Raw genomic sequence first — 72,089 nt, 5'->3', positions numbered from 1 at the left:
TGGCCCCTCTGTATACACGGGCGCCTCAGTATACATGGGCCCCTCTGTATACACGGCCCCTCTGTATACACAGGCACCTCTGTATACACGGGCCCCTCTGTATACACGACACCTCTGTATACACGGGCACCTCTGTATACACGGGCCCCTCTCTATACATGGCCCCTCTCTATACACGGCCCCTCTGTATACTATACACGGCCACTTTTTATACACGGGCCCCTTTGTATACACGGCCCCTCTGTATACACGGCCCCTCTGTATACACGGGCACCGCGGTATACACAGGCCCCTCTGTATACACGGCCTCTCTGTATACACGGGCAGCTCTGTATACACGGACCGCTCTCTATACACGGCCTCCCTCAATACACGGCCCCTCTGTATACACGGGACCCTCTGTATACACGTCCCCTCTGTATACACTTCCCCCCTGTATACACGGCCTCTTTGTATACACGGCCCCTCTGTATAGACGGGCACCTCTGTATACACGGCCCCTCTGTATACACGGGCCATTCTGTATGCACGGCCCCTCTGTACACACGGCCCCTCTGTATACACGGGCACCTCTGTATACACGGGCCCCTCTCTATACACGGCCCCTCTCTCCACACAGCCCCTCTGTATACACGGGCACCTCTGTATACACGGGCCCCTCTGTATACACGGCCCCTCTGTATACATGGGCCCCTCTGTATACGCGGGCCCCTCTCTATGCACGGCCCCACTCTATACACAGCCCCTCTGTATACACGGGCTGCTATGTATACACGGGCCCCTCTGAATACACGGCCCCTCTGTATACACGGCCCCTCTGTATACACGGGCACCTCTGTATACACGGCCCCTCTGTATACACGGGCACCTCTGTATATACAGGCCCCTCTGTATACACGGGCCCCTCAGTATACACGGGCCCCTCTGTATACACGACCCCTCTGTATACACAGGCACCTCTGTATACACGGGCCCCTCTCTATACACGGCCCCTCTCAATACACGGCCCCTTTGTATACTATACACGGCCCCTCTGTATACTATACACGGCCCCTCTGTATACGCGGGCCCCTCTGTATACACGGCCCCTCTGTATACGCGGCCCGTCTGTATACACGGGCACCGCGGTATACACAGGCACCTCTGTATACACGGCCCCTCTGTATACACGGGCATCTCTGTATACACGGGTCCTTCCCTATACATGGCCCCTCTCTATACACGGCCCCTCTCTATACACGGCCCCTCCTGTACACAAGGGCCCCTCTGTATACACGTCCCCTCTGTATACACATCCCCCTGTATACACGGCCCCTCTATATACACGGGCACCTCTGTATACATGGCCCCTCTGTATACACGGGCCCCTCTGTATGCACGACCCCTCTGTATTCACGGCCCCTCTGTATACACGGGCACCTCTGTATACACAGGCCCCTCTCTATACACGGCCCCTCTCTATTCACGGCCCCTCTGTATACACGGGCACCTCTGTATACACGGGCCCCTCTGTATACACGGCCCCTCTGTATATACGGGCACCTCTGTGTACACGGGCCCCTCTCTATACACTGCCCATCTCTATACACGGCCCCTCTGTATACACGGGCACCTATGTATGCGCGGGCCCCTCTGTATACACGGCCCCTCTGTATACACTGGCACCTCTGTATACACGCCCCCTCTGTATACACGGGCAACTCTGTATACACGGGCCCCTCTGTATATACTGGCCCCTCTGTATACATGGCCCCTCTGTATACACGGGCCCCTCTGTATACACGGGCACCTCTGTATACATGGTCCCTCTGTATACACCGGCCCTTCTGTATACACAGGCCCCTCTGTATACACCGGCCCCTCTGTATACACGGCCCCTCTGTATACAAGGGCATCGCTGTATACACGGCCCCTCTGTATACATGGCCCCTCTGTATACACGACCCCTCTGTATACACGAGCCCCTCTGTATACATGGCCCCTCTGTATACACGGGCACCTCTGTATACACGGCCCCTCTGTATACACGGCCCCTCTCTATACACGGCATCTCTGTATACACGGGCTCCTCTGTATGCATGGGCGCCTCTGTATACACGGTCCCGTTGTATACATGGCCCTTCTGTATACACGGCCACCTCTGTATACTCAGGCCCCTCTGTATTCACGGCCCCTCTGTATATACGGCCCCTCTGTATACACGGCCACCTCTGTATACACGGCTCCTCCGTATACACGGCCCCTCTGTATACACGGCCCATCTGTATACACGGGCACCACGGTATACATGGGCCCCTCTGTATTCACGGCCCCTCTGTTTAAACGGGCACCTCCGTATACACAGCCCCTCTGTATACACGGGCCCCTCTGTATACACGGGCACCTCTGTATACACGGGCACCTCTGTATACATGGTCCCTCTGTATACACCGGCCCTTCTGTATACACAGGCCCCTCTGTACACACCGGCCCCTCTGTATACACGGCCCCTCTGTATACAAGGGCATCGCTGTATACACGGCCCCTCTGTATACATGGCCCCTCTGTATACACGACCCCTCTGTATACACGAGCCCCTCTGTATACATGGCCCCTCTGTATACACGGGCACCTCTGTATACACGGCCCCTCTGTATACACGGCCCCTCTCTATACACGGCATCTCTGTATACACGGGCACCTCTGTATACACGGACCCCTCTGAATGCACGGGCCCCTCTGTATACAGGGGCACCTCTGTATACACCAGCCCCTCTGTATACACGGCCCCTCTGTATACACAGGCCCCTCTGTATACCATGGCCCCTCTGTATACACGGTCCCTCTGTATACATGGCCCCTCTGTATACACGGGCACCTCTGTATACACGGGCACCTCTGTATACATGGCCCCTCTGTATACACGGCCCCCTCTGTATACACGGCCAATCTGTATACACGGGCGCCTCTGTATACATGGGCCCCTCTGTATACACGCCCCTCTGTATACACAGGCACCTCTGTATACACGGGCCCCTCTGTATACACGGCACCTCTGTATACACGGGCCCCTCTCTATACACGGCCCCTCTTTATACACGGCCCCTCTGTATACTATACATGGCCACTCTGTATACACGGGCCCCTTTGTATACACGGCCCCTCTGTATACACGGGCACCGCGGTATACACAGGCCCCTCTGTATACACGGCCTCTCTGTATACACGGGCAGCTCCGTATACACGGAACCCTCTCTATACACGGCCTCTCTCAATACACGGCCCCTCTGTATACACGGGCCCCTCTGTATACACGTCCCCTCTGTATAAACGTCCCCCCTGTATACACGGCCCCTCTGTATAGACGGGCACCTCTGTATACACGGCCCCTCTGTATACACGGGCCATTCTGTATGCACGGCCCCTCTGTACACACGGCCCCTCTGTATACACGGGCACCTCTGTATACACGGGCCCCTCTCTATACACGGCCCCTCTCTATACACGGCCCCTCTGTATACACGGGCACCTCTGTAACACGGGACCCTCTGTATACACGGCCCCTCTGTATACATGGGCACCTCTGTATACACGGGCCCCTCTCTATGCACGGCCCCACTCTATACACAGCCCCTCTGTATACACGGGCAGCTATGTATGCACGGGCCCCTCTGTATACACGGCCCCTCTGTATACACGGGCACCTCTGTATACACGGCCCCTCTGTATACACGGGCACCTCTGTATATACGGGCCCCTCTGTATACACGGGCCCCTCAGTATACACGGGCACCTCTGTATACACGGCCCCTCTGTATACACCGGCCCCTCTGTACACACGGCCCCTCTGTATACACGGCCCATATGTATACACGGGCCCCTCTGTATACACGGCCCCTCTGTTTACACGGGCATCTCTGTATACACGGGCCCCTTTGTATAAACGGCCCCTCTGTATACACGGGCACCTCTGTATACACGGGCCCCTCTGTATACACGACCCCTCTGTATACACGGGCACCTCTGTATACACGGGCCCCTCTCTATACACAGCCCCTGTCTATACACGGCCCGTCTGTATACTATACACGGCCCCTATGTATACTATACACGGCCCCTCTGTATACACGGGCCCCTCTGTATACACGGCCCCTCTGTATACGCGGCCCCTCTGTATACACGGGCACCGCGGTATACACGGGCACCTCTGTATACACGGCCCCTCTGTATACACAGGCACCTCTGTATACACGGGTCCCTCTCTATACACGGCCCCTCTCTATACACGGCCCCTCTCTATACACGGCCCCTCTGTACACACAGGCCCTTCTGTATACACGTCCCCTCTGTATACACATCCCCCTGTATACAAGGCCCCTCTGTATACACGGGCACCTCTGTATACATGGCCCCTCTGTATACACGGGCCCCTTTGTATGCATGGCCCCTCTGTATTCACAGTCCCTCTGTATACACGGGCACCTCTGTATACACAGGCCCCTCTCTATACATGGCCCCTCTCTATTCACGGCCCCTCTGTATACACGGGCACCTCTGTATACACGGGCCCCTCTGTATACACGCCCCTCTGTATATACGGGCACCTCTGTGTACACGGGCCACTCTCTATACAGGGCCCATCTCTATACACGGCCCCTCTGTATACACGGGCACCTATGTATGCACGGGCCCCTCTGTATACACAGCCCCTCTGTATACAGGGCCCCTCTGCATACACTGGCACCTCTGTATACACGCCCCCTCTGTGTACACGGGCACCTCTGTATACACGGGCCCCTCTGTATACACGGGCCCCTCTGTATACACGGGCACCTCTGCATACACGGCCCCTCTGTATACACCGGCCCCTCTGTATACACGGCCCCTCTGTATACACGGGCCCCTCTGTATACACGGGCACCTCTGTATACATGGCCCCTCTGTGCACACCGGCCCTTCTGTATACACGGGCCCCTCTGTATACACCGGCCCCTCTGTATACACGGCCCCTCTGTATACAAGGGCATCTCTGTATACACGGCCCCTCTGTATACATGGCCCCTCTGTATACACGACCCCTCTGTATACACGGGCCCCTCTGTATACATAGCCCCTCTGTATACACGGGCACCTCTGTATACACGGCCCCTCTGTATACACGGCCCCTCTGTATACACGGCACCTCTGTATACACGGGCTCCTCTGTATGCATGGGCGCCTCTGTATACACAGTCCCGTTGTATACATGGCCCCTCTGTATACACGGGCACCTCTCTATACACGGCCCCTCTGTATACACGGGCCCCTCTGTGTACAGGGCCCCTCTGTATAAACGGGCACCTCCGTATACATGGCCCCTCTATATACACTGGCCCCTCTGTATACACGACCCCTCTGTATACACGGCCCCTGTGTATACACGGGCAGCTCTGTATACACGGCCCCTCTGTATACACCGGCCCCTCTGTATACACGGCCCCTCTGTTTACAAGGGCACCTCTGTATATACGGGCCCCTCTGTATATACGGCCCTCTGTATACACGAGCCCCTCTGAATACATGGCCCCTCTGTATACACGACCCCTCTGTATACACGGGTCCCTCTGTATACACGGGCCACTCTGTATACACGGGCACCTCTGTATTCACGGCCCCCCTGTATACACGGGCACCTCTGTATACACGGCCCGTCCATATAAACGGCCGCTCTGTATACACGGCCCCTCTGTATACAGGCCCCTCTGTATACATGGGCCCCTCTGTATACACGGCCTCTCTGTATACACAGCACCTCTGTATACACTTCCCCTCTGTATACACGGGCACCTCTGTATACACGGCCCCTCTGTATACATGGGCCCTTCTGTATACATGGGCACCTCTGTATACACCAGCCCTCTGTATACACGGCCCCTCTGTATACACAGGTCTCTCTGTATACCATGGCCCCTCTGTATACACGGTCCCTCTGTATACACGGCCCCTCTGTATACACGGGCACCTCTGTATACACGGGCACCTCTGTATACACAGCCCCTCTGTATACACAGGCCCCTCTGTATACATGGGCACCTCTGTATACATGGCCCCTCTGTATACACGGGCCCCTCTGTATACACGGGCAGCTCTGTATACACGGCCCCTCTGTATACACCGGCCCCTCTGTATACACGGCCCCTCTGTTTACAAGGGCACCTCTGTATATACGGGCCCCTCTGTATATACGGCCCTCTGTATACACGAGCCCCTCTGAATACATGGCCCCTCTGTATACACAACCCCTCTGTATACACGGGTCCCTCTGTATACACGGGCCACTCTGTATACACGGGCACCTCTGTATTCACGGCCCCTCAGTATACACGGGCACCTCTGTATACACGGCCCGTCCATATACACGGCCGCTCTGTATACACGGCCCCTCTGTATACAGGCCCCTCTGTATACATGGGCCCCTCTGTTTACACGGCCCCTCTGTATACACAGCACCTCTGTATACACTTCCCCTCTGTATACACGGCCCCTCTGTATACACGGCCCCCTCTGTATAGATGGGCACCTCTCTATACACGGCCCCTCTGTATACACGGGCACCTCTGTGTACACGGCCCCTCTGTATATACGGCCCCTCTGTATTCATGGCCCCTCAGTATACACGGGCACCTCTGTATACACGGCTCCTCTGTATACACGGGCGCCTCTGTATACACAGCCCCTCTGTATACACGGCCCCTTTGTATACACGGGCACCTTTGTATACACGGGCCCCTCTGTATACACGGGCACCTCTCTATACACGGCCCCTCTGTATACAAGGGCCCCTCTGTGTACAGGGCCCCTCTGTATAAACGGGCACCTCCGTATACACGGCCCCTCTGTATACACGGGCACCTCTGTATACACGGCCCGTCCATATACAGGGCCGCTCTGTATACACGGCCCCTTCTGTATACAGGCCCCTCTGTATACATGGGCCCCTCTGTTTACACGTCCCCTCTGTATACACAGCACCTCTGTATACACTTCCCCTCTGTATACCCGGCCCTCTGTATAATCGGCCCCCTCTGTATAGATGGGCACGTCTCTATACACGGCCCCTCTGTATACACGGGCACCTCTGTGTACATGGCCCCTCTGTATATACGGCCCCTCTGTATTCATGGCCCCTCAGTATACACGGGCACCTCTGTATACACGGCTCCTCTGTATACACGGGCGCCTCTGTATACACAGCCCCTCTGTATACACGGCCCCTTTGTATACACGGGCACCTTTGTATACACGGGCCCCTCTGTATACAAGGGCACCTCCGTATACACGGCCCCTCTGTATACATGGCCCCTCTGTATACATGGGCACCTCTGTATACATGGCCCCTCTGTATACACGGGCCCCTCTGTATACACGGGCAGCTCTGTATACACGGCCCCTCTGTATACACCGGCCCCTCTGTATACACGGCCCCTCTGTTTACAAGGGCACCTCTGTATATACGGGCCCCTCTGTATATACGGCCCTCTGTATACACGAGCCCCTCTGAATACATGGCCCCTCTGTATACACAACCCCTCTGTATACACGGGTCCCTCTGTATACACGGGCCACTCTGTATACACGGGCACCTCTGTATTCACGGCCCCTCAGTATACACGGGCACCTCTGTATACACGGCCCGTCCATATACACGGCCGCTCTGTATACACGGCCCCTCTGTATACAGGCCCCTCTGTATACATGGGCCCCTCTGTTTACACGGCCCCTCTGTATACACAGCACCTCTGTATACACTTCCCCTCTGTATACACGGCCCCTCTGTATACACGGCCCCCTCTGTATAGATGGGCACCTCTCTATACACGGCCCCTCTGTATACACGGGCACCTCTGTGTACACGGCCCCTCTGTATATACGGCCCCTCTGTATTCATGGCCCCTCAGTATACACGGGCACCTCTGTATACACGGCTCCTCTGTATACACGGGCGCCTCTGTATACACAGCCCGTCTGTATACACGGCCCCTTTGTATACACGGGCACCTTTGTATACACGGGCCCCTCTGTATACACGGGCACCTCTCTATACACGGCCCCTCTGTATACAAGGGCCCCTCTGTGTACAGGGCCCCTCTGTATAAACGGGCACCTCCGTATACACGGCCCCTCTGTATACACGGGCACCTCTGTATACACGGCCCGTCCATATACAGGGCCGCTCTGTATACACGGCCCCTTCTGTATACAGGCCCCTCTGTATACATGGGCCCCTCTGTTTACACGTCCCCTCTGTATACACAGCACCTCTGTATACACTTCCCCTCTGTATACACGGCCCCTCTGTATACACGGCCCCCTCTGTATAGATGGGCACGTCTCTATACACGGCCCCTCTGTATACACGGGCACCTCTGTGTACACGGCCCCTCTGTATATACGGCCCCTCTGTATTCATGGCCCCTCAGTATACACGGGCACCTCTGTATACACGGCTCCTCTGTATACACGGGCGCCTCTGTATACACAGCCCCTCTGTATACACGGCCCCTTTGTATACACGGGCACCTTTGTATACACGGGCCCCTCTGTATACAAGGGCACCTCCGTATACACGGCCCCTCTGTATACATGGCCCCTCTGTATACACGGGCACCTCTGTATACACGGCCCCTCTGTATACATGGCCCCTCTGTATAGACGGGCACCTCTGTATACTTGGGCCCCTCTGAATACACGGGCGCCTCTGTATACACAGCCCCTCTGTATACACAGCCCCTTTGTATACACGGGTCCCCCTGTAGACATGGCCCCTCTGTATACACGGGCACCTCTGTATACACGGCCCCTCCATATACACGGCCGCTCTGTATACAGGCCCCTCTGTATACATGGGCCCCTCTGTATACACGGCCCCTCTGTATACACGGCACCTCTGTATACACTGCCCCTCTGTATACATGGCCCCTCTTTATACACGGCCCCCTCTGTATACACGGGCACCTCTCTATACACGGCCCCTCTGTATACACGGGCCCCTCTGTGTAGAGGGCCCCTCTGTATAAACGGGCACCTCCGTATACACGGCCCCACTGTATACACGGGCCCCTCTGTATACACGGGCACCTCTGTATACACCGGCACCTCTGTATACATGGCCCCTCTGTATACATGGGCCCCACTGTATACACAACCCCTCTGTATACACGGCCCCTCTGTATACACGGGCACCTCTGTATACACGGCCCCTCTGTATACATGGGCCCTTCTGTATACATGGGCACCTCTGTATACACCAGCCCCTCTGTATACACGGCCCCTCTGTATACACAGGTCTCTCTGTATACCATGGCCCCTCTGTATACACGGTCCCTCTGTATACACGGCCCCTCTGTATACACGGGCACCTCTGTATACACGGGCACCTCTGTATACACAGCCCCTCTGTATACACAGGCCTCTCTGTATACATGGGTACCTCTGTATACACGGCCCCTCTGTATACACGAGCCCCTCTGTATACACGGGCAGCTCTGTATACACGGCCCCTCTGTATACACCGGCCCCTCTGTATACACGGCCCCTCTGTTTACAAGGGCACCTCTGTATATACGGGCCCCTCTGTATATACGGCCCTCTGTATACACGAGCCCCTCTGAATACATGGCCCCTCTGTATACACGACCCCTCTGTATACATGGGTCCCTCTGTATACACGGGCCACTCTGTATACACGGGCACCTCTGTATACACGGCCTGTCCATATACACGGCCGCTCTGTATACACGGCCCCTCTGAATACAGGCCTCTCTGTATACATGAGCCCCTCTGTATACACGGCCCCTCTGTATACACAGCACCTCTGTATACACTGCCCCTCTGTATACACGGCCCCTCTGTATACATGGGCACCTCTGTATACACGGCTCCTCTGTATTCACGGGCACCTCTGTATACACGGCTCCTCTGTATACACGGCCCCTCTGTATTCATGGCCCCTCAGTATACACGGGCACCTCTGTATACACGGCTCCTCTGTATTCACGGGCGCCTCTGTATACACAGCCCCTCTGTATACACGGCCCCTTTGTATACACGGGCACCTTTGTATACACGGGCCCCTCTGTATACAAGGGCACCTCCGTATACACGGCCCCTCTGTATACATGGCCCCTCTGTATACACGGGCACCTCTGTATACACGGCCCCTCTGTATACATGGCCCCTCTGTATACACGGGCACCTCTGTATACTTGGGCTCATCTGAATACACGGGCGCCTCTGTATACACAGCCCCTCTGTATACACGGCCCCTTTGTATACACAGGTCCCCCTGTAGACATGGCCCCTCTGTATACACGGGCACCTCTGTATACATGGCCCCTCCATATACACGGCCGCTCTGTATACAGGCCCCTCTGTAAACATGGGCCCCTCTGTATACACGGCCCCTCTGTATACACGGCACCTCTGTATACACTGCCCCTCTGTATACATGGCCCCTCTGTATACACGGCCCCCTCTGTATGCACGGGCACCTCTCTATACACGGCCCCTCTGTATACACGGGCCCCTCTGTGTACAGGGCCCCTCTGTATAAACGGGCACCTCCGTATACACGGCCCCTCTGTATACACGGGCCCCTCTGTATACACGGGCACCTCTGTATACACCGGCACCTCTGTATACATGGCCCCTCTGTATACATGGGCCCCTCTGTATACACGACCCCTCTGTATACACGGCCCCTCTGTATACACGGGCACCTCTGTATACACGGCCCCTCTGTATACATGGGCCCTTCTGTATACATGGGCACCTCTGTATACACCAGCCCTTCTGTATACACGGCCCCTCTGTATACACAGGTCTCTCTGTATACCATGGCCCCTCTGTATACACGGTCCCTCTGTATACACGGGTACCTCTGTATACACGGGCACCTCTGTATACACAGCCCCTCTGTATACACAGGCCCCTCTGTATACATGGGCACCTCTGTATACACTGCCCCTCTGTATACACGGGCCCCTCTGTATACACGGGCAGCTCTGTATACACGGCCCCTCTGTATACACCGGCCCCTCTGTATACACGGCCCCTCTGTTTACAAGGGCACCTCTGTATATACGGGCCCCTCTGTATATACGGCCCTCTGTATACACGAGCCCCTCTGAATACATGGCCCCTCTGTATACACGACCCCTCTGTATACACGGGTCCCTCTGTATACACGGGCCACTCTGTATACACGGGCACCTCTGTATTCACGGCCCCTCTGTATACACGGGCACCTCTGTATACACGGCCTGTCCATATACACGGCCGCTCTGTATACACGGCCCCTCTGTATACAGGCCCCTCTGTGTACATGGACCCCTCTGTATACACGGCCCCTCTGTATACACAGCACCTCTGTATACACTGCCCCTCTGTATACACGGCCCCTCTGTATACACGGCCCCCTCTGTATAGACGGGCACCTTTCTATACACGGCCCCTCTGTATACATGGGCACCTCTGTATACACGGCTCCTCTGTATACACGGCCCCTCTGTATTCATGGCCCCTCAGTATACACGGGCACCTCTGTATACACGGCTCCTCTGTATACACGGGCGCCTCTGTATACACAGCCCCTCTGTATACACGGCCCCTTTGTATACACGGGCACCTTTGTATACACGGGCCCCTCTGTATACAAGGGCACCTCCGTATACACGGCCCCTCTGTATACATGGCCCCTCTGTATACACGGGCACCTCTGTATACACGGCCCCTCTGTATACATGGCCCCTCTGTATACACGGGCACCTCTGTATACTTGGGCCCCTCTGAATACACGGGCGCCTCTGTATACACAGCCCCTCTGTATACACGGCCCCTTTGTATACACGGGTCCCCCTGTAGACATGGCCCCTCTGTATACACGGGCACCTCTGTATACACGGCCCCTCCATATACACGGCCGCTCTGTATACACGGCACCTCTGTATACACTGCCCCTCTGTATACATGGCCCCTCTGTATACACGGCCCCCTCTGTATACACGGGCACCTCTCTATACACGGCCCCTCTGTATACACGGGCCCCTCTGTGTACAGGGCCCCTCTGTATAAACGGGCACCTCCGTATACACGGCCCCTCTGCATACACGGGCACCTCTGTATACACCGGCACCTCTGTATACATGGCCCCTCTGTATACATGGGCCCCTCGGTATACACGACCCCTCTGTATACACGGCCCCTCTGTATACACCGGCCCCTCTGTTTACAAGGGCACCTCTGTATATACGGGCCCCTCTGTATATACGGCCCTCTGTATACACGAACCCCTCTGAATACATGGCCCCTCTGTATACACGACCCCTCTGTATACACGGGCCACTCTGTATACACGGGCCCCTCTGTATACACGGGCACCTCTGTATACACGGCCCGTCCATATACACGGCACCTCTGTATACACGGGCTCCTCTGTATACACGGCCCCTCTGTATACATGGGCCCTTCTGTATACATGGGCACCTCTGTATACACCAGCCCCTCTGTATACACGGCCCCTCTGTATACACAGGTCTCTCTGTATACCATGGCCCCTCTGTATACACGGTCCCTCTGTATACACGGCCCCTCTGTATACACGGGCACCTCTGTATACACGGGCACCTCTGTCTACACAGCCCCTCTGCATACACAGGCTTCTCTGTATACATGGGCACCTCTGTATACACGGCCCCTCTGTATACACGGGCCCCTCTGTATACACGGGCAGCTCTGTATACACGGCCCCTCTGTATACACCGGCCCCTCTGTTTACAAGGGTACCTCTGTATATACGGTCCCCTCTGTATATACGGCCCTCTGTATACACCAGCCCCTCTGAATACATGGCCCCTCTGTATACAGGCCCCTCTGTATACATGGGCCCCTCTGTATACACGGCCCCTCTGTATACACAGCACCTCTGTATACACTGCCCCTCTGTATACACGGCCCCTCTGTATACACGGCCCCCTCTGTATAGACGGGCACCTTTCTATACACGGCCCCTCTGTATACACGGGCACCTCTGTATACACGGCTCCTCTGTATACACGGCCCCTCTGTATTCATGGCCCCTCAGTATACACGGGCACCTCTGTATACACGGCTCCTCTGTATACACGGGCGCCTCTGTATACACAGCCCCTCTGTATACACGGCCCCTTTGTATACACGGGCACCTTTGTATACACGGGCCCCTCTGTATACAAGGGCACCTCCGTATACACGGCCCCTCTGTATACATGGCCCCTCTGTATACACGGGCACCTCTGTATACACGGCCCCTCTGTATACATGGCTCCTCTGTATACACGGGCACCTCTGTATACTTGGGCCCCTCTGAATACACGGGCGCCTCTGTATACACAGCCCCTCTGTATACACGGCCCCTTTGTATACACGGGTCCCCCTGTAGACATGGCCCCTCTGTATACACGGGCACCTCTGTATACACGGCCCCTCCATATACACGGCCGCTCTGTATACAGGCCCCTCTGTATACATGGGCCCCTCTGTATACACGGCCCCTCTGTATACACGGCACCTCTGTATACACTGCCCCTCTGTATACATGGCCCCTCTGTATACACGGCCCCCTCTGTATACACGGGCACCTCTCTATACACGGCCCCTCTGTATTCACGGGCACCTCTGTGTACAGGGCCCCTCTGTATAAACGGGCACCTCCGTATACACGGCCCCTCTGTATACACGGGCACCTCTGTATACACCGGCACCTCTGTATACATGGCCCCTCTGTATACATGGGCCCCTCTGTATACACGACCCCTCTGTATACACGGCCCCTCTGTATACACGGGCACCTCTGTATACACGGCCCCTCTGTATACATGGGCCCTTCTGTATACATGGGCACCTCTGTATACACCAGCCCCTCTGTATACACGGCCCCTCTGTATACACAGGTCTCTCTGTATACCATGGCCCCTCTGTATACACGGTCCCTCTGTATACACGGCCCCTCTGTATACACGGGCACCTCTGTATACACGGGCACCTCTGTATACACAGCTCCTCTGTATACACAGGCCCCTCTGTATACATGGGCACCTCTGTATACACGGCCCCTCTGTATACACGGGCCCCTCTGTATACACGGGCAGCTCTGTATACACGGCCCCTCTGTATACACCGGCCCCTCTGTTTACAAGGGCACCTCTGTATATACGGGCCCCTCTGTATATACGGCCCTCTGTATACACGAATCCCTCTGAATACATGGCCCCTCTGTATACACGACCCCTCTGTATACACGGGCCACTCTGTATACACGGGCCCCTCTGTATACACGGGCACCTCTGTATACACAGCCCGTCCATATACACGGCCGGTCTGTATACACGGCCCCTCTGTATACAGGCCCCTCTGTATACATGGGCCCCTCTGTATACACGGCCCCTCTGTATACACAGCACCTCTGTATACACGGCCCCTCTGTATAGACGGGCACCTCTCTATACACGGCCCCTCTGTATACACGGGCACCACTTACTCATCCTGTAGTCAGTCACCTTGTCCATAACGCACATATTGATTCAAGCTAAACTCGCACATCAGCTCCTGCGCTTCGCCACTTGTACATTCATGCACCTAGCTGCACATTCATGCACAGCGCACCGGCGTACCCACCTCCTCCTCACTCATCCACCCCTTCAGTTAGTCCAGTCACTGCCCATTGATCCAACTACCCGTCAGCTCATATTGATCTGCCTACTCACAGTTTATCCACGGATTCACGCACTCACCACAGTAACTTTTCAGAAGTGGGAGCTTAAAACGCACCACTCACCAGTGGCATTAACAACCCCTGCTTCCAACTTTGTTCTATCCCTCCCTTCATTCACCATCCACATGCTTTCAGCATTCATTTACATGTTTGCCAACTAATTCCCTCTTCACCTACTTATGCATCCACCCCCTCACTCATCCATCCCTCTAACACTTCAATTGTCTACCTAGCTACTCATCCACTAACACATATTTACTCATTCGCCTACATGTATTCATCCATTCACATAACAATACATCATCCTCCTCTCTTCCATACTGATCCATTCACATGCTCAATCATCCACTCTTGACTGCCTCCCTGGCCCAGGCACCGCTATTCACTCATCCACCAAAAGCATGTACTCTCACTGAACCACCTGTTTACCTAGACATACACCCTCCTATCCACCTATCCATCCACAGTTCACCTAGGTATACATCCATGCACCTTCCCATCACATCCAGCAGCCCATTGAAGTACTGTCATCCATCCATACACTCCTTTACCTTTTATGCATCCATTCACACACTCCTGTAACTATTCACACATTCGACCTGCATCCACCCATTCATCTACCTACGAATTCATGCACACACCTAGTAAAACAGGCATCCGCTAATTCATCCACCTTCCACCCCCTCTCAATTGTTCAACTACCTACTAAACCATCCATCCCCCTACTCATATATTTATCCTACTTTAATAATTGTTCACCCACTAGTCCACAACAATCACTCCTACACATGCCTAATCATTCAATTGTCTACTCGTACACCTACTCACCAACCTACCCATTAATCAGTCAACTAAAGGTTTCGCCACCCTTTTCTCTCATCTACCCACGTATCCATCGATCCTCTGGCCCCCCGGCTGCTCATGCCCCCACTGACGCATTACCCATTCATGCTTCAATCTACTCATGCTCAGTCCCATGTACCTACGTATCCAGCCACTCTCACATTCACTCCAACCACCCCATCAACGCATTCAATGATTCCTGCTGGAGTTTAGGGGGGGTTTATAAACATGCATGATTTGTGACCACTTTCAATAATTTTGTGATCTGTAAAGCTAGTGCTGGGTACCCAATCTTCATACGTCTCTTTTTTGACATATGCAATTGCGGTTGGTATGTTTTGGGAGACAATCATGTTTCAAACGAGGAGCTTTGTGGCTAGATTTATTTTGCAAACAGTTTGATTCCAGGTTAGTACTTGGTGCAAGGTAAACCCAGGTAAACTGCTGAAATGCGATTCGCAGCTGTGGCTTTTTTCATCAGTATCAATTTACCTCATAGCGAGGTAGTTCATCATACGCTGCATAATGATCAGATTTTTAGGTCTCGCCTGGGCAGCGCATGCGCAGCACTGCGAGGCATGCTGCATTCTGGCAGGGACTTGAAGCTCCGCCCACTCTACATCCATATTTTTCATTAGCTTTTGTCATTGTCCACTGTAAATTATGGCTGGTCATTGGTCAATAGGCTTAGTAGTTCCTCCTTGGTAACGCCTTGTCTCATTTTGTAACTTCCCACGGCAACACTCCCTGTTACATGTGTTTTTACTCTCAGGCTTCAAATAGCTTTGTCCTGCCTGCTGCTGCCAGCGGGACATCCTTCCTCCTAAAGCTTTAAAAAAAATGTATAGCACAAACGCACTTGCAATGTAATAGGTCTTGCATTTGCAAGGGTTCGAGCTATTGGCATCGTAAATGACAATGCCTTTTATTTATGTGTTTTAAAAATAACAAATAAAAGGCATTGTCATTTACAATGCCAATAGCTCAACGCTTGTAAATGCGCGACCTATTGCATTGCAAATGCTTGTTTAAAAAATGACCGCTTTATTTGTGTCATACGAGTGTTTAGCAAGGGAACATTCTATGCAATGTAAGTAATTGTAATTGTATTTATATAGCGCTTTGTACCCGCTTGACACCCTTGATGCTGCTCCAATGAACTTTGGTAAACGGTGTCAGTTTATCAGTGTTCCGGATTTCACACTGACCGACACTGGCTTCCGTTTGCAGAGGATGTAACTGTCATTTTTATTGTTTAGTCAATAAAAACCTTAACAACCATACAGACATTTGCAATAAGATACATTAATAATAATAAAATAGCCTTATCGGGGAAACAGTTCAACACACCTTTAAAGAGCAGCAATGGTGTATATTTTCAGGTGCGATGAATACATATATTACAGCGATTGGCCTCCATTCCACTTATAGTCAGACAGGGCTGTTGCGGGGATTCTGCTCATGCACAGGACTATGCGCAGGAAACCAGGACCTCAGTGAATTGTGGTGTACCAAAAATATTCCCTCAGTACCTAGAACCCCTATCCGACTAGCATCAGTGTCTCATTCGTTCTCCGTACTATATCGAAGCTACCAATGATCAGACAACCCAAAACAAGTGACTTAGAATCCTCTCAGGAATGGTGGGAATCAAGAACACTCTTTCGTTCTTATTCTCATATCAGTCCACAACGTGAGTAATCATAGACACGGAAAAATTTAAAATGTTTATTTTTTACTAGATGCTCTAAGATGCAGTATTTTGGCTAACATAAGCAGGCAAATGAATAGAAATAAAACAATCAGCATTGTTACAATTCCATAAAACACAAAGGGAGAAATCATATTATAATGATAGTGGAAACAGGTCTTATAGCGCCTTGTGAACCACCCTCCCCTGGCTAGAAGCTTGTTTTATAATATTAGAAGGTCTCTAGGTTTGAAAGGGGCCCCCCATACCTCCAAGATCAGCTTAGGTGAATCACATCACAGGATCAGCAACGCTCTCTGTAGATGGAAAGGTTTTTCTCCGAGTGCCACAATCATACATGCACTGCAATATTTAAGGCACCCGAGTTTCAGATATTTGCAGCTGTGTGTGTGTTGTGTCAAGAACGTGGGCCGATCAACCTGAATCAACAGCATACATTGTTATTTGACCTTGAAGACTTCTGCACACGGTGTACAGACTGAGGTGGCGGTGTAAGTCTAGGGATGTGAAAAACAGACCGTTTTCATGTGAACAAAAAGCAAGCAAGCAGTTTTACTTATAATGACAGTTATGTGTAGTGTCGTGTGCAAAAGCGGCAAAGTGACAAGATGGTGTTTAACTTCTAAAACGCTTATGCTAATATAGCAATGTGTGCAGGCAGAACCCTGTCTCCACTACAGGACACAATGTCAGTTTTGTGAAAAGTAAAACACATAGACCTCTTGATAATGCAAAATTGATTTTTCCTCTAAGAAGTACTAATGAAAATGTGTTATCAAAGTGTGTTATTAAAATACAGGGCCTAGCTAAGAGCCTCACCTAAGGTACAATGGTATGAATCAACATCGCAGTTAAATCCTTTTAAAAACCATTTGTCCTATTTCAATAATGCTATTTGAAACTTAGGGGCTTATTTTCAAGGAGTTTGCGCCGCCGGTGCGTCACTTTTTTTGAGACACAAGCAGCGCTTTCTTTGCTCCATATTTACAAAGTGATGCATCTAGGCAGATGTGTCACTTTTTGTCAGGATACATTCTTTTTTTCCTTTGTCGGAATTCAGGGTCGAATTGGGATCACAATTAGGCCCGGGCAGTCTAAAAAAAGCGACCCAGATTCACTGATCATCCTTTTCATAATAGCCTCAGGGCATTTACCTGGCAAGGGAGGTGTCAAAAAGCACACTGCTGCTGCTCAAGGGGGGTAGGTGACAATGGTCCAATAGAACTTGCCCACCTGCGAGGTCCCTGCATACAACCCACCCTCCCTGCAACTGCCATGGCCTAGAAGTAATGGCCCGGTGGAAAATAACACTGCTCCTGGAAGTGCACACAAGGTGGGCGCCAAGGTGAGAATGCCCCAAAGGCTAAAGCAATACCTGGCCCCAGCCTCAATTTACATCGTGGCAGGGTAGTGACCAAGATACTGGTGGCACATTAGAGTGGCCTGGCGGGGACTGGAAAACAATGTCAGTCTCTTGGGCAGGTTTACAGAGGGCCCCTAAAAAACAGCCCACAGGTGACCCTGAGGCACTGGCCCATTGGCCAATGTCCGATTGCCTGCCTTCCCAATCCGAGTCTGTCGGAATCGGCTGGGTCAAGTTAGTTTAATATATCTCAGGTAGGCATTCCCACTGAATATCCCCTATAAAACTAGCGCTATGGTATTTATGACTTTTTCCCAAAGTGGCACATCTTCAGGAGGCAGGACGCTGAACTTGATATGCATCAAAAATTCCACGCCTCTAAAACCCAGGCATAGGAATGATGAATTGGCTGTTTCAGAGGAATTTGACCCGCTGAATTGACTTGAAACAGTGTCATCTGCAATCAAGTTGCATCCCCACAATAGGAAAGTGCTCAGATAAGGCAGGTAACCCAGTCAATCACACATTACAGACCATTAATGACATGTCAAACGTACGTAGGCATATACACTATGTCCACCTGTAGCTGTGACATCCAGGGCCAATGTGAGTTTGCCACCTTTTGATACTCCATTACCTTGGCCCCCATACAGTAGGCTACCTGCGTCAGTCAGAAGTGACGTTTCGCCTCTCTTTTTTTATGCATTGTGGTTGTTGAGTCACTTTTATGGCCAGCTATAGCAATGCGCCACTTTAAGCGTCTTTCCCACGAATATGTCCAAATTTCTAATACATCCTTGGGACCCTACGCCATGGTACCACCGTAATGTGAGTGGCTCATCCATGGCGCAGTAAGGATTTTTCACGCAGGCGCAAGAAATTTAGACGCATCACTGCCTTGGCACAGAGATGTCTCATTTCTTGTAAATATGCCCCTTCGTGCCCAAACAACCTAACCAGTCAGACCAGTCTAAAAGTTGTCCACATCTGCTCAGTGTGCAAGCCAAGATTGTGTGTACCTGTGGACACAACCATTTACAGTTTACTTTTCCCATCAGCCCAGGTGCGATGTAATCAAGCCCATGTTGAAAAGTAATGAGTTATCAGCTTTTGGACTTTCTTTGGAATGGGCATGCCATCGGTCTGTGGGCAGAGTAGGGACCTGACTTCATCAACAAATTTGAGAATAAATTGGATGAGAAGCAATATAGTGGCACAAATAGCTCAAATACAACACAGAACAGATCAAAAAAAGAGATGTATTATATCTTCCGTCTTTTATTGTTCTTGTTGCACTTCGCACAAAACAGTCAGCCAACGCGTTTCGCCCAAACACGGGCTTCTTCAGGGCTGAAATGGCATACAATACAAAAACGTTCTTAAAAAACAGACAAAATAATCAAAGACAGACAATCATTCTAAAATGTCAAATGTCCGTAAGTGATAAGCTGAGAGGAAAAAGCGAAACAACCACCATCTTAGCCACGTGGTTAAGGAAACAAAACACATTCCAAGAAAATGTGTATGTGTAAGAAAAAAGAGAAAGAGACCCTATATACAAAAGTATCACACCCGTGAAAAGAAAATACTTAAAACATAAGTGACCCCTGTTCCACGCAGTTCCAAAGATAACGTGGATACACCAAGAAAAAGAAAAATGAGACAAATGAATGCCTGTAGCCTGAAATAAGCATGGCTACATCACCAATGCGTTATTTATAGAGGCTTACCAAAATTATTAAGAGTGTAGGATATTTCTTTGATGATCAGCAAACAGAGAAACGTCAAATCCGTCAAGCTGTATTGGATAGAGAAGCCTTTCCTTAATGAGTAACTAATACTAAAATGCCAAGAAAGTAACGAATTATAAAGCCGATATAAGCAAGAAAAACATACCCAATGTATAGCGACAATGAGACACAACGACCTCAGAGACCCAAGAGTAAGCGATCTTTGTCTGAGGTCTTAATTCTGTAAGACAAGAGTATCGAATCAATAGTCGCACTCTCATAAATCATGAAAACAATTAGCAACTGCAGATAATGCATTCCGCCCTTCATGTTTATCCAGTTAAAACATCCTAATTGTATATCAAGCACTCTAATCGAATATCCTAAACCCATAGTTACGCACAAACGCATTAAATACCACGGAAAATACGGTTGAAACCTAAAACAAAAGAGAAAAGAAAAAAGGAACAAAAACTGCCCGCAACTGAGGTCGGGCTTCACAAACGGCGACGCTAGTCTAGAAGAACTTCTAACATGTTTGAAACTGATCAAAAACCAGGCACATGCATATTCAGAACGAACATTATCATACTAAGGTGACTGATTCACCAATGAACAAACATTAAGTGACACAAACATAAAGTCAAAAACAGCATCAAGCAACAAACCAATAGATGGTACCCGTCTACTGTGTTGGCATCCGTGCCACACAAACGTTATTCACCAATAACGGGGAATGTGTATACTATACACACGAAAAACCCCATCAGTGAAGAACCGACCATTCAAGGCTACAAAATATTCACAACTCGACACCCCGTTCATAATGGAACTAAAGGGTGTCGGAACCTAAGTTCAGTAAGCGCAACCTACATTGTAACTCACCGAACAGTGGTATTAGCCACGTCCAAAATAGGTTATCCGGCGCAGTCTCCGTACTTCACGTCCCGTACCAAGACTGACAAGTAGTAAAGAAAGTACTTTGCCACACAAGGGCTTTTAAAACCTCGAGCATCACCAAACCGTCAAACAGGAAGCAATTGCACTAAAGCACTTCCGGGACAAATAGTTTGAGAAAGAAAAAAACAACTAAAACGAGAATCCAAGTCAATCATGAATCAATACTTCCGGTTTCACGCCCATAGCGCTTCCGGGACAAACTGTTTGAAAGAGGAAAAAACAACTAAAACGGGAACCCAGATCGCTCATGAATCCACACTTCCGGTTTCACGCCCGTAGCAAACATTAATCGGCTAACACTAATTCAGTATTAGTTTTAGAACGCCAAGATCACAGACACACCATGCTGCAGGTTAACGCCATGCTCATGATGCCAATATTGGCCCTCACCTATCAGTCAGCATTAAAGTAGCGGGTACACGATATTACGTATTAGCTAAGGGATGCACAATTTCGACTACACAAAACTTTATTAAAACGACACACAAAAGTCGTCTAACATATAGAAGACATAAATTCATTAATAAAAGCAATTAAGCTAGTATTGAGTGCATAAAAACGGTGTAATACCAAATAATAGTAAATCCCACCAATTCTTGATGGAAAAAATAAGCGTCTTCCTGTAAGTATTACAATATATTAAGTTGCATGTGATTTGGTTAAAAAGCAAGAGTGTCGAACGAAAACCAATATCAACGGACTCTTTAAAGAGAGACATTGTTGTAAAAAAGGGGTAAGTATTTACACTATACTCTTGAAGTGGCAAAATACCACATCCACACACATTCCCCTATCTTCACTTTGTTTAAAACTGCACAAAAAAGCGTCTTGTTGTGAGGAAAACTGTAAAACAGAAGCAGAGCAAGAGCTACCCTCCACCCAAAGGAAGAATTAGGGTGACCAGGCTTAATAAGGTATACGTGAAATGAGAGGAGACACAGAGAACATCGACAAATACGTCACATTTTCAACATTGTCAATAATGGTCTATTTAACTTTCAAATTTTAGTAGAATGATTAAGAGCAGGAACAACTTATATCCAAAGAATATTCTCAAAGACATTGGGTGCAACAGAGTCCAATGCATGTGTACTTGGAACAATCCTTAGCACAGGAACACAATACAGGCTAATCACATTCAAAAAAACACACATGGACCTTTGAGTAATTGTCACACACAGATCAACGTGTATGTGTATAGGACCAGCAAAAGGAGACTGAACGTTATATTATTTAAGGCCATGCATTTGTGGTAAATAAAATAAATATTACCTGACTGAATTTCGTACGGAGTCTTAAAATAAAGTAAAATAGCTCAAAATAACAAGAGGCAGAATCCGTGGTATAAGAGGTTTTCTAATGGGCTTTATTCCATTCAAAATGGCCGACTCGAGTGGCGGCCTTCAGGTTCCGTCACCACGAGGGTTCAGGAAGTGAAGTACAATAACTTATTAACAGACATACATTTTTATAATAAGTGCATTACAATGAAACGAATGTAGAAGGCGTAACATTTGATAAGAAAAATGACGTAACAGTGACATAATCGAAACTAGGCGTAATAAGGAATAAAAGAAACATAATTGGCTTGCATTATCAGACATAGGTGGATCTATAAGATAATACTTGGCATAGATGCGCGCGCAGCAGCATGACGTGTAATTGACGTGTAACTAGGGGGTGAAGGGGACTTGACATTTAGCTCTACATGTGGAGACGAGAAGTCTGGGGTCAAGTCATCCTAATCCCAAATCATATCTAACATCCTATGTTTAAAGAACTATGTTATCCACAAGGAGGAGACTCTCGGACAGAATCTATTCTATACTGACTATGTGCGTGTACAAGCGTCTAAGTGTCTATATGAGATGCGAGGGGCAGAAAACTTTCCATAGCAACAGGGCTATGAATCACTTGCATGAAGACAGAGAAGCCTGGCCTTTTGCTTGGTAACTGGAGGAATGTTTACTTAAACTACTAGGCAAGAATGCATCGGCTGAAGAGCAAAATAGATAATTCGAAGGTGAAATACAACTTCTTGGCAGACAGGCGAAAACTGGCCGAGGCAGGCACCGTTAGCTGCACAGAGAGTAGGACAAAGTTCATGGATACAGATGCGAGCTCAAGCTGAAGCTGTCAGAGACAGAGAGCAGGGAAAGGCTTTGAGGACAGAATCGGGCCTACTCGCCTGAACTGTAAAAATGGAGTAACTTGGCCATATAAAGTCGGTGGCCTTTTATACTTAGGAATCGAATATCCAGCCCATTGATGGCGGATGGCGGATCTGACAGAGAACATGTTGACGGTAGACACACATATGTTTGCGTCTTAGAAACTGGAACTGGAGGGAACATACATGTACTTGTAACATGCATATAGAACCGTTGGGGTCCAAGATAGGGGACATAACTGACCAGGAAAATCCACATTTCCACATTCCCTCCTTGTCCCCTTCTTGCCCTTCACGAGACATCAATCTTCATCATTCCATCGATTTGCTCATGGAGCATCATTTCTTCTTCCTTCTTCTTCCGGGATCTTGAGCGAAAACCTTGATGTGGAATACACGATGTGGCACACAGACCACAAATCGCTGGTCCACATTGCAAACATATGCAACAACTGAAAAGCATAAGAAGGCCAATACCTAGGAAGGATAGAACTCTCCATCCCCAGGCTGATATCACACTCCAAAACCACCCGGACCACGTCCAAGTGCCTGGATTCTCGTGTATCTGGCTTACAATCTTATGAAGGCGTGTTATAGCTTTATATACAGATGGCGAATTTTCTGGTATGAAAATGCAGCAGCTGGATCCGATGACCCTGCAAGCTCCGCCCCTATCGGCCAGGATGACGTCAAGGACAAGACGATTCTGGAGAACAACAATTCTCATCACTGATTGTTCCTCTGTCAGATTGCCTAGGGCGGCTATAGTCTCGTTTACTACAGCTTCAAGAGTCTTGGTGAGTCTGCGTATCAGCTTACTATTTGATATTGTACCTATATAGGGAAAGATACCTTTATTGAAATCTACATACTTGTCCCATGCCGTCTCAGTATAATCGACAACTGGGAGATCTCTTCGCTCTCTATTGTGTACTAAATGAACATTTCGATAATAATCAGGAGGAGCTAGGAAAACAGGTGGCAGAAGGAATGCTATGTAACAGGTACCATCCCAATCTAGAGGCAGACGTATATATGCCGTCTGACCACATATAAAGTAAGAATGGCGAGAAGCTCTAAATGAAGATTTGCCTTGATCACTATATTCTACTGTAGTAACGCATTGGCTATGGCCCATATGTATGGAACCAACTTTTCTCACACATAATTCACCCTTTACTGGAAATACTGACATAGTGGGCAGAATTAGTTCAACTTCGGATTTGACATTCAAAATCATAAGATTAGGCGTAAAATTACCTAATTTATACACTTCATTTTCTAAATCAGTTCCTGTTCTACTGGGGTGACCCTCCTTATTAGGGTGACAGACTTTGAATAAAACTAGATTTAGATTTCCCCATATCCAATGTTGTTGATAAACTGCTGTGTCTGGGTCTATGGAATTTAATAAACTAAACCATGCTCCACAGGAGCCATTGCGTGTAAATGGATGTGGAAAGAAAGGCAGAACTCCTTTGTTATTCTGATAGGGAGGGAGTCGGCCACACACCCAACAATTGGTCGCATTACTAGTCTGATGGGAATGATGTAACATACTAATGAATGTGTTATTGCGCAGCGCAAGTCTATAGGACAACTCATGTGGCGGTAGGTCACTAAAAGAATGTTCATCAGTTATATTGAAAACACGTTTAGAAACAGGATGATATATGTGCAAAATCATACTCGTAATAATTACTAAAATACTCAATAAAAACAAAATTAATAATGTCACAATACAGTGGTTACGCAGTAATTTACAATAAGCATGTCGTTTCATTATGATTCTGGACTCTGCATCATTCAGACCTAAGGGATACATGTCGGGACAGATTCAACCGCTTCACCTTGGAGAGGACTTAAACAATCAAATCGTCCGACAGTTTAGATCTGGACCTGAGTTTCTGTTTATAGCACTGAGAGTCATTTTGTTCAACAAAAGGAAGTTTGAATCAGTCTGTGAGGGAGTGCAGGGCACAGTGTCTATATCTGAAGGTAGTCCATGAAATGTTTTTATATGGGTGGAATGCACCCATCCTTTCCGTCCTTCGATCTTTACAGCTGTTCTGGTCGTCAGCAGGACCTGCTTAGGCAACTTCCACCTAGGATCCAATTGGCTTTTCCTATCAAAATTCCGAACCAGGACAAAGTCCCCGGGGACCACGTCATGGGGTTTCACCTCAGTGTTGTCAGGAAAAGCTGCGACCACCTGTGAACGAGAAGATTGTAGTGCAGACATCAAGGAAGCCAGGTAATCTGTCAGCATATTACAGTCAACATCAGTTATTTTACGGGGTATAGGCGTCCCCCACATATTCGGTGGTCTACCAAAGATCACCTCATACGGGGATAGCCCTGTTCGAGAGTGTGCTACCATTCTCATGTAGAATAGCGCAACTGGTAAGGCTACTATCCAGTCCACACCTTTTTCCTGACATATTTTGGACAATCTGATTTTTAAAAGTTGATTATGTCGTTCCACGAGACCTGCTGCCTCGGGGTGTCGGACACAGTGGAATTACCACTGATATCCCAACAAAAGTGAGACATGTTTCATTAATTCGGATGAGAAAGGCTGGCCGTTATCTGAATATACAACACGTGGTAAACCGTACCGTGGGAAGAATTCTCGAACTAGCTGCTTGGCAGTAGTCGGGGCAGTGTAATCTGATACGGGATACGCCTCTGTCCAACGGGAGAGAGCGCAGACAACTACGAGGACATATTTGAATCCTCGACAACGTTCCATCTGAATATAATCCATCTGGAGGACTTCAAAAGGATGGTCAGGAGGCTGAAATCCACCCTGCTCTACGGGAACACTCTTTCCTGGATTAAACTGACAACATATCATACAGGTACGAACTTTTTGTTTAGCTGCTGCTCGTAAATGTTTATTGAACCAAATGTGCTGAATGCTGTCTAGCATAGCCTTCTCTCCTAAATGTGCTGGACTGTGAACTGTAGCTATAATGGCTTGAACCATGGAATCAGGGAGAAACCATACAGATTTCTCTTTCGTCATCCATCCTTGATCTGTCTGGATCCCTCCTAGTTCAGTCCACTTCTTTATTTCTTCTGCTGTGGCATGTGTCTGTATGTCAATTACATCAAGTGTGGGATCCTTAATTGTCATACACTGTGTTGGTGTCTGAACTATTGGCTTTGTCATGTCGGATGTGCGATTCTGAGCAGTCTGTTTGGCTGTTCTGTCAGCTAAATCATTGCCTTGAGAAATGATATCAGTAACCTTCGTGTGTGCTTTACATTTCATAATTGATATTGCAGTCGGTAAATGAATCGCGTCTAACAGAGCATGAATGAGGGACCCGTGTTGAATATGTGTTCCATGAGAAGTTAAATAACCCCTCTCCCGCCAAAGCACTCCGAAGTCATGTACGACTCCAAATGCATAACGTGAATCAGTATATATGTTGACTTTCTTGTCCGCGGCTTGAATACAGGCTTGTGTTAGAGCAACAAGTTCTGCTGCTTGGGCTGACAAAGTATCTATACAATTTGTCTCAATAACTTCAGTGTCTGTTGTGACTGCATATGCGGCAACTAAATTTCCTGTACTTGTCCTCATACACGAACCATCTACATATAACGTCAGGTCTGGATCTAGCAATGGAACGTCTGTCAAGTCTTGTCTAGGTTTCGTCTTTATTTCAATGATTTCAACACAATCATGAGCTAGTGGGTCTGTTCCAATTACAGGTAATAGTGTAGCAGGATTCAATGTATTACACCGTCGGATCTCTATGTGTGGTTGAAACAATGTCAGTTCATAACCAGTAAGTCTTGCTATGGTCAAGTGTTGTGTTTGTGTTCGGTTCACAAGAACCTCTACTGCATGTGGTACTTGTACTGTCAATGGGTGTCCTAATACTATGGCATCGCTTTGTCTAATTGCTAAAGCTGTCGCTGCCACTGATTTCAGGCATGCAGGCAAAGCCTGAGCTACGGGATCTAATGTACTGGAAAAATAAGCACATGGCTTGCGTGATCCTGCTTGATCCTGAGTGAGTACTGATAAGGCAGTACCTTCGCGTTCTGTAACAAAGAGTGTAAAATGTTTGCTATAACATGGTGTTGCTAAAACAGGTGCTTGACATAAAGCTTCCTTTAGGCTTTCAAAAGCTTGTGTATGTTCCTGAGTCCAAGGGAGAACAGTCGATGTGGCTGCCTCCTGTGTGGTTAACTGAATGAGTGGTTTTGCTAGAAATGCGTACTGAGGGATCCACTGTCTACAATATGAAGTGAGGCCTATAAAAGCCCGCACCTCCTTTTGTGTCTGGGGTATTGACATGTTAGCAATTAACTGGATGCGATCTGGTGTAAGCTGCCTTCCCTCCTTGGACAGCGAGTGACCAAGATAAATAACTCGCTGAACACAGAATTGCAGCTTAGAAGGGGACACCTTGTGCCCCTTGTCGGCTAGGAAATGTAAAACTGTCAGAGAAGCTTTTTCACATTCTGGCTCGCTTCTCGCGGTGATCAGCAGATCATCGACATATTGAAGCAGTGCTGTATTGACTGGCATGTGGATACTGTCAAGTTCTCGTTTCAGTGCTTGGCTGTAGATGCTGGGGCTTTCTGTAAATCCTTGGGGAGCGCGTGAGAATTTAAAGCTGCGCCCATTTAAAATGAATCCGAACAAGTATTGGCTTTCCGGATCTATTGGGACGCTGAAAAAGGCATTCTTGAGATCAATTACAGTAAAGAATGTTGCTTCGGAATCAATTGCTGTCAATAACGATGATATATCAGGGACCACAGGGAATTGTGGTACAATACACTTGTTTAGTTCACGCAAATCAATAACCAATCGGTACACTGGTGGAGCAGTAGGATCAGTTCGTTTAAGAATCGGAATTATCGGTGAATTACATACATTGGAGTCTGTTTCTACAACTACTCCCTGGGCAATTAGCTCATCAATGATTTTCAGCAAAGCCACTACAGCATCATGCGGTAACTTGTATTGTCGCATTCGTGGTAGTACCACTCCTGCTTTCAGTGTGACTCGATAGGGTGTAATGTTCATGCAGCCAACATCCGTAGGGCCTTGTGCCCATAGATGTACTGGTAAAGTCTGTAGTCGGGGATCCATGTCTCTAGACACATAGTGACCTTTAAAATCACGTAAAAACAACCTTACTCCTTCCGGAGAACAACATATTATGGCTCCTAGTGCTTTCAGAGTTTTAATTCCTAACAGATTTTCTGGGCATGATTTAGTAAGCAATAAATCTGTAGTTCGTGTCAAAGGTCCTATCGTAAGTGGTAGAGGCTTTGATACTTCATTAACAATAGGTTTTCCCGAAAAACCAAGGGAAACATTTTGAGAGCCTGAGAGGGGTGCCCCTGGAACTTCACTACGTTTTATAGTTGTTCGACTTGCCCCTGTATCGAGTAAGAATTTTCTATCTTGACCTAATAATTCACTATGTACATAAGGTCCTTCTTGATCTACAGGAATCTCGATAAGTGGTAAGTCAACTTCCCTCTCTAGGCTGGTTCATGCGTAACGCTGGTATTCAGGGTATTCATACTGTGCAGTCTGATACAGTTGTCGTGTTGCGGTTTGTGTGGCAGTAGCAGGCAACGGTGGTGCAGCTGGCACAAACTGTATGGGTTGCTGTGAGGCTGGCATGGACTGTTGCTGAACTGGCACGGACTGTCCATGCAGCATAGCTCCTTGTTCATTCTGATCTTGTCTAACTAATCGTGGTCTCTCCTTTGTAATGCCTGTAGCTATATTACGTTTCAGGACTGGACAATCGTGTACATGATGGCCCAGTTGTTTACAGTAATTGCAGGTTCCTTTTACAGGAACTGCAGAATCACCAGAATGTGTCACACTCTTTTTGTGACCATCTGCTGGTACTGTCTGAGAAACTAGCATTTTCATTTTTGTATCCTTCATGCGTCTATGCTCGTGTTCTTGTTCATCCCTAATTCTATTGTGATGATACTGTAACATTTGTAGCATTTGCGACGGAGTGTTACTTTGCCAGGTACTCTCGAATTTCAATATTCTATTCTTTACTGGAGGTAATGCATTTTCCACTAATTTTGTCACAAATAAATGTGGATATGAGTCACTACTTGCTTTTATACCACTATTTATACCAAAACATTTTTCAAATCGAGCATAATAATCGCTTGTGTCTTCATCTTGCTTTTGTTTGCAGGCTGTGATTGCACCCCAATCTTCCTTTTTTGTAGTTAATAAACGTGGCAGTACCTGTACTAGTAAACCTGGTAATAGTTTAACTTTATCCCCGAGCCCCGAACCTGCAGTTCGGCCCCTTTCTTCCTCTGCTAATGCTGTCCAGTCTATCTTTTGGTCTCCCACTTCCCACTCTTTTTCTTTCAGTTTTTCATAAATGCCAGCAGGCAAAAGCACCTTTAATATCGTCATAATATCAGGAAAGGTGTACTCTCCCATCAGTAACATGTCTTTAATTTCTCGGTGGAAACCCGCTGGGTCTTTATCATGGCTAGGTACTACTTTCTTCATTTCTAATAATTCCATTTTTGATATGGGTGTGTAAACAAATACACGGTGAAACTCATTGTCTTCGCCTTTTATTGGGTGCACTTCTCGTAAAGGATTTTGTCTATCCATGTAGTACGGTGCTCTTTCTCTGGGGGGCAGGGAGAGAGAATCTGGATTTACAAAAAGGACGTACTGCTTACGTGACACTAATATCTCTTTAATTAGCTTGTTACTAGAACCTCTCCATCTGTACGTAAGTAGTTCCGTTAATATATCAGGTAAAGGACCAGGGTCAGCATGTTGGCTCTTATATAATATGAGGAGTTGCTGAATCATATAGATTCCAGCTAAACGTTGTTCATCTGTACTGAGATTGAGAAACGTGTGTGCTACGGTCTCATCACCATATTTTTCAGGACTAACGATCCAGTGAACGGCTGATCTGGCTAATTCTTGCTCATCCATGGAATCGAGGAGGTGGTAACCCCTTCGTTCTCGTAGTATTTTATCTGCGGCTTGAAACGAATGTTCAGGAGACTTCAGATTTATTACAGGCGTTGGATACGTTCTGCTATTATTTGGACATACAGAATGTATGGGATCAGAAAAACATCTAGTATTTTCACAGGATCTTCCTCTGCCTACATAGGCTATGGTCTCTGACTGTCTTGCAGAGTCCCCTGATTCGGACACTTCATCTTGCTCAAACTCGTCTGTTCCCAATCTTTCTGCATGAATACGTTCTATTTCTTTACGGATTTTTCGGCACATGGCTATTATACAATTTTGCTTATCGTGTCTCCCTTCTGATATATTCTGACTCCATCTTGTAAGAGTAAGCATTACGTTCATGTCTACCCCCGGACGATCTTGATTTCTGATCACACAGTTTATGAGGAAACGTAACAGTTCCCCCTGTATTTCTACTTTCTGGAATTCCATAGCTCTGTTAATACATCCTGGATCTCGTCCTGTTTGAACAAAATGATATATGTTATCCAGATGCGTAGTCATCCCTGGTAACCTTGCTAAATACTCTGCGGCTCGCCTAATACGTAATGATGCCAGGACCATTTCATCCTCTTTACCAACCACCGGGTCATATCTACAATTTACAAGGAGTTCCTTAAGCGCACGTTCACTTACGAACTTAGGTGTACGTGAATGTGCTGACTCTTGAAAGACAAGTTTATTTATTCTAGGTGGTGTAAAAGTACTGCTAGCACCTCCCGTGGCCCCATCTGGGGCGTCGGGTGTGAAAGGGTTCGTTGAACGTGACACAGCAACTATGGGTGTCGATACCCCTGTAGAGTCGACTGCGGAAACAGATGCGGAAACAGATGTGCTTGCCGAAACTTGCGTCGGGACTTGCTGTTGCACGGGGACAGATACCTGATCCTGACGTTGAACCCCTCCGCCAGACGGTCTATGTGGTGTGGCGTTAGCATACTCGGGGGCTGCATCATCTAGATATGAGGAAAGGAAAACGTCTTCTGCGGTTCTGGGACGCCCTTTTGGATGTACCTTAATTGGAAATAATGGGGGTGGCAAGTCTTTTGGTATCTCTGGAGCAGCCTTAGGTAATCCTTCGGCTAGAAGGGGATACATACCATTCATAAGAGCATTACTTTGTCTATTTACTTGTTCTGATTTCACTCGGATACCTTCCTCAATTAATAGATTTTCTTGAACTTTATTTGAACTTTCTTTACTCCTCTCTTCTTGTCTACGTGCTTTTTCTGTTCGTCTATGAGATTCTTTACGCCATAACTCGATAGCGTCTTTCTGTGACTGTCTGACCTTTCTTTTCCATAACTCTTCCTCCACTTTCATGATGCACTCTGCATCCCAGGTTCCCGCTATGGGCCACCTTTGACTTTCCGGTAATCCCTTGGTATAATCTACCCATAGATCAAGAAACAATATGGCATCTATGCCATGTTTATGGTACATGAAATGTCCTGGAGTGTCTCTAGGAGGAATAGGAACTGCTTCTTCAAGCACCCCTTTTCTGGTGGTAATCTGTCTTAACTTCGAGAAGAGCGGCATATTAACAACTGATCTGATACTTACTCTTGAACTTACTTAATACGAGAAACACAATAATGAACAGTGAACAATGAACAGTCATTCATACCACAATATGCAAGACATTTTCTGAATACTTTAAACATTAAACATTAAACATTTAATAATGGTCGACAATGATGACAGTCTGCTTAACTAATCACCACGCTGAATTCTTGACAATAACTGAATACTTCGGAATACTTGATATACTGCTAAACAGTACATATACACTGCTAAACAGTGCAGACCGGATTTGTGTACCCAAATCCGTCTTGACCGGCACAACCTATGTGCACGTCAACATGCCTCCCCGGCGATGGTACTCACCGAGTAGCTCCTTGAAACGGAAGGCCTCAGAGAATGGACAGGACTCGATAACTGCGGACATCGGACCCTCTGGACGTCGGAATTTCGGAAAACCTGGTGGGCCTCTGTATACCTCGGATCTTGCTCTCTCAGCTAGGCTCTGGTCGGGATACTTCGCACTTCTCACCGCCTCGTCTGGGTTGATCGCAGCCTCAGTCGCCCCCGCTTGACCGGAGGGAGCTTACAGGAAATCCTGCTGGTACGCGTTTATGGTCCGTCCAGCTGTGGCAGGAGACCGGGCCTGCAACGCACCGCCGGCGCGTGAGATGAGAAAGTGTCCCTGTTCGGGCGCCATTATGTGGTAAATAAAATAAATATTACCTGACTGAATTTCGTACGGAGTCTTAAAATAAAGTAAAATAGCTCAAAATAACAAGAGGCAGAATCCGTGGTATAAGAGGTTTTCTAATGGGCTTTATTCCATTCAAAATGGCCGACTCGAGTGGCGGCCTTCAGGTTCCGTCACCACGAGGGTTCAGGAAGTGAAGTACAATAACTTATTAACAGACATACATTTTTATAATAAGTGCATTACAATGAAACGAATGTAGAAGGCGTAACATTTGATAAGAAAAATGACGTAACAGTGACATAATCGAAACTAGGCGTAATAAGGAATAAAAGAAACATAATTGGCTTGCATTATCAGACATAGGTGGATCTATAAGATAATACTTGGCATAGATGCGCGCGCAGCAGCATGACGTGTAATTGACGTGTAACTAGGGGGTGAAGGGGACTTGACATTTAGCTCTACATGTGGAGACGAGAAGTCTGGGGTCAAGTCATCCTAATCCCAAATCATATCTAACATCCTATGTTTAAAGAACTATGTTATCCACAAGGAGGAGACTCTCGGACAGAATCTATTCTATACTGACTATGTGCGTGTACAAGCGTCTAAGTGTCTATATGAGATGCGAGGGGCAGAAAACTTTCCATAGCAACAGGGCTATGAATCACTTGCATGAAGACAGAGAAGCCTGGCCTTTTGCTTGGTAACTGGAGGAATGTTTACTTAAACTACTAGGCAAGAATGCATCGGCTGAAGAGCAAAATAGATAATTCGAAGGTGAAATACAACTTCTTGGCAGACAGGCGAAAACTGGCCGAGGCAGGCACCGTTAGCTGCACAGAGAGTAGGACAAAGTTCATGGATACAGATGCGAGCTCAAGCTGAAGCTGTCAGAGACAGAGAGCAGGGAAAGGCTTTGAGGACAGAATCGGGCCTACTCGCCTGAACTGTAAAAATGGAGTAACTTGGCCATATAAAGTCGGTGGCCTTTTATACTTAGGAATCGAATATCCAGCCCATTGATGGCGGATGGCGGATCTGACAGAGAACATGTTGACGGTAGACACACATATGTTTGCGTCTTAGAAACTGGAACTGGAGGGAACATACATGTACTTGTAACATGCATATAGAACCGTTGGGGTCCAAGATAGGGGACATAACTGACCAGGAAAATCCACATTTCCACACATTAATTAAAGAAAGTAATGTAATTCCCTATCAGCATTCAGGCCCTCAATAGACGAACGCAGAGTACAAATCCATCTGGCCTCCAATTGCCTCAGCCTGAGAGCCCTATCTCCACCCCTGCTGTTATTTGTAACAGTGTCAATTCCATGGAATTGGAACCGAGCCCGGTCCACACCCACTATACATTCATGCGAGACTAGGGCATAAGAAAGGTCTCCATTTAAGACAGCTCTTCGATGTTCTTGAATTCGAATCTTAAGTTGTCTAGTAGTGCTGCCCACATAAACCTTACCACAACCACAAATAATGACATAAACAACATAAGTGGTGAGACAATTGATAAAATGTGAAATCCTGTGTTTAGCCTTGCTGTTATAGCTAAATGTTAGTGTTTTGTTGCATCCCAAGTGGCAGATGTTACATGTGCTGCATACATAAAAACCAATAGGCTTGCTCAACCATAATTGTGGTTTGATGACCCTCTGTAGAGTGTAACTGGGGCATAATACATCTCTAATGGTTCTGCTACGTCTAAATGTCATAGATGGTTTTTCAGTGAGCATGTTACCAATTCCTGGTGTCCCCTTAAGAAGCGCCCAATGTTTACCCAAGGATTTGAACACCTCATGATTCAAAGTTGAATAGGTAGTGATAAATGACAATCTCTGTGAATTGTGGTCAGTCTTCTTCTTGTGGCAATTTAGCATAGACTCTCTCTTGATGTTCTGCACTTTACTAACAGCGGTCTTTAGCAATTGTGCATGATATCCTCTCCTTTTCAGTCTGTCTATAGTTTTGCTAGACTGTTCAACAAACTTGCCATCTTCACTACAATTTCTGCGAATCCGCAAAAATTCCCCATATGGGATGGCTTTCTTTGTTGAAGGGGGATGCGAACTAGTAAAATGTAAAATGCTATTGACCGCTGTTTCTTTCCTATGTAGGGTGCTGTGAATGGTATTCCCTTTGACATACAATTCCAGATCTAAGAACTGAATTCTCGTTTGGGACATTTCCAGAGTGAACCTGACATTTTGCATGTCGATCTATTCAAGTTTGTAAGGCTTGCCAAACTTAAATGTCATTTTTCCTTAAACAACTACGAACGGTCGACTGTGTCTGTACCTAATGTATGCACTGATGTAACTGTCTCACATGTTAAAAATGTAGCCACATTATTATCACTAGATTCAGACAATGATTCTTCCTATGAACATGTACTGGCTAGTTTGAACATTGCTCCAGATTACACATGTGATAGTGGTCTTCGTAATTCTAGTAAATTCATGCCTCAGGGTGCACATTTAAACTCCTTAGATGTGTTTTATGAGCAGGTCACTAAAGAATTATATAACTTGGAAGATAAACATGGTAGTAGCTATAAGAAACACTTACAAGACAATCTAACTCCATCAGAAAGAACTGCTATGCAGAATCTACGTAAGAACGACAACATTATAATACGTGAGGCTGATAAGGGAGGCAACGTAGTCATTATGAAGAGGACCGATTACGAGAAGGAGGTTGAAAGACAGCTTAGTAATACTACACACTATACAAAGCTTACTCTTAACCCCTGTACTGCGGCTACTGTTAGGATCAATACGCAACTAACCCATTGGAAGGATTTGGGCCTCATATCAGATACAGAATACAGGTTTCTATCTATAAGTAACCCTAGATACCCTTGTATCTATTTGCTTCCTAAGGTGCACAAGAACATGCCATTTCCACCGGGACGACCAATTATCTCGGGCATTGGCTCCATGACAGAGGCACTGGCTCAGTTTGTGGATACTTTTTTACAGCCGTTAGTCATTAACTTGCCCTCATACATTAGAGACAGCACTGATCTTTTAAACAAACTTATAGATCTGGATTGGGATGACAGCATGTGGTTTGCCACATTGGATGTGGAATCACTATACACGTGCATAAAACGAGAGTTTGGTGAATTAGCTGTGGACTCTTACCTTTCTTCTAGACATGCCAGCTTATTTGATCACCATTTGATGATTTTAGGAATGATAGATCTAATCCTTGATAATAACTTCTTCATGTTCAATACCACCTGGTATAAACAAGAGCAGGGTACTGCTATGGGTTCGAAATTTGCGCCATCATTCGCGAACCTATTCATGGGGTGGGTGGAGCGGACTCATGCATGGTCTGTAGCGGCAACAGATTGGACCAAACATATCCAATTCTGGGGCCGCTACATTGATGATATTATTATTATTTGGACTGGCACAGGGCTCGAACTTAAGGAATATCACAACTTCCTTAATGATAACACTCTAAATGTCAGGTTCACTCTGGAAATGTCCCAAACGAGAATTCAGTTCTTAGATCTGGAATTGTATGTCAAAGGGAATACCATTCACAGCACCCTACATAGGAAAGAAACAGCGGTCAATAGCATTTTACATTTTACTAGTTCGCATCCCCCTTCAACAAAGAAAGCCATCCCATATGGGGAATTTTTGCGGATTCGCAGAAATTGTAGTGAAGATGGCAAGTTTGTTGAACAGTCTAGCAAAACTATAGACAGACTGAAAAGGAGAGGATATCATGCACAATTGCTAAAGACCGCTGTTAGTAAAGTGCAGAACATCAAGAGAGAGTCTATGCTAAATTGCCACAAGAAGAAGACTGACCACAATTCACAGAGATTGTCATTTATCACTACCTATTCAACTTTGAATCATGAGGTGTTCAAATCCTTGGGTAAACATTGGGCGCTTCTTAAGGGGACACCAGGAATTGGTAACATGCTCACTGAAAAACCATCTATGACATTTAGACGTAGCAGAACCATTAGAGATGTATTATGCCCCAGTTACACTCTACAGAGGGTCATCAAACCACAATTATGGTTGAGCAAGCCTATTGGTTTTTATGTATGCAGCACATGTAACATCTGCCACTTGGGATGCAACAAAACACTAACATTTAGCTATAACAGCAAGGCTAAACACAGGATTTCACATTTTATCAATTGTCTCACCACTTATGTTGTTTATGTCATTATTTGTGGTTGTTGTAAGGTTTATGTGGGCAGCACTACTAGACAACTTAAGATTCGAATTCAAGAACATCGAAGAGCTGTCTTAAATGGAGACCTTTCTTATGCCCTAGTCTCGCATGAATGTATAGTGGGTGTGGACCGGGCTCGGTTCCAATTCCATGGAATTGACACTGTTACAAATAACAGCAGGGGTGGAGATAGGGCTCTCAGGCTGAGGCAATTGGAGGCCAGATGGATTTGTACTCTGCGTTCGTCTATTGAGGGCCTGAATGCTGATAGGGAATTACATTACTTTCTTTAATTAATGCATGGCCTTAAATAATATAACGTTCAGTCTCCTTTTGCTGGTCCTATACACATACACGTTGATCTGTGTGTGACAATTACTCAAAGGTCCATGTGTGTTTTTTTGAATGTGATTAGCCTGTATTGTGTTCCTGTGCTAAGGATTGTTCCAAGTACACATGCATTGGACTCTGTTGCACCCAATGTCTTTGAGAATATTCTTTGGATATAAGTTGTTCCTGCTCTTAATCATTCTACTAAAATTTGAAAGTTAAATAGACCATTATTGACAATGTTGAAAATGTGACGTATTTGTCGATGTTCTCTGTGTCTCCTCTCATTTCACGTATACCTTATTAAGCCTGGTCACCCTAATTCTTCCTTTGGGTGGAGGGTAGCTCTTGCTCTGCTTCTGTTTTACAGTTTTCCTCACAACAAGACGCTTTTTTGTGCAGTTTTAAACAAAGTGAAGATAGGGGAATGTGTGTGGATGTGGTATTTTGCCACTTCAAGAGTATAGTGTAAATACTTACCCCTTTTTTACAACAATGTCTCTCTTTAAAGAGTCCGTTGATATTGGTTTTCGTTCGACACTCTTGCTTTTTAACCAAATCACATGCAACTTAATATATTGTAATACTTACAGGAAGACGCTTATTTTTTCCATCAAGAATTGGTGGGATTTACTATTATTTGGTATTACACCGTTTTTATGCACTCAATACTAGCTTAATTGCTTTTATTAATGAATTTATGTCTTCTATATGTTAGACGACTTTTGTGTGTCGTTTTAATAAAGTTTTGTGTAGTCGAAATTGTGCATCCCTTAGCTAATACGTAATATCGTGTACCCGCTACTTTAATGCTGACTGATAGGTGAGGGCCAATATTGGCATCATGAGCATGGCGTTAACCTGCAGCATGGTGTGTCTGTGATCTTGGCGTTCTAAAACTAATACTGAATTAGTGTTAGCCGATTAATGTTTGCTACGGGCGTGAAACCGGAAGTGTGGATTCATGAGCGATCTGGGTTCCCGTTTTAGTTGTTTTTTCCTCTTTCAAACAGTTTGTCCCGGAAGCGCTATGGGCGTGAAACCGGAAGTATTGATTCATGATTGACTTGGATTCTCGTTTTAGTTGTTTTTTTCTTTCTCAAACTATTTGTCCCGGAAGTGCTTTAGTGCAATTGCTTCCTGTTTGACGGTTTGGTGATGCTCGAGGTTTTAAAAGCCCTTGTGTGGCAAAGTACTTTCTTTACTACTTGTCAGTCTTGGAACGGGACGTGAAGTACGGAGACTGCGCCGGATAACCTATTTTGGACGTGGCTAATACCACTGTTCGGTGAGTTACAATGTAGGTTGCGCTTACTGAACTTAGGTTCCGACACCCTTTAGTTCCATTATGAACGGGGTGTCGAGTTGTGAATATTTTGTAGCCTTGAATGGTCGGTTCTTCACTGATGGGGTTTTTCGTGTGTATAGTATACACATTCCCCGTTATTGGTGAATAACGTTTGTGTGGCACGGATGCCAACACAGTAGACGGGTACCATCTATTGGTTTGTTGCTTGATGCTGTTTTTGACTTTATGTTTGTGTCACTTAATGTTTGTTCATTGGTGAATCAGTCACCTTAGTATGATAATGTTCGTTCTGAATATGCATGTGCCTGGTTTTTGATCAGTTTCAAACATGTTAGAAGTTCTTCTAGACTAGCGTCGCCGTTTGTGAAGCCCGACCTCAGTTGCGGGCAGTTTTTGTTCCTTTTTTCTTTTCTCTTTTGTTTTAGGTTTCAACCGTATTTTCCGTGGTATTTAATGCGTTTGTGCGTAACTATGGGTTTAGGATATTCGATTAGAGTGCTTGATATACAATTAGGATGTTTTAACTGGATAAACATGAAGGGCGGAATGCATTATCTGCAGTTGCTAATTGTTTTCATGATTTATGAGAGTGCGACTATTGATTCGATACTCTTGTCTTACAGAATTAAGACCTCAGACAAAGATCGCTTACTCTTGGGTCTCTGAGGTCGTTGTGTCTCATTGTCGCTATACATTGGGTATGTTTTTCTTGCTTATATTGGCTTTATAATTCGTTACTTTCTTGGCATTTTAGTATTAGTTACTCATTAAGGAAAGGCTTCTCTATCCAATACAGCTTGACGGATTTGACGTTTCTCTGTTTGCTGATCATCAAAGAAATATCCTACACTCTTAATAATTTTGGTCAGCCTCTATAAATAACGCATTGGTGATGTAGCCATGCTTATTTCAGGCTACAGGCATTCATTTGTCTCATTTTTCTTTTTCTTGGTGTATCCACGTTATCTTTGGAACTGCGTGGAACAGGGGTCACTTATGTTTTAAGTATTTTCTTTTCACGGGTGTGATACTTTTGTATATAGGGTCTCTTTCTCTTTTTTCTTACACATACACATTTTCTTGGAATGTGTTTTGTTTCCTTAACCACGTGGCTAAGATGGTGGTTGTTTCGCTTTTTCCTCTCAGCTTATCACTTACGGACATTTGACATTTTAGAATGATTGTCTGTCTTTGATTATTTTGTCTGTTTTTTAAGAACGTTTTTGTATTGTATGCCATTTCAGCCCTGAAGAAGCCCGTGTTTGGGCGAAACGCGTTGGCTGACTGTTTTGTGCGAAGTGCAACAAGAACAATAAAAGACGGAAGATATAATACATCTCTTTTTTTGATCTGTTCTGTGTTGTATTCTAGCTATTTGTGCCACTATATTGCCTCTCATCCAATTTATTCTCAAGTATTTATTCACGTTCTACAGGCAGCAGAGCGTTTGAGGTGGGCAATATTCTACATTACTGGTGACTGATTCTGGTGGTGCAGTCTTCTGTGACCCGGCTGCTTCTTCTTTCTATGTATATCATCAACAAATTTCCTGTATCTCGACAGGACCGAAGGAGCAGCATGCGTAAAGCAGAGAATGGATTCCTCCTGGCAGGCGCGTACCACTTGGGCCAGAATTATCGGCTTCAACAATAGTCTCCTGGATGTGTCTAACATTTCCCAGCCCCCTCTTGTCTGTCCCAGGCAGGGATAAAGTCTCTCACTGGTAATCCTAAAAACAACATGTCCAGGATCTTCCTACGGGCCTGCACGTTTACAGTTTCCAGAAGGTATGGTTGCAGCTTCTCTGCCAGAGACGAAAGGTTCAAGGTATATATGGAGACAAGTTACTTAATAGCCTCAAATCCTGGTCCCTTGAGATTCCCCTCAACTGTCTGTTTATTATTTTTTTCCTGACTAAGTAGGGTACGTTCCCTTTCTTTAAAGCCATTCCCTCTATTTGGATGGATATGACGCCATGGGTTATCCGGGGCCACGAAGATAGGTTTTATATAAGTATATCTCAAGCCTTTAGTGAATTCACTCATGACATGGTCACAGACATCACTCATGACATCACTCATGACATCACTGATGACATCTCAAATGACATCACTGATGACATCATCCAGTGAATGTGTGTTTTTCTGAAAATTAAATAGGTGGAAGGCTCCTGGTGAGGTTGGCGCCCGTACTGCAGGGCTGGGAGGAGTGTTGCGTTCATGACCCAGAGTATGAGGGCAGCGGACGGAACTCTGAGTATCAAATGGAGTTGGAATGCATCATAAGTGATTGCAGTTCCATTTTTTACAAAGTTTTCAAATGTGGGGCGAATTTAATATTTTCTGCAAACCAAACTCCCAGATAGTTCCATTTCCTTGCAGTGTTAATAGTCATACTACGCAAAGGGCAAGTTACGTTCTTCTAATTTTGGTATCTTCAGAAAAGAATTACCTTTGTCTTCGTTTGGTTTACCTCATGGTGATTTTTAGGACGAGCATTCGAGACCTCTTGTATATACTTTAGTGTATACTGGGTTTACAGCCCCCCCCATAGGCTTCCCATTTGCTGGCTCCATCTCATATTCCTTCTCCCCATTTGTCCATGGCATGTTTTTATCATGCCTCTTCCTGTGATTAGGTGTTCCCCAAGAGAAGGGACTAAGTACAATATAAATACACCGGTCACCATTTTAACATATGTTCAGGAACTCCTTTCTTCTTTCTTGAAAAGCAACTCACAGGATTGGTCCTGTTTTCACTCGCTTGCCCTGTTTTTGTAAATCTTGTCATCTAATCACATTTGCTGTGCATTCAAAGACTGAGGTCAAGTGTCAGATGCTGCTTTCCAGCGCTTCTTTTATTTTTCTGAAGATAGAGCCCCTAACCCCCTCCCTCTCCTGCCTGAGCCCTGCAGTGTTGCCTGTTTGTCCTTTGTCTCTGTTTATTTAGCCATGCCCTTCCAATCCCATCTCTCACTGCTCTGCTTTGAGCTAGAGCATCTACGGCTTTCACTTCCAAGAAACAGCATGTTGTCAGGTCAGACACTCGCTGCCCCCAGGAAGCCAAACACATCTCCTCGTTTTACAACTTGTGCCCTGGTCGCTTGTTAGCTTTACGACTGACTGACTGTAGCTCTCCCTGCTCAGGCAAGGTTGTCCTGTAACTGTAGTAAATGTAGATTAGCAGGACCCTTAGCTGCGCGGGGACACATGAGCTTCACATCGCGCCAGCCCTTTCTGGCAGGGCGTGTGAGCTTGGGGATGAATGTCCCAAAGGGTAACTAGGTTACCGTTTAGGGGAGAGGAGTTGGCCCAACGGCTAGGGCGGTCGACCTCAAATCTGGGGAACTGAGTTTAAGTCTCGGCAACGAAGCTGAACATCCTGTGATTCTGGGCAAATCACTTACTCTCCCCGTGCCGAACAAAAATGAATGTGTGTCCTCATGTAACGCAACTGATGCTATGTAAAGTGGTCTGATACCCGATACTTTCGGGTCAGGTTTGCGCTATATACAACACTGTAAAAAAAAAATAATAATAATAAGTTAGTTACCTATTTGTGACATTCATCCACAAGACTAATTAACCTCTCACGAACAAAGAGGCGGTTTTGAAGTAAATGATGCGGGCCACCGAGCATCGAGAGCCTCTCTACTCCCGAGCGTGACAGCTTTTGAACATTCCCTGTCATGCAGTCTGAGGTTTTCAGACAGCATCTTAAGTTTTATGGACTATGCCTTTGAGATGTAATAAATCGCTCCTTTCCCTTCCTTGGATTGTTGTAAAATGTCAATTTTTAATGTAAACATTAGAGCTCATTATAGCCCATGTCCTTCTTAACCCCTTCAGTGCCCATGACGAGCTGGACTCGTCATGGGCCGCGGTGGCGCTGTGCCCATGACGAGTCCAGCTCGTCATAGACCCCGCCCGCTAATGCAACGGCCGGCACTGGGCGGGGAAAGGGGCGGGCACTGAAGAGGTTAATTGTCCGTAAGCACGTTTTCGTGAGAGCCGCAGGAGGTATTTTTTTTCATTATGCTGGCAATGTTGTCTCGTACAGAAGCAGTGTAACCTTCAAATTGTGTTTTTTTAGGTCTCGCTAGAGACAGCGCATGCGCTGCTCTTGCGAGAAATTTAGTAGGTGGTTTAAAAGTGCTACCCAGGCCAGCCACCAGCTTGCTATTACGTGCACAAGTGTGCGCGACGTGCACAGCACTTTTTTGTGCATAACTCGCGTCACCACTCACGTTTAAAAAAATTCATTTTGAGGCCACGCGGCATTACTTTAACGCCCGCGCGGCCAATGGTTGTTTGTCATGTAATGTGTATTACTGCACTGGGCCCCGTTTATAAGACTACTAGACCCCTGTTTGGGTTAAATTGCTATATGAATGATGGCTATTCTGAGAACAATAGAAACAAAAGTTTCTTTCTTCTGTATCAACCCTCTTAAGAAACGCATAATACGTTCAGATGCAAGTCTTGTAGCCATTGTCTTTGTCGCATTGAGGGTAGGCCTGGGCGGTAAATTCCGTGCCGCTCGCGGAATTTGCGAAATTTCGGTAATTTCGCGTTCCGCGGAGAACTCGAAATTGGCCAAAATTCTGCTTTCCGCGGCTTCGCGAAATTTTTTCTTGTTCGCGTTCTCAAAATGCGTGTTCGCGAGATATTTCTCCCCGAGCACGCAAACAGCAACTGTGAACAGGAAAAAAGCATCGCGAACAAGCAATTCCGCGTGTTCGCGGAATTTCTGCATGTTCGCGGAGATTTTTTACCGTTTCGCGGAGATTTGCGTAACGCGATTACGCAAATTCCGCCCACCCCTAATTGAGGGCTCATGGTACAGTGACTTCAGTAAAAACTACCAATCCTATGATCCTCCAGCAGCACCCAGAACTGCATCAGCAGTTGCATCACTCACCCGCACGGCTCACGGACCAATCCCTGCTTCCCAGTCTTGTTCTTAAGACCCTCACACCAAAACACTAGTTGTTCAGCAGCCATAAGCGGGCACTGATTCCTTGAAGACGTATGTGGGGACGATAATGCATATATGCCCCATCCCCTTGGGGTGTTCCTTTCACTCGCCATGAGGTATTTTTTCTACCAGAAAACTATTTTGATGCTGTTCATTATGGGCAGGAACCTGGGGGACTGGCTCAATTACTACTGTATATAAGAGGCTTCCGCCTCACGGAGCAACATTTAGACAGTGCATCACGGCGGTTGGCCATATACCTTGATTTTAGCATTATGGCCTTTTAAGGCCAACATGACTACTGGTGATTGTGAAAAATCCCTACCCGGGATTAATATGGATTATGCACAGCACCCTAACTTTAATAAGAGATTTCAACACCCCACTCTCCTCCATCACTGGTTTATACCCACATCCAGCGTATCATGTTCTCATACATGAGGGGAGGCCCCAGCGACCACTCACTCACGCAAACCCTCTGGACCATCTCCTTAAACAATATACCATGGGTTGCTGTAAAGGCTCCAGACCAGGAACTTGTGTTTTCAATGCATAGATAATGTAGCTCAAAGAAGTGGTCATTACCATTAAACATGGTATGCTTCTGCCATAAGTGTATGACTACAGTAACGTGCCCCCTGTCTGATGCGTATGATTCACGAACCACTCGCAATTAGGGTAAGATGTGTGACTGTACCCGCATGGTTTTTGGAGTGTTGTAATGTGCATGCTCACACGTGTAGTGCACTCTTGCAATGGTCTGCCATGCTTACACTTTATAGCAACATTTTATAACACACCATATGAAAAATCTTTTAACTATACACTAAACTGATGTAGACAGGTGGTTGATGCCGGACTCACTCTCACAGACACTCTCACAGACACTCACACAGACACTCTCTCAGACACTCTCTGACAGACGCTCTCTCACAGACACTCTCTCAGACACTCTCTGACAGACGCTCTCTCACAGACACTCTCTCATAGACTCTCTCTCACAGACTCTTTATCACAGACACTCTCTCACAGACACTCTCTCACAGACAGACTCTCACACTCTTTCACAGACACTCTCTCACAGACTCTCTCACAGACACTCTCTCACAGACACTCTCACTCACACTCTCTCACAGACTCTCTCACAGACACTCTCTCACAGACTCTCACAGACACTCTATCACAGACTCTCACAGACACTCTCTCACAGACACTCTCTCGCAGACACTCTCTCACTGACAATCTTTCACAGACACTCTCTCAGACACTCTCCCACAGACTCTCTCACAGACACTCTCTCACAGACTCTCACAGACACTCTCTCACAGACTCTCACATACTCTCACAGACACTCTCTCACAGACTCTCACAGACACACTCTCACAGACTCTCACAGGCTCTCACAGACACACTCTCACAGACACACTCTCACAGACACACTCTCACAGACACTCTCTCACAGATTCTCACAGACTATCTCTCACAGACTCTCTCTCACAGACACTCTCACAGACAGATTCTCACAGACACTCTCACATACACTCTCACAGACTCTCACAGACAGTCTCTCACAGACACTCTCAAAGACTCTCAGAGACACTCTTTCACAGACTCTCTCACAGACACTCTCTCACAGACACTCTCACAGACACTCTCACAGACACTCTCTCACAGGCTCTCTCACAGACTCTCTCTCACAGACTCTCTCACAGACACTCTCTCACAGACTCTCACAGACACTCTATCACAGACTCTCACAGACACTCTCTCACAGACACTCTCTCACAGACACTCTCTCACAGACTCTCTCACAGACTCTTTCTCACAGACTCTCTCACAGACACTCTCTCTCAGAAACTCTCTCACAGACTCTCACAGACACTCTCTCACAGACTCTCACAGACACTCTCTCACAGACTCTGACAGACACTCTATCACAGACTCTCACAGACACTCTCTCACAGACTCTCACACACTCTCACAGACTCTCACACACTCTCTCAGACTCTCACACACTCTCTCAGACTCTCACAGACACTCTCTCAGACTCTCACAGACACTCTCTCACAGACACTCGCTCACAGACACTCTCCCATAGACACTCTCTCACAGACACTCTTTCACTGACACACTCTCACAGACACTCTCTCACAGACACTCTCTCACACACTCTCACACACTCTCACAGACACTCTCTCACAGACTCTCACAGACACTCTCTCACACTCTCACAGACACTCTCTCACTCCCTCTCACGGACTCCCTCTCACAGACTCCCTCTCACAGACTCACTCTCACAGACTCACTCTTCCACTCTCTCTCACTGAGTGACTCACTCTCACTGACTGACTCTCTCTCACTGACTGACTCACTCTCTCTCACTGACTGACTTCCTCTCTCTCACTGACTGACTCTCTCTCAGTGACTGACTCTCCCTCACTGACTCTCCCTCACAGACTCTCTCTCACGAACTCTCTCTCACGGACTCTCTCACTGACTCACTGACTGACACTCTCTCTCACTGACTGATTGACTCTTGATAAAAGACTGACTCTCGCTAAAAGACTGACTCTCGCTTAAAGATTGACTCTCGCTTAAAGACTGACTCACTCTCATTCACTCTCACTGACTGACTCTCACTCACACTGACTGACTCTCACTGACTCTCACTCTCTCACTGACTGACTGACTCTCTCACTCACTCTCACTGACTGACTGACTGACCTTCACCCTCCTGTTATTTAAGCCCCCATAACAAAAAAAACACAACAAGCAACCATTGGGACAAGCAGATACAAGTTGCCAGCATTGAACGGACAAAAAAACTCAAGATATTATTTTTAATACTTTTTTAATATGGTCGTTTAGTTGTACATAATGCTTTTGTGGTCATATCTAAGGTAACAAAAATGCTTCTGTCACTTCTTTATTATAACTTTTCAACATGCTGCAAACTTCTGTACAGCACAGCTTAAAGACATAGATAAAGTCAATATCTCTGGCTAAACACTTATAAGTTCCCAAAGGCGAGACCTATTGGCTATGCCAATGCTTTTTTTTTTTGCTCTATGTTTTTTTCTCCCTTTTGGGATTCCTTCTCACGGGCACTGTGCTGCTCAACATTCCACACTGCACGGAGCAAACGTGGCTACAAAAGGATGTTGCCCATACCTTAGACGGACGAAACTATGTTGAGGGTTTAAGGACACTTCGCAGTGCCCACCCCCTGACAGAGAAAGAGAGAGCAGGACGGTGGCCTCCAAAGACCACGCCAGACACCTAGCGTCCTGCGCTGACTGTCAAGACCCAATAAAGCTCGAAGAATCTGCAGCATCGGTTTGGAAGGGGGGACTTTTGCTTTGGGCCTGTCTTCCTGCTGGCCAGTCCATGTCTGACCCAAGATCCTTGGTAATATCAGAGCAGGGTGGGGGCCAGCCCTGCACTGCAGCCCCCTGCTGTGAGGCTCAGATAACTCCTGCACCATTGAACTTGTGTTCTCGAGACACTGGAAATGTGTTGGATTCTGGAACATCTATGGTGGGGGTTGTCAGTGACTGAGGCATTGAACGACTGGCTAATGAAAAGGAAGTCTGCGTATGGTATTCACAGGGAGCCAGCATCTGTGGGGTTATTCTAAGCCTGCTCGGTTTTGTCTTTTTTCTGTCATGCCTGTTGTAGAACCCTATGCCCAGGGGCATACCCCTTTGTATGGAATTTCATTTTGTGTATATTCAAGAACTTCTGTTTTATGTAAGATAAGCACTGGATTAGACATTCCTTACTACTTGCCGTTTGATGACTGCTGAGTTCTGAGTTTCTACCCCCCACACAGTACCTCTCTGAGAAGCCTGGGACTGCCTACCCCTATAACCTCTTAGTCAAGCGCCTGAAAAGGCATATTTGGTGTTCACTTTGCAGCGCTACAGCAGATCAGGCCCTGGGACACCTGTGGTGAAAGAGCTCAACCACCGTCTGTGGCCCAGTAACTCATGCTTGCCTGTGGCCCCAAAATATAGTCTGGCAGGAGAAAAATGCACTGGAGAAGTATGTACCCCTAGCAGGGGTTGCAGCTTCCAATAGTGCAAGAGGTGCAGGTGACACTGGGGCCAAGGGGGGGGGGAGGCCCGGTGAACCCTATTTGCAGCTGTATTTGTCTATAATAAACTGTGACATAGGCAGCATTTTCCTTGCTTGCAAGAGGGCCTTGTGACCCTTGTACCCCACTGAATATCAAACCACTGTAAAATCTCAAGCAGAGGTTTTTAATCAAAGGCACAACACGAGTCTGGCAAATGCGCATTGAAATCTGGGTCTTTTTATGAAGGCGCCTGTAGTAATCAGGTCCACATCCAGAATGTAGTTTAAAGTAGATTTATTCAAGTTGGTTACAAGATGTAGGTTCAGTAGTGTTCAGCCCCACCAGGAGCAGCCAGCCAGGCACTCAGCCCATCTCCAGCTGTGAATTCCCACTCCCAACATTCCAACTTGCATCATTCAGGCAGCATTCCACTGGCACATCATGAACCATAACAAACCAGGATACTACAGCGCCCTTAACAACAGAGAGAATAAATAACATGCCTGGTAATTGAGCAGCTGGACGATTTCTCTCCTCAAAAACATTTATGAAAACATCTCTGGTATTACTACCAGGTTTGTATCTCTGTCTCAGCTTCCTCTATTTCATCCTTCTCTTCCTCACCTCTCTCTCAATATACCGTTCTCAACTTCTTCTCTTGCGACCTCTCTCTCATGTGCCTCTCTCGATCACTCTATGTCTATCACTCTTGAGCCCCTCTCGCTACCCCTTCTTTCTCTCTCTCTCTCTCTCTCTCTCTCTCTCCTCTACGTTATCCCTCTCTCTTACCGCACTGAACATTTTCCATCTGGTCTCCTGGTATCTCAGTTACATCTACGTTAGTTCTCACACAATCTCATCTCGATGTTATCACTTCCCCTCCCATCTCTATTTCATTTGTCTCTCTCTACTTCACATCCCCATCACCTTTCTCTACCGCACCGCTCTCATTTGACCTCAACATTAGATCATCACCTCGCATTTCTACTTCCCCTTTCAACATTTGCTCCCTTTCCTTCTTATGTTATTTCTTTCTCGTTACCTCTAGCTATCTACCTGTACATCGTTTTCTCTATCATCAAACTTTTCTCTCTCTCTCTCTCTCTCTCTCTCTCTCTCTGTCTCTCTCTCTCTTTCTCTCTCTCCCTCTCTCTCTCTCTCTCTCTCTCTCACTCGCTCTTTCTCTCTCGTGCACTATAGACCCTCAGCTATGTGTCTACCGTTCATCCTCCACCTACTTCGTACTCTTTCTGTATATCCTGATCTTGCCTTCTCTCCGCCTCTCTTTCCTCTATTTAGTTTATTTATCTCCCTACTTCACATATCTTTCTACATCTTCTTAATGTCTCCTTCTTCCTCATGTCTCTCGGTATACTGTTCTTTTCAGTTTGTAAAGAGATTGGGCATCTTACATGCTCCCGCCTCTAACAGCAAAGCTATTTTAGCGTGTACCATTTACACAGGTACATTGTCTGCAAACCAAGGGGCATATCAACAAGGGCTTTATCTCTGCTTTTTTGGCTTTAAAAGCCAAAAAAGGAGAGATAAAACTAGCGCCCTATCAACAACAGGGTGCTAACATGCAAATTTGCATGTTAGCACCCTTTTACTCTACGCTTCCCCTTGCATCTCTAATGAGATGCAAAGGGGGCGTTCCAGAGTAAAATAATAGGGGAAATGTCGCTAAGCGACATTTCTCCTATTATCAAGAATGTCGCTAACCCTGTTAGAGACAAAAAAAGCAGCACTAACCGCGGTTAACGCTGCGTTTTTACATCTGGTATTTTTCTGACTTAGCCATGATATTCTATGGAAGGAGGATATCATGGCTAAGTTTGCCTGTCCCTATCAACAAGGTAACGTGAGATTATCGCTGGATTTCCAGCGATAATCTCACGTTAGCCTGTTAGCGTGAGGATTTTTATCGCTATTGAGATAAGCGTAGCTAATAGCACGCTATCTCAGCGATAAAAATTCACGCTAGCCGGCGATAATTATCCTAGCGCTAAGTGCACTTAGAGATAATTATCGCCGGTTGTTGTTGATATGCCCCAAAGTCTGTCATTTAAGTATACAAAGTACTTGTAAGTACATGTCACATAAAGAAGAATTATGAATCAATTTGAAAAGGTCTTAAATCGACAGACTGTGGATAGCAGAGCTATAATGTTGGTTAAGCTTTTCCCACAGCCAACGGGAGGGGTAAGATGAGCAGCAGGGTTGTTCTAAGGCATGGGCAAAGTGGACAATTGCCCAGGGCCCAAATCTTTTAGCCCCTTACCAACCTATGTGCATAAAAAGATTGGGTTTGAATTCCGCCACTGGACATGCCAAGCCTGCCCAACCTTAAGCAGCCCCTTCTCAGGCAGTTGATGGCAATTAACTGAAAGAGATAACACTCTTGTCTCGATCTGTCCACCCCCTCACTGCGTCCCCTAAACCTCTCTTCTTACCTCTCTTTCTAGCCATCTCTCTACCTTACTCTGCATCTCTGCGTACCAGCCCTCTCTCTCTCAACTCACTCCTCACCTATCTCTACCTCACCTCTCTCTCAATACATCTCTTTACCTCATCTTTCTCTATCTTTCTCCCATAACCTCACCTCTCTCAGCATCTCTGTGCCCACATCTACATTTGCACCTCTCTCTCTGCCACAAATCTCTCTATACCTCATGTCTCTCTGTATCTCACTGCTCTATTTGACTCTCACTTCTGTGTATCTTTCCTCCTACTTCTTTACATATCACAAACTCACCTTTTTCTTTACTTCACCTCACTACCTTTCTCTCCATCTCGCTATAGTGTTCCTCTCTCTCCCTCTCTCTCATCTCCATCTTTGCCCCACCAGTCTCTGCCTTACATCTCTCTCTGCCTTATTTCTCTCTGTACCTCACATCTATCTCACTATCTCGTCTATCTCCATCACATCTTTCTGTCTACCTAACTTCTCAAATTACCTCAGCATTTGCTCACTGCTTCCACCTCCCGACCTCACTCCTTTCTCTCTCTCTTTCTACCTCTGTTTCCTCTTCTTCCCGCGCTATCTTCCTACAATTCGGCTCACCTCTCTTTCTCGATCCCTACATCATTTCTTTCTTCTTTCTTTCTATCTTCATCTCTCTGTCTTCATCTCAATTTCAACTCAACTATGTACCTCAACTCTCTCTCTCTCTCTCTACTGCTCTTTGCACATCTGTCTGCCTTACCTTTCTCTCTACCTTTCTGTCTGCCCCTCAACTTTCTCTCTGCCTCACGCTCTCTCACTGTCTTATTTCTCTCTGCACCTCTTCTATTTCAACCCACCCTATGTACCCATGACCTTCTCTTTTTACTTATCTACTTTTCTGTCCTACTCTATCGAACAACCCTACCTCACCTTTTGCCTTTCTGCCCCTCTCTACCTCTGTGTCACCTCAACTGGCTTTCTCAACCTCACTTCTATCTCTGCCACCTCTTTTGCTCTCTGTTCTTCACCTCTCTCTCTACCTTTTTCACTTTCTCACTACTCTCTTAACTTGACCAGTCTTTCCATACCGCTTCTCAGTTTGCCCCTCTGCTACATCACCACTTGCTCAACCTTGCATATCTCTTTACTTTTTCTTAACCCCTATTAGGCATGGGTAAAATGCTGGTGCTCCCCCTTTCAAACATGTTAATACTGACATTCACTTAACCAGCACATTTCATTTACTTTTATGTCCCTAGCAGAAGGTAATAACTGTACCCTGAGCCTGAAAATGCCATGCTACCAGAGGGCTGCAGCAGTCAATCAATCAATCAATCAATCCATAGATTTTTTATTCGATTCAAGCATTTTAAACCATAAAAGCACATGATAAAGTTATAATAAAATATTTAACAAAAACATATAATAACAAGCATTGGCATAGCCAATAGGTCTCGCTTTTGGGACCTTATAAGTATTTAGTTATCCAGCACAATATCTTTGGTGCAATAACATCAACTGTTGCATGGCTAAACACTTATAAGGTCCCAAAGGCGAGACCTATTGGCTATGCCAATGCTTGTTTTCCGTATTTGCTGACTTGTTTTGAAATTCAAGCCAACATTATGAGACAAGTCTGCCACCTAGTGGAGAATTATTGCACATCTTAATATTCCGTAAAGCGATGTGCATGTGCCATTAATATCTCTTGCTGCTGATCCTCGTTTATTGTGACTTCGGATACTTAAAAACCAAATTCAAATTTACTAAGATGAGCATTTAACCGGAAGGCTGGAGTCCCATCTTCCAAAGTATCCAGAGAAGTCTGTCTAAATGAGATGACATCCATACGAGATTCCCTGCTCGGAATAAGGTCATTACTTTTGGTGGTGTGTGACCCGACTTGGTAAAATGTAAGACCTGCCTGTTGAGCGGCGCCAGTGTTACATCACGTTTGGCGGTCCGTCGACACTGGCGCTCTCCTTTCATGTTGATTAATGCAGCCATCCAGGTGTGGCGCTTTTCTCTTCTCCCTGTATTTCCTTTCAACTTTTGCCCTTTACATCGTCCCCCGAACCCCTCCCCCCCCCTTTTATAAAAATTCAGCCTCTAGTTAATTTCCTCAATGTTTGTTTGCTAACTATGGGGGATATCAACAAGGGCTTTATCTCTGCTTTTTTGGCTTTAAAAGCCAAAGAAACGGAAATAAAAATATCGCCCTATCAACAACAGGGTGCTAACATGCAAAATCGCATGTTAGCACCCATTTACTCTACGCTTCCCTTTGCATCTCTAATGAGATGCAAAGTGGGCGTTCCAGAGCAAAATAATAGGAGATATGTCGCTAAGCGACATTTCTCCTATTTTCAAGCTTCACGCTAACCCTGTTAGAGATAAAAAAATCGCTAACCGCGGTTAACGCTGCTTTTTTACGTCTGGTATTTTTGTGATTTAGCCATGATATCCTATGTAAGGTGGATATCATGGCTAAGTATGTCTATTCCTATCAGCAAGCTAACGCCAAACCTTGTGGGATTATCGCTGAATTTCCAGCGATAATCTCACAATTGGCAGCTTGCGCTCTGAATTTTATCGCTTTGGAGATAAGCATTGCTGATAGCACGCTATCTCCGCGATAAAATTCAGAGTTGGCCGGCGATAATTATCCTCACGCTAAGAGCGCTGTGCGATAATTATCACCGGCCTTTGCTGATATGCCCCTATATGTTTTAGTGGGTGTGTTGCTACAAAGGAGCATTTGTCACAGAGGGGACCCTAGTGGTGTTATGGACTTCATTTCTTGTAGAGCTCTTTAAATGGTGGCAGGTTTGAATCCCAGCGAGTCAACTCATCATCCTTCCTAGGCCGATGTTCAGTGCTTTAAACCTCTTTATTCAGCTCCAGGAACCCAGAGATGATGTGCATTTTCACAAATATATGTTAAGTCTGTCATTATTACCTCATTCTTTTTTTGTTTGCATATCAGTGATGGAAGGAATATTAACTTTTGTTTTCTCGGTGTAGCCGACATGTCCGAGAAACAGCCTCCTATGGCCAGAAGATGCCCTATGATTTCAAATGTGAACACAAGAGAAGAACCCAGTAAACCCATGACGATGAAGGTTGATTCCAAACTTTGCCATCTCTGCCCAGGGAGACGTTTTTGTTTTTATTTTAATAGCAAAACAGATCTTAAGTGCATCAGTTTTTTTATTTTTTATCCTAACGATGATACCAGGCAGTGATAGTTGAGATTTGGGAGGAGACGTGCTGGTTACAGTTTACAAGAAGAACTTGTGAGCCTCGATAAACTTTGGACTGCTTGAGGCGCAGCCGTGCAGCATGGTTTGAAGCATGAAACGCTTTTTTATGGATTAGTCTCCGTGCAGCTAGAGCCCTTGCTACTAGTTTGGGTGATGCTTTTATGGAGGCAAGTCATAATGGGCAACCTAGACTTACTGTTCTTCAAAAACAAGGCAGTGAGCACAAGCCATAAACATCATATGGTTACTACAATTACTTTTGGAAACACCTTAGAGATTGGGGTGGTCACACAATTACAGGTCTGCGGCGCTGCGAAACCTCATGGCCTACTGTTGGACATTGCACAAGCTTATGTGTGGAACCAGTGACTTTGTAGCTCAATGCATAGTGGCTTATGTTTTAGAGTATTTATGGCTTATTGTTGCCGAGCCAGGAGTACTCCTGAGTTGCCCCTGTCATGCAGGAGAAACTTAAGAGCCCTTGCTACAAGGGCAAGTCCCACCCACCAAGCACAGTCTTTATGGGTCAGGTCTGTCTAGTAGCGGAACACTCAATGGACAGATTGGTCCGGCCTTGTGTGTCGTGTTTTTGGTCTGATATTGTCATTGAGTTATGTTAGTGGGTTCATAGTTCTCATTGCTTGTTAGCGTTCCATAGGTGCCAGGACTCTGCGCTCTTTATATCGGTGCCTAATTTACTGCAGTAGTATCTCCATTGCGTAAAAGCAGTGTCCACCCTTGAAATGGAATGTTTCCGACTGAGCACTGGGAAGATCAGGAACCCGTGGGATCCTGCACTTTGGCCAGGCTCAGTCTTTTTATAGCTGATGCTCCCACTCTTATAACTTATTTATTAACGGCAGGAAAACACTTTCCATAAGGATTGCAAATGTAATGTGTGCAGTGATATGTACGAGACTGCCAACCAGGGACCTTTAAAAACCTTTCGAATTCAGGAACAAAGTCAAAACTCTTTGGTTTACACGTGCTGGTCATTCAAGTTTGTAAAGCAGGAGGTCATGTATGAACCATAAAGATAGCTCTGCTCAAACATAACAGAGCTTGTACTAAAACAGCCACTCACCGTGAGGGTATCCAGGTGTGCTTCAGTGCCCTGTTCAATCTGTACAGTATATACATACAACCCCTTGGCAAAATACCTTCCCTTGAGTTTCGCTTGCCACCAGTTGCCAGCGTATTTAACAGATGCTTAAGGTGCATGATGACTCCTCATTTACTGTTCTAAGAGAAAAACATTTTCAGTGGTAGATTGTGTTTCCTTATAACGTATGGGTGATGGTTTCGTTTGACTTTCAGGCCATCAGTCATGTGTCCATGGTTCGGAATTAGGTGCAGTCTTGTAGCGTGTACTCATTGTTTGCGTGTCTCCTAGTTCCACATCTGGAGGGAGCTCAGAAGGTGCTTCCATTCGTGAGACATTTCTCCTACCTCTACATCTGGAGGGAGCTCAGAAGGTGCTTCCATTCCTGAGACTTGTCTCCTACCTCCGCATCTGGAGGGAGCTCAGAAGGTGCTTCCATTCCTGAGACATGTCTCCTACCTCTACATCTGGAGGGAGCTCAGAAGGTGCTTCCATTCCTAAGACATGTTGTCATGCTCCTGTACTCACTAAGCGGAAGACGAAGATGCGAAGGTCGATTCCTCCCGTTCCGTCGCCACAAGGACGAAAAGACTACATTTCCCAGAGGCAGAGCCGTCTCCGAGGGGGCAGGACCCTGCGGCGTCGGAAACACATAAAAACACTTCCGGGACCTAGGAACGGCGCTTGACAATCCGTTCCGGACCCTGGCTTCAAGCGGACGCTTTCTTTCCCGCATAGGACAGAGTAAGGAAGCGAACATCAGTTACCTGTTCCCGAAATCCCGTGAGGACTTCAAAAGAGCGGAGGGATTCCAACTGGGACCTCCGATTTTCCAGTCTTGTTCTGTTCCCGACATCCCATGAGGACTTCAAAAGAGCGGAGGGATTCCAACTGGGACCTCCGATTTTCCAGTCTTGTTTTGTTCCCGACATCCCGAGAGGACTTCAAAAGAGCGGAGGGCTCCCGTCTTCCCCCGGAGCCTCCGATTTCCTTCATTCCCGGAAATCCCTACTGTTCCTGTGGAGACGTGAGTACATTGGGAATCCCGAGTCTCCCGCAGACCTCCCCAGACCCGGATATCCTCCCCGAGTTCAGAGCACTTCCCCGCAGAGGTACACTGCTCTGCCCTATTGTTTATCTTCCCGAGTTAAGCACCTTCAGCCGGCTTCCTAAACATTGGGGAAGTTGGGGCGAACCATTGTCGGTCCCTGTGACTGAAACAGAGACGACTCATACAGGAGCCTCTCGAGACAGTGTCTGGGAAACAGGTGCGCGGAAGGGTACTCCTTTTCAGGTACGTGACTTTCAAGAGGGAAATAGAGAAGAAAGGGTTCCTTCCCCTTGCACTAATGGTGAGTCTCCTCTTGTTCTTTCAGGCAGTTGCAGTGCCTCCCCGACCAGACCCCCTGCCCTGAGACCCTAAAGACCAAGGTGCTGTTCCTTGTCCCCCGGGCACGTTCCCTCAGAGCTGTAACATCAGTACACTTTGGGGTGAAGGTCTTCGGGGGCGAAGGAATCCTATTCTTCACGACATCGTCCCTGCTGGCTGCTACGCAGAGGTTAGTGGGCTGTATATTTTCTTTTTTGGTCTGCTGACATCCTGACAGATTGTCAAGCCCAAGAAAGACGCCCAGCCCGGACGATGGACGCCAATGTCGTGATGTCCTCGTTGTTGGATACTTTAACCGCTCTCCAACAAGAGGTACAAACTTCACGGTTGGAAAATCAAGAAGTACGTAAGGAAGTGACTTCCTTACGTAGGGAAGTTGCTGGATTATCCCGTAGGGGTCCAAGTACCTACATCAGGGAGGCAACCTTACCACCCCCTTCTCAGTCGAACCGATCCCCTTCCGTAGGTGATTCCCGAGGAGGTGGCTTCGCAGCCTCCCCTAGTCCCCCATCAACCTCCGAAAATGCTCCAGCAATCCATGTGATCCAAACGCTCAGTATACCCTTAGCGCCACCAGAACGCTTCTATGGAGAACCAAAAAAGTTCGAAACATTCCTCAATCAGTGCCGACTGCACTTCTTATGCAAACCGACAGTCTTTCAAGAGGACTCGGCCAAAACCGCCTTCATGATGTCCTACATGGGAGGAAATGCGGCAAGTTGGACGATACCCCTAATGGAAAGAAACGACCCAGTCTTACATCATTTTGGGAATTTTTGTGTGGAGCTCAGGAAACTATTCGACAGAAAAAACCATATGATGTCCCTGGACCGCGAACTCCTTACCCTGAGACAGGGAACACAGGACCTTTTGACATACATTACCTCGTTTAACAGGTTAGTGGTTGAGACGGATTGGCCACCAGAGAAACGAATCTCCCTTTTTTACCAGGGGTTAAGAGGAGAATTAAAAGACGTTTTGGCACAGGTGGTTCAATTGCCGTCTACGTGCGAAGAACTAATAGATCTAACAGTCCAATTAGATCACCGATTACTGGAGAGAAAAGGGGATCGGAGTCGCGGGGAGATGCGTCCCTTCGTTCCACGCCCTAGAAACACCTTGGAAGAACGCCCCAAAGGAACCGACGGACCGGAACCGATGCAAATAGGGGGAATCAGAGGTCCCTTAACGACCGAAGAGAGAGACAAACGGAGAAAGTTGAAACTCTGTTTGTATTGCGGCAAAGGAGGACACTTTATCCGTGAATGCCGCGCCCGAGCTCAACTACCCGAACGAAGCAGCTCCCCTAGGTCCGTTGCTTCCCTGGACATCCCAGCGCCATCGGAAAACTAGCAAACCCGAACCAGCCAGAGATCTCTGGGTCGGGTTCTTTACAGTTACCGATCTCATCCCTCATAGCAAACACCCTCCAACCTGCAGTAGCACATCTGTATGTAGGAATTTCCCTGTGGATTATAGGGTCAAAGCCTGTACAAGTAGAGGCCTTGATTGACTCCGGGGCAACAGGAAACTACATGGACCAAACCTATGCAAAAAACCTTGGAGTAACAAGCGAACGTAAGAAGATCCCTGATAACGTGAGAGCGGTGGATGGCTCCGAATTGACCTCCGGACCTGTCGTAAGCCATACACCTCGCCTACTGATGAAACTCGGGAGGGAACATTATGAACGCATTTCTTTTGATCTCATTGATGCCCCCCAGTTTCGGCTCATACTGGGTATACCGTGGCTTACGCTGCACGACCCCAAGATTAGCTGGGCCGATCGCACGGTCTCTCTAAATTCCCAATATTGCAGGGTACATTGCACCGAAGAGAATACGGAACCAGAGTCCAACACCACGTCCCTCGCAGTATTGGTGGCCCTCGCTTGTAGCCCATTACCCCCAGAAAAAACCAGCAAGCTACCCGAGGCCTATCAGCAATATCAGTCTCTCTTCAACAAACAGAAGGCCACACAACTGCCTCCGCACCGGACCCACGATTGCAGGATTGACTTGATCCCCGGAGCCGACATTCCGTGCAGTCGTGTCTACGCCTTGACTGAGCCGGAAACGCTCTACCTAAAGAAGTATTTAGAAGAAAACCTGGCTTCTGGATTCATCTCACACTCTTCCTCACCAGCCTCGTCCCCTCTTTTCTTCATTCCTAAGAAGGATTGTGCCGAATTGCGGACTTGCATTGACTACCGCGCGTTAAATCGAGTCACAATAAAAAACCGATACCCTCTCCCTCTGATTCCTGTTCTCTTGGACCAACTGAAAGGGGCCCGCGTGTTCACTAAACTAGACTTGAGGGGGGCATACCATCTCGTCAGGGTCAAGAGTGGAGACGAGTGGAAGACTGCCTTCAGGACGAAATTCGGGCTGTTTGAGTACCGAGTGATGCCGTTTGGACTCTGTAACGCCCCAGCCGCATTTCAATATTTCATGGACGAGGTGTTGAGAGGTCTTCTGGAGGTCTGTTGCGTGGTGTACATAGATGACATCCTCATCTACTCTCCCTGTTTAGCTGAACACATAAAACATGTAACAGCCGTCTTGGAAAGACTTAAACAAAATTCCCTATACGCCAAGCTGGAAAAATGTTTGTTCCATGTCCCTGAAGTCGCCTTCCTCGGCTATGTGATTAATGCGGAGGGTTTTCAGATGGATGACACTAAGGTAGAGGCAATCACCCGCTGGAAAACTCCTCAGCATGTCAAAGCGGTCCAAAGTTTCCTGGGGTTCGCGAATTATTACAGGCGTTTTATAAAAGATTTCTCCAAGGTGATCCAACCCATAACACAACTGCTCAGAAAACATGCCCCGTTTGTATGGGGAGTGGAGGCCGAAAATTCATTTCGGGACTTGAAGGCCAGATTTACTCAGGCCCCCATCCTGCGACATCCTGATTCTTCTCTCCCATTTGTGGTAGAAACAGACGCGTCCCAGTACGCCCTAGGAGGGGTGTTATCCCAGCGACACCCTCAAACAGGACAGTTACACCCAGTGGCATATTTCTCCAAAAGACTGACAGCCAGTGAACTAAATTATTCTATATCCGATAAAGAATTACTCGCCATCAAACGGGCTTGTGAAGAATGGCGCCATTATCTCTTGGGGGCCCAGCATACCATCGAGATATACACTGATCATCGAAATCTGTTGTTTCTGAAGACAGCGAGAGCTCTTACACCCCGCCAGCTTCGCTGGACCTTATTTTTTGCTGATTATGATTTTGTTATCAAGTATAGACCTGGCTCCCAAAACGGGAAAGCAGATGCGCTCTCTCGTTTTGAAGACCTTGAGAGACAGGGGGACCTGGAAAAACAGGAACCACCCTTGATCCTAGCAGAAGGTACCATAGCGGACTCCTCCCTAGCAGTACTAACCTCCCAGAACTTTCTCGAGGAAGTTAAAACGGCCCTGGCAGCCATGGATGCACGGGGTTGGATTCAGGAGGAACCCGAACACAGAGTCATAACTGACGATTTATGGTACCACTCGCACGTACTATACATACCCACGACCGATCTACAGAAACAGGTCATGGCCTGGGCCCACGAAACAGCGTTGGGAGGACACATGGGAACCTCAAAAACCGTTGCCAATATAGAACGCTCCTTCTGGTGGCCGACGGTAAAGAAAGATACCAAAGAATACGTTAGTGGGTGTTCCATATGTGCCCAGGGAAAAGCGACACACCTGAAACCAGTGGGACTTCTACACCCCTTACCGATCCCTCCCAGGCCATGGCACACAGTCTCAATGGATTTTATCGTGGAAATGCCCCCCTGCAATGGATACACGGTAGTACTGGTGGTGGTGGACCATTTAACAAAAATGGGGCACTTCATACCCTTGAAAGGGCTCCCTACGTCCTCTGAATTGGCCCTTGTTTTCCTTCAGCATGTCGTGCGACTTCATGGGATACCCAATGTTCTAATTACAGACAGAGGATCCCAATTCACCTCCAGGTTCTGGAGAGAGTTATGCAAAGTCCTGGATATCGATGCCAGGCTCTCTACCAGTTTCCATCCTCAATCTGATGGAAAAACCGAACGCCTCAACCAGACAGTGGAACAATACCTTCGTTGTTTTTCCCTTCAGAGTGCGACCAGCTGGACGACCCTTCTCTGGACGGCCGAGTTTGCGTACAATAACTCAGAGCATTCTACATTGGGATGTTCTCCGTTCTTCTGTTTGTACGGATACCACCCCAACATGCTCTCCTTCGATTGGCCGATCCAAACACCAGTCCCTAGCATCCAAGAACATCACACACATCTGCGCACCGTGTTACAAGAAGCGAAACAACACCTGAAGACGGCACAGGAAGCTCAAAAAAGATTTGCCGATCGCAAAAGAACAAAAGAACCCGAATATCAGGTGGGGGACAGGGTTTGGCTGGCTACAAAGAACTTACATTTAAAAGGGGCCAACAAATTCAAACCAAAGTACATAGGTCCCTATACCATAGTGGAAGTAATCAACCCTGTAGCCATGAAACTATCCTTACCCCCGTCATGGAGAATACACCCAGTATTTCACGTATCCTTGCTCCAACCATGCTCTACTCACATTCGATTGCCAGAACGACCCCCCCCGATTGCAATCGAAGGTCAAGAGGAATACGAGGTGAAAGAAATCCTGGACTCAAGACTAATAAGGGGTAGGATTCAGTACTTGGTAGACTGGAAAGGTTATGGGGTGGAGGATAGAACCTGGGAACCGGTACAGAACCTCAATTGCCCTGATCTCGTTGAGAAATTCCATGAAGCCCATCCAGGTAAACCAGGACGACCGCCGAGACGACGTTCCTTAAGAGGGGGTTCTGTCATGCTCCTGTACTCACTAAGCGGAAGACGAAGATGCGAAGGTCGATTCCTCCCGTTCCGTCGCCACAAGGACGAAAAGACTACATTTCCCAGAGGCAGAGCCGTCTCCGAGGGGGCAGGACCCTGCGGCGTCGGAAACACATAAAAACACTTCCGGGACCTAGGAACGGCGCTTGACAATCCGTTCCGGACCCTGGCTTCAAGCGGACGCTTTCTTTCCCGCATAGGACAGAGTAAGGAAGCGAACATCAGTTACCTGTTCCCGAAATCCCGTGAGGACTTCAAAAGAGCGGAGGGATTCCAACTGGGACCTCCGATTTTCCAGTCTTGTTCTGTTCCCGACATCCCGTGAGGACTTCAAAAGAGCGGAGGGATTCCAACTGGGACCTCCGATTTTCCAGTCTTGTTTTGTTCCCGACATCCCGAGAGGACTTCAAAAGAGCGGAGGGCTCCCGTCTTCCCCCGGAGCCTCCGATTTCCTTCATTCCCGGAAATCCCTACTGTTCCTGTGGAGACGTGAGTACATTGGGAATCCCGAGTCTCCCGCAGACCTCCCCAGACCCGGATATCCTCCCCGAGTTCAGAGCACTTCCCCGCAGAGGTACACTGCTCTGCCCTATTGTTTATCTTCCCGAGTTAAGCACCTTCAGCCGGCTTCCTAAACATTGGGGAAGTTGGGGCGAACCATTGTCGGTCCCTGTGACTGAAACAGAGACGACTCATACAGGAGCCTCTCGAGACAGTGTCTGGGAAACAGGTGCGCGGAAGGGTACTCCTTTTCAGGTACGTGACTTTCAAGAGGGAAATAGAGAAGAAAGGGTTCCTTCCCCTTGCACTAATGGTGAGTCTCCTCTTGTTCTTTCAGGCAGTTGCAGTGCCTCCCCGACCAGACCCCCTGCCCTGAGACCCTAAAGACCAAGGTGCTGTTCCTTGTCCCCCGGGCACGTTCCCTCAGAGCTGTAACATCAGTACACTTTGGGGTGAAGGTCTTCGGGGGCGAAGGAATCCTATTCTTCACGACATCGTCCCTGCTGGCTGCTACGCAGAGGTTAGTGGGCTGTATATTTTCTTTTTTGGTCTGCTGACATCCTGACACATGTCTCCTACCTCAACATCTGGAGGGAACTCAGAAGGTGCTTCCATTTCTGAGACATGTCTCCTACCTCTACATCTGGAGGGAGCTCAGAAGGTGCTTCCATTTCTGAGACATGGCTCCTACCTCTACATCTGGAGGGAGCTCAGAAGGTGCTTCCATTCCTGAGACTTGTCTCCTACCTCTACATCTGGAGGGAGCTCAGAAGGTGCTTCCATTCCTGAGTCTCAAACATTGTCAAGTTGCGGTGGGCCCTTCAGGGATTAAGTACCACTCAACAGTGCTTGCATCACTTTCCTGTGGTTATATCTTCATGTAGAGTGAGATGATCAGTGCCAAGCAGCCTGTTACTCCCTCCTAACCAATCACTCTGGCTGAGAGCAGTAAAGTGGAAGGAAAATACTTTTTAGGTCGAGCCTACTAGAGAGCGCATGCACTCGCTGTTGTGAGTTATATTGAGGTTTATCGAGAATATGGAGGGGTTTAGAGCACGCCCATTGCTTGCCATTGGGTGGATTTCTAGTCACTCATTTATCTGCTTCTTATGAGTGTCCCAGCGTGTCATTCTTGTGTTTGTCCCTCCAGTGGTGCATTCCTGCTTTACCTTCTCTTTGATTGGCTGTAATCTCTGCTTTTAATTTAACCACTATTTATTTTTTCTATTGAGTACTTCATGAGTGTTTTCAAGCTGTCTCCCTCGTCTACTTCCCTCCCTGTGACTCTGTGTTGCTGTCTGTCACCATAGGGCTTCTCCCCACCCTTCTGTGTTGTCTTCTCCCCCTTTATAGTTCAGCTGCCCACCCACACACTCATATTTCTTTACCCCAATACCCATGTTGTTTTTCTACCTCTCCCACCCTCCTCGTGCTTTATTGGTGTAGCCCCTCCCTCCCTCCCTATGTTGCTTTGGCACCCCCCTCACCCATTGTATTGCTTTGGTGTCCTCCCCCACCCCACCCTCCATCATATTGCTTGGGCACCCCCTTGTGTTGCTTTTGTGTTTCCCTTCCTCCTCTGTGTTGCTTCTGCTGCCACCCCAACTATTTCCCTGAACCCCACCAATGCTTGTTCTCAACTAAGGTCCTCTCTTTGTGCTCTGCTGTCTGAAGAGTCCAAAGTGTGAGTGTTCTTCTGTCAGCTGTAAGTGCTATAAAAGCTGTTGTGAACTCACTGCTTGTTTTCATTACACCTTCTTTCCAGTCCTGGGCACGTGTGGGATTCCTATCGATTTAATGCGCTTGCTGCCACGCCACAGGTGGATCAAGACCAGAAATAACTTTTTCAAAAACTTTAGAAAAAGCAAGCATTTCAAAGGAAAAATTAAGAATATATCTGTGAAACTAGCATAATAATGTGGAACAGCTTAAATGAAGGGAACGATATGTTGTGTTGTGTTTTCTAATTAATATATCCCAAAAATTGCATGACTTTTTACTACACTTTTTATGTAAAGTGGTGACGCTGTTTTCGAGCGCGCCACAGGGTCATGACGCGCTCCAGGCTTTCTCCGGAAGGTACCTGATGATTATCAGAACATTTTCATTGAATTATTTTAGGTTTTGTGATGCGTTGGGTAGTCTGACTTATTAATTAAGTACTCCATAGCACAGTAAACGTTGAAAAGAGCGCCTATAGGCTCTGTCCAGGCACTGCACATTGTAAACCCTGGTTAATGATGACTATTAACCACAATGCAAAATGACAGTAAGCAAGCTGAAACTATAAAAAGAAGACAAATGTATCCCTCATTTACTTGCACATTTCAGAAAGAAGCTGCAAAAATAATCGAGTAACCTGCATCTTGTCAGTCCTGCCATTAGTCAATGTAGGTTTTTTATTGCATCACCGACCGGTGCAGTTAGTAAAGGCATTATTTCAATAACATTATTTTTATTCATCGTTTAATTTCTTTTAGGCTACAGACTTGCCCTTTTTGGTCATGAATTGCATTTCCAGTGTTTATCAACTAGCACGAAAGACCACACTTTGGCGTGTGTGGCCGTTCACCAGTGGCACATGAAGTGACAGTAGATGTTGTAGCACCCAGAATAACGTGCTTCATGGCTCAACACTATGGGGCATATTATCAAGACAGGCAATAAAATTATCGCCGCTTTAGCGGCAGAAATCTGCCGCTAAAGCAGCGATAATGGGCTTGATAATGCTGCAGAGAATTCCCATAGAAGCCCATGTTGACACTACAACATGGGCTTCTATGGGAATTCTCAAGGGCATATTATCAAGACCATTATCGCCGCTTTAGCGGCAGTTTTCTGCCGTTAAAGCGGCGCAAATTTTTTTTAACGCCGTTTCTTGATAATATGCCCCTAAATAGGTCCCAAAGGCGAGACTCATTGGCTATGCCAATGCTTGTTCTCATTGTAGGTGTTTGGGGCGTTCTCCGCTTGTTTGAGCCCTGCCTTGGAGTGCTTTATTATCACAATGTCATCCGCGCGCTGGATGATGGGTAGTTTAGTAGAGGCAAGTTTGGGTGGTACTAGGTAACCAGCCTCCATGCACTTCCCCAAATCGGCAGCACATCGATTGAAAAGGAGGGATGCAAGAAGGCGTTCCTGCTTGAGCCCCAAGAGGTATTCATCTTGGGGGTGACGGTTTTGACTCGTGATTTCACACAGGCCCGTCTCCCCATATGCAATGACATTCAAAACCCTTAGCAATCTTGGAGGGATGCCCCGAGCTGGACATATCCGACCTACATACGGTTCTCCGGTCAACTCTGTCGATTGCTGCCCTATAATCAATAAAGCAGCAAAAGGGCTGTAGATGATTTCTCGGAGTCGCTCGAAGTCTTAGAAAGAACAGCACTGTGATGCGATCCGCTGTGGAAACCGGATGGAAAAACAGGCAGGATTTCATGTTTCCTTACATACAGGCCCGGGATAGACCCCTCGATGCATCCAGAACCACTGCTGATGCAAAGGCGTCAGTGAAGAGGGGGGTGAACACCTGGACCGCGCTTTGGGGCACAGTGAAATATACCTGCTGGATGTCCATGTGGGTGGCTGCTCCATCCTGTCATGAGCCTGTCAGCGGCTGTGAGTTCCGGTGTTGACACTTGATGTGTATCTGCTGGAGCGGGTAAAATAAAAATATTTGGTATACCCAATCCATTTATATATGTTTATATTAAAATAACTAAACGATAAATGTAATGATTAAAACAGTGTGCTGTGATAAACTAACCAACCTTATTAATCAAGAGAATATACGTGGGAACGCATTTCAATGGCTAAATTAATAGGTGAAGTAAGATTGTACGCATCTTAAAAAATATATGTATAGTTTAAGCAATGTTAATGTGTTTTGCACTTAAATAAACCTGCATTTAACGGCTTTAATTGTCGCATATGGCTAGATAAATGCATAATGTTAGAGTCGGGGATCTCTGGTTGGCGCAAGGTTGCCCTTGTGTCAAGCAGGAACCCTCTCCTCCACGTCAGGGCGCAGGATAACCCCTCGCGAATGACCCTTGCTCACCCTCTAGGTGCGTGGCGTGAGCAGCCAAGGCGATTCCTCAGGCGTTGTTGGTTAAGCACTTACAATCGTACACACAGTAAATACATCAATCCCCCCAGAAACGGACACCAGACTTGGATATATATAAAAATACGATTCTTTATGTCAAAATAAGGTATATATATCTCAACAGACTTATCACAAGACCAATAACGTTTTCGCTAGGCCACCAGGCAAATGATCTTGTTTGTAGCTTCAAATGGATGGTTCGTAGTCTCTTTACTTGTAGTTCCAGTACTCACAGAGATCGGTTCCTGTGAACGGGGAAATAAGGCGTTGCGGGCCCCGAGCCCGATACTGGAACTTCCTTAGTGATGTGGAGAGTCGGCACAGGTCGGTGCGACTCTCGGCTTGGGAAGTGTTCTCGGGTCCTCAATCAGCAGGTGTGGGCACGTAGGCAGGCGCGGCCAGCGACCCTTTAGCACGGCGGTGCAGGAGGGTCTCCACAGCGGAGGCGGCGCGGCCTGAGATGTCCGGGGATAGCGAAGCGGGGTCGCAGGGCACGGTCAGTGCAGCTGGATGACCCGGCGTAGATCACAGTCGTCGGACGGCTTCCGGCGGGAGGGGTGATAGCGCGGTCAGCGCGCTCCCGTAGCAGGCGGTGACAGGGATGCAGGCGGCCTGGCCCGGGGACAGAGAGCGGCTCGGGACGGAGCGGGGCTCTCACGGGTTTGAGGCAGGCGAGCTTCTGAGTGTCACGGCCCTAGGAGGGGCGATGAGGGGCGCAGTCTCTTTTCCAGCGGGATGCACACACGGCTCGAATTGGAGGACGAGCAAGAAGCACAGAGAACCCACTGTTCCTGGGGTTCAGTTCAGGGGGCAAGCTCAGATCAAGCCCTTGGAGAATGTTCAAGCACAAAGTAGCAAAGTCTTTTCAGTAAGTCTCTTCCTCTCCTCTCTCAGCAAGGCAAGCAGCAGGCCAGCTCCTCCGGCGTCTTCTTCTCCTTCTAGTCGGGCAGAGGTTCTTTGTGGTAAACAGGATTCTGATTTCTTAGGAGCCAGGCTCCTACTTTTATACACCAATTCTTTTGTTCTTTAGCGCCAGGGGGCCTAGGCCTGGCTCAGTCCAGTTCTGGAGCACTTTGTTATGGTGACTCTGCTCTTTCCTTTCAGCAGCAGGGCAGAGACATCAGCCGCCCCACAGGGGGTGGCGCCGGCTTTGTGGTGGCAGAGCACAGGTCTATTCAAGAGTCAAGGTGTACTCCTCCCACCCATCCAGGTGTAATCTCTCTACCCACCACCTGGCAGCCAACCTGTCTCTGGGGATTCCCCAACCCTGCTCCTTACTGTTGCTGGGCAGAACACACACACATACAGCAGAGGCGGACTGAGATGGTCAGGTCAGTAAATACTAACTTTCTAAAAGTAGTATTTACAAACCCAGGATATTAAAATAAACTTGACTACAAGAAGTATTTTATCATCCTGAGTTCAGGCATACTAAACTTGACACTTCTACCATGCTCTCTGAGTCCACTGGGGTCACAGCGTTGGCGTGATCCCAGCAGCCCATTCTGGCCTATGGAGAGCAGGTAGCCTTCAATAGTGAAGAACGAAAATGGCTGTAATTCACTACTAAGACATGCCACACACATCAGGGCATGTCCTACCTTATGCCTACAATGCACCCTGCCCTTGGGCCTACCAGAGGGGTGGCTAATATGTAGGTAAGGGAAGGTTTAGGGACTGGCAAGTGGGGGCACTTGCGCAGTCAGCGCGACGGTCCCGGACCGCGCACAGGGTCTGCGGTGGCAGGCCCTAGGCACACTTTACAAGGCCGCTTCCGTGGGTGGCGCAACCAGCGCTGCAAGCCCACCAGCAGCATTGGCATTCACAAGCCCTGGCACCCCTGGTGCACTTTACTGGGGACTGACAGTGAATCCAATAACCCAATCATGGACATCAATTACAGGTACACTTTACTTAGGGAGCACTTGCACCGCGGCACGGATTAGCCGTGGCGCAGTGCCCTGAGCGGACAACACCAGCAAAACAGTCGAGGCACACCATAAAAAAGTGGAAGGGAAACTCACGCCAAGGTGCCAGGTCTAACACGTGTCCCCTCCAGCTGAAATGTGGGGAGAACTACCCTTGCCCAGGGGGTTCCTCGTCACTAAGGCGGAAATACCTGGACAGACCGTCAGCGTTGGCGTGATCTGTACCAGGACGGTGTTCCACCGTAAAGTCCATACCCTGTAGGGAGATGGACCACCTCAACAGCTTCGGGTTTTCACCCCTCATTTGCATCAACCATCTGAGGGGCCTGTGGTCCGTCTGAACCCGGAAGTGAGACCCAAACAAGTAGGGTCTTAGCTTCTTCAGCGCCCAGACCACAGCAAATGCTTCTCGCTCAATTGCACTCCACCTACTTTCCCGTGGAAGTAACCTCCTACTGATGAAGGCTACGGGTTGGTCCCAGCCCTCCTCAGTCATCTGTGAGAGAACAGCCCCCACACCATGCTCTGAAGCGTCTGTCTGTACTAGGAATTCCTTGGAGAAGTCAGGGGCCAAGAGCACGGGCGCCGTGCACATGGCCGTCTTCAGGGTGTCGAAAGCTTTCTGACAGGTGTCAGTCCAAATCACGTTCCTGGGCTGCTTCTTCGAAGTCAGCTCTGTCAAGGGGGCAACGATCGTTCCATAGCCCTTGACAAACCTCCTGTAGTACCCAGTGAGCCCCAGGAAGGCCCTCACTGCGGTCTGCGTCTTGGGGGGTTCCCAAGCCAGGATGGTTTCAATTTTGGGTTGCAAGGGTGCCACCTTGCCACTCCCCACTTGGTGTCCCAAGTACACCACGGAACCCTGCCCGATCTGGCACTTGCTTGCCTTGATCGTGAGGCCTGCTCGGCGCAGCGCCATCAACACTTCCCAGAGGTGGCGCAGGTGTTCAGGCCAGGTGGCACTGAACACTGCGATGTCATCCAGGTAGGCGGCACTGAACGCATCCAGCCCAACCAGTACCTGGTTGACCAACCTCTGGAAGGTGGCAGGGGCATTCTTCATCCCAAATGGCATGACTCGGAACTGGAAGTGCCCATCTGGTGTAGAGAATGCTGACCTCTCTTTGGCCCCATCGGTCAAGGCGATCTGCCAGTACCCAGACGTTAAATCAAACGTGCTGAGGAACCGGGCAGCCCCCAGCCGATCAATGAGCTCATCAGCTCTGGGGATGGGGTGCGCGTCAGTCTTCGTGACTGAATTGAGTCCTCTGTAGTCCACACAGAACCGGAGTTCAGGTGTGGCTCCCGGCGCAGCAGCCTTTGGGACCAAGACCACGGGGCTGGACCAAGGACTGCTGGAGGACTCAACCACCCCTAGCGCAAGCATTTTGGAGACCTCCTCCTTGATGCAAGCTCTGACCCTGTCAGTTACCCTGTAAGCCTTGTGCTTCACAGGTAAGCTGTCTCCTGTGTCCACATCATGGACGCACCAATCTGTGACACCAGGAACCAGGGAGAATCGGTCGGAAAATTGTCCCAGCAAGTGGCGGCAATCTTCCTGTTGTTCGGGCGTCAGGGTGGGTGAGAGGTTAACTCCATCCACTGACCCATCTTTCTCAGAGGCCACTAAGAGGTCAGGAAGGGGCTCGGTCTCCTCTTCCATTCCATCATCAGTGGCCAGCAGCATGCCCACTTCGGTCCTCTCTAAGTGGGGCTTAAGGCGGTTAACATGTAGGACCCTCAAAGGGTTCCTGGGAGTCTGCATGTCCACCAAGTAGGTGATAGGACTTTTGCGCTCCACAACCTCAAATGGACCTGTCCACTTATCCTGAAGTGCACAAGGCTCCACTGGGGCCAAGACCCACACCTTTTGTCCAGGTTGAAGCTCTACCAGAGTGGCATTCCGGTCGTACCACCGCTTCATCTCCTCCTGGCTGGCTTCCAGATTTGCCTCAGCAAGTTGCCTGAAACGCCGAGTCTGGTTTCGGAAGGCCAGCATGTAACTATATACATTCTGGGGAGGTTTCCTGGGAGATTGCTCCCAGCCTTCCTTTACCAAACTCAGAGGTCCTCTTACCGGGTGACCATACAGAAGCTCGAAGGGGCTGAATCCTAGAGACTTCTGTGGCACCTCTCGGTAAGCGAAGAGCAGGCATGGCAAGAGGACGTCCCACTTACGCCTCATTGGACCGTCCAGGCCCATGATCATGCCTTTGAGGGTTCGGTTGAATCTCTCAACCAACCCATTTCCTTGGGGGTGGTAAGGAGTGGTGAACTTGTAAGTTACCCCACACTCCTTCCACAGGGATTTCATATACGTGGATATGAAATTGGTCCCCCTGTCGCTCACCACCTCTAGAGGGAATCCCACTCGGGAGAAAATTCCCATCAGTGCCCGTCCCACCACGGGGGCCGTCACTGTCCTCAGAGGGATGGCTTCAGGGTACCGGGTGGCATGGTCCACCAAGACCAGGATGAACCTGTTGCCCAGGGCTGTCTTGGGGTCCAGAGGCCCCACAATATCAATACCCACTCGTTGGAATGGCGTACCGACCACAGGGAAAGGTTGCAGAGGAGCCTTGTGCTTCCCTCCGCTCTTACCACTTGCCTGGCAAGTCTGACAGGTTCTGCAGTAGGAATCTGAATTCTTATGCATTTGGGGCCAGTAAAAGTGGGTGACAAGCCTGTCATAGGTCTTGTCCATCCCCAAATGTCCTGCTAACGGCACATCGTGAGCCAGCCCCAGTAGGAAGGTTCTGAACTTCTGGGGTACCACCAGCACACGGGCTGACCCAGGTTCAGCAGCCTTAGGCTCGGAATACAGGAGGTCACTCTCCCAGTACACGTAGTGTGTTTTGGCCTGAACACCGTTGGCCTGGTCTGCAGCCTGTTGCCGCATACCAATGAGAGAAGGGCATTCTTTCTGCTCCCTGCAGAATTCCTCCCTGGAGGGACCTCCTTCTTGCTGCCAATGGGTCAGCTCAGGCAGATCTCCCAGTTCGGCAATCTGTTCCCCGGTAGGCTCCAGAGCATCCCCCTCAGGGTCTACTTCCTCCTGGGCCGTGGGAACTTCGGGGGCCGGTTTCCCGCGCCTCCTGCGCCTTCTCCCTAAGGCCGGTTCCTGGACCTCTCCCTCAGGCTCCAGGACCCTCTCAACACCCCTACTGGCTGCCATGGACCGGGTGGTCACGCACGCCCAGTCGGGTAGACCCACCATCCTCAGATGCGTGGTCTTCTCCACCTTTTCCCAAGGGGAGCTCTCCAGGTCGTTCCCTAGCAGACAGTCTACAGGCATGTCGGTTCTCACAGCGACTTGTAGAGTACCAGAGACCTCCCCCCACTCAAAGGGAACTTGAGCCATTGGACAACGACTCTCTACGTTGTCAGCATTGACAACCCTACAGTAGGCATTGGGTACAATTTGCTCTTGAGACACCAGGTGTTGCCTCACCGAGGTCACGCTGGCTCCTGTATCTCTAAGAGCCTCAACCTTCTTTCCATTGATGGTCACCACCTGCCCATATTTCTTAGTGTTAGAGGGTAGGTAGGTTACAGGGACCATCTCACTGTCTCCTAGCGAGGCTAGGGTCATCTGCCCGGGACCCCCACCCTCCTGGACTGCTACTTCCTCCCCAAAGTTAACACTAGCTACTTGCCGGGGGGGAGCACCAGTGGGTGCGGTCTTACCAAACAGGCGACACTTAGGATCAGAGGCAATGTGACCCGGATCACCACACTTATAACAATTGAAGGGCCCCTTTGGAACAGGTCTACCTGTCGGGGCCCCGTTCTGCTGCGGGGTTGGGGGAGGCTGAGAACCCTTCTGCTGGTTCCCTTGGGAATTACTTTGGGGGCCTTTTTGGAACCCCTTCTGTTTACCCTTGTCCCCCCCACTCTTCTGCTGGGGACCCTGCCCACCTTTGGCGGAATCTCCCACTTGACCCTTGTGGACCCTGGTGCTGAGCCAGCGGTCCGCCTCCTCAGCAAGCTTCCTCGGGTTGGACAGCTTGCTATCAATCAGGTGCTGGCGTAGCTCAGGAAAACATTGACTGGACAAGTGCTCCCATGCAATTAAATCAAGCAGCCCTTGATAATCGTTCACTTTGCTACCCTTCACCCAACCATCCAGCGCTCTGCAGAAAAAGGTCACATATTCCACATACGTACTCTCAGGGATCTTCTTGGTCTCCCTGAACCTCTGTCGATATAGCTCCGGAGTTAACCCATACCTGGTCATTAACGCTTCCTTCATATGGGGGTATGAGGTTTGGAGATCTAAGGGTAAATCTAACAGTGTGTCACGCCCTTCAGCAAGGAACCTTCCCCACAACCCCGCTCCCCAGTCTTTCTCAGGGACCCGGTGTGAGGACATGGCCACCTCGTAGGCCCTAAACCACTGCCCTATGTCATCCTTTCTGAAATACTCCTTTACTACATCTTTGGGGATGTACACCTTGGACTCTACCTGCGCTGGTGGAGTGCTGCCACCAGAAGGAGTGGTGTCCAAACTTTTCGCCTTCAGCTCCAACTCCTTCAATCTGATATCATGATCCATTTGGCGTTGTTGTGCCTCCAGGGCCAACTTCTGCTTTTCCATTTCCATTTGTCCGGCCAACTTTGCCATCTCCATTGCATGTGCCCTGTCGGCTGCCCTGTCTGCCAGCTCCTCTGGCGACCGGACTCTGCTGGGCTCCTCAAGGTTGTCGGGTGGAACGATGTCCCCCGCATTCCGTGGGTCTCGTGACTCCCTCCAGGCTCTTAGCGCCTTGGCGTAC

The sequence above is a fragment of the Triturus cristatus genome, chromosome 6, assembly GCF_964204655.1.
Source record: "Triturus cristatus chromosome 6, aTriCri1.1, whole genome shotgun sequence".
In the NCBI taxonomy this organism is placed as follows: Eukaryota; Metazoa; Chordata; class Amphibia; order Caudata; family Salamandridae; genus Triturus; species Triturus cristatus.
Note: the sequence above shows the minus strand (reverse complement) of the source record.